This window comes from Zophobas morio, unplaced genomic scaffold (genome assembly GCF_036711695.1).
Source record: "Zophobas morio isolate AGI-343-1 ecotype UQ-CSIRO unplaced genomic scaffold, CSIRO_AGI_Zmor_V1 ptg000058l, whole genome shotgun sequence".
NCBI lineage: Eukaryota > Metazoa > Arthropoda > Insecta > Coleoptera > Tenebrionidae > Zophobas > Zophobas morio.
The window spans coordinates 2,530,551-2,602,639 of record NW_026972163.1 but is presented as its reverse complement, the minus strand read 5'-3'; positions in this window follow the sequence as shown (position 1 = coordinate 2,602,639).

Below are 72,089 nucleotides of genomic sequence, written 5' to 3'. Positions count from 1 at the left end.
TTCAACATTGGATGGTGTCGATGCTGAAGTAATTGACAATTGGATTCAGTGCGATTTTCAAGAACACGGGACTGAAACTTTTACTGAAGAAGAAATAATTGCACAATCTGAAAAAAACAAAGAAGAGTCAGGTGAAGATCACGAAAAAAACAAAGAAGAGTCAGATGAAAAAGATGATATCTTTGAAGAACACACTTCCAATAAGATTACAAATCGACAAGCACTGGAAGCTTGTAATACTTTGATTATTTTGAAAAGCAATATATTGATGACTTTACCATTTTAAACTTACAAAAAATAAGTCGTTCATTAGACAGAAACAATTAAAAACTAAAAAACAAACCAAATTGACAGCTTTTTTTGTAAAACATGTTTAATTTAACCGTACATATGTATTTCCCTAAATAAATAAATAATTTTGATTAACCGTTCGTTTCAATTATCCGGCAAACATCTGGTCCCGGTCGGCCCGGATAATCGAGGTTGTACTGTAATATTTTGTACATGTTGCCTTTTTTTATTGTTTTTAATAGAAATATAACGCAGTCATACCCCCCTTCTCAATACATCGATGTTACGCCACTGCTGGTCCGACTACAAGTCGCGCAACTTAAGCCCCGCCCCTGTCACCTTTCGCTCTGACGCCGGCTCTAATAAGTGTTTTGTGTCTGTTACTGCCCATTCACAATGGACATAAGGCATAACAAGTACATAAAGCTTACATAAATACATAAAGTTGAAACGATGGAAAACGTGTACCCCTGTTCACAGTGGACGAACGTAATTCTTATGCTTATGAACGTTTTATGTAATCCTTGTGTGCGTACACAAAGTTGAAATAAATTCAACTTTGTGCACGAATTATGTCAAAATTATGTTAAAATCTAGGGACTTTTGAATGCTGCTATTGAATTCCCTTTGACAGTTGGCACTTGGCACTTCACACCTTTGATTATATTATATATATTATAATGAAAGCTTCACACTGCGAGTCTGTTCTGTACTGCAAGTTCTCAAGTTCGAATATCGTATGAAATTGTAGGTTAGATATTTTGATTGACTCAGTTTGAGGTTAGCCGTTTCTATGTTTAGCCGGGAGTTATTCGGTTCTGCGTTTGCGCAGTTTAACAATTCTTACAGAGTTCACTCTGTCCACTGTGAACGTAGATAAGCATAAGCCTGACACAAACCAAAAACGTAAATTATGTTATGCGCTTGTTCTTATGTCTTATGTCCATTGTGAATGGGCAGTTACTGTCATCAAACTTCTTTTTTCTCATCCCTGATTAAAATGAGCATGACTTGTCGATTAAACTAAACAGGCGATTCGATTAGTCGTCAATTAAACATTTAAAAAAGTAAAAAGTGTGTTTTTAAAAATTGGAGACTTTATTAGAAACTAATTTAATATCCACTTTTCTAGTGTCGTCAAAGTATATTCAACATTTCAGACTGGACTGGCTAAAACATCCAGCATTAAAGAGATGGGTGCAACCTATTGCCAACAATCCAAATAAGGCATATTGTAAATTTTGTAAGTGTGCTTTAAGTGCAAAATACTCAGATTTGATCAAACATCAATCAACAAAGAAACATCAAGCTTCTGAAACACCATTTTCATGTCAGCGCCAGAAAAAAATTGAGTTCCCTACAAGGGAAGCAATTACCCAAAAACAAAGAAAAGAGGGTGAACTATGTTTGTATGTGGCAGTGCATGCTTCAATTGCAGCTGTTGATCATCTTAGTGATTTGCACAAATGTAAGGAATATACCACAGCACTTCACAGAACAAAATGTACAGAGATAATAAAAAATGTGATTGGGCCCCATTTTAGAAACAAACTATTAGAAGATATTGGGGAAAATTGTTACAGTATACTCATCGATGAATCTACTGATATCTCGGTACATAAAATGTTGGGTGTTGTTATACGATTTTTTAGCGTTTCTCAAAAAAGAATTTTGAGTACTTTTCTAGATTTACTCCATGTTGAGAATGGAACTTCAGAGTGTATTGCAAATGCAATAAAGAAGTTGTTAAATGATTGCAACCTGGAAATGAATCGTTTACAAGGTATTGGAACAGACAATGCTGCAAGCATGATAGGGGTGAACAGTGGCGTCTACATGAGATTAAAAGAAGATAATCCTAACCTTATTCTAGTCAAATGCGTATGTCACTCGTTACAGTTAGCTCTATCCAAGTCTACAGAAAATACTCTTCCACGTAACATTGAATTTATTATTAGAGATGTCAGATGGCATATCATCAGATATACAGTTTATTAAATGAGGGAGAAGTGCCTTTAAAAGTGTTAAATAAATGTGATACTAGGTGGATTTCAATAGAACCTGCAGTTAGACGAATTGTACGTCAGTGGGAATCTTTAAAATTACATTTTGAAATATCAAGAACCAGAGATAATTGTTATACAGCAGAATTACTCTATTCAATGTTTAACGATGCAAGAAATAGAGTTTACATAATTTTTTTAAACTGTATTTTAAACGAAGTACAGAAAACTAATAAAATATTTGAGTCAACAACTGCAGACCCTACAAGATTACTAACTGATTTAAAGAAACTGGATGAGTTTGTTGTTTCAAAAATTGTTCTTCCAACTGCTCGCATAGATATTTTTGAGGGCAATATTGAAAATTATTTGGATCCTAATCCATATTTAGGGTATGCATTTCAAAATGCATGTACTGTTCATAAAATAGATGCTAATGAAAAATCAATCTTAAAAAAACGATGTATCTCATTTTTACTACAACTGGCTTTGGAATTAAAACATATGTTACCTGAAAACATAAAAATTCTGGAACAAATGAATCGTTTAGCTGTTACAGAGTGTCTTAAACCCAATAAACTACCGATTACAGAATTAGCAACTCAATTTATCAACGATTCATTCATCATCACCAAAATTGAAAATCAATGGCTAAATCTTCATCTGACGATGTGGAGCGAAACGAAGTGTACAGAAGCCTTTTGGACAGAAGTATATAACTACCGAGATGCTAGTAATGAAAATCCATTTGAAGATTTAGTCAGTTTTGCTTTCAGAATGCTGTGTTTACCTCATTCGAATGGTGATGTTTGAAAGAGTATTTAGTGCTATGAATTTAATAAAAAATAAAATTAGAAATCGCATGAAGTTACCTCTTTTGCATAATTTATTACATATTCGTTTTGCGTTACGAATCAAGAAAATGTGTTGTAATAACTACGTTTTACCAGATGCAATACTTCAACAAATTGGAACCAAAGAATCCTATTTGAGAATATACGATGAAGTTGATGGTGCTGAAGAAGATGACATATTATTAATGACAATATAGGTGATGATAATATAAGTATTAAGTTTTTATATTTTTGCCATGTCATGAATATTTTTTGTTTAAAAACATGAAGTTTTTATTATTTTATCATTAACACTTTCGCTGCTGAAAGCGCACATGTGCGTCCTGATGCTCCTTAAGCCGTGTGCTGAGGCCGCACATGTGCGCTTCGCTACAATAGAATTTCTAAAGGGCGCCAATCGGTCAGCAAACGCGCTAAACGTTTGAAACTTTGCCAGCACCTAGAAAAAGGTTTAAAAAATTTGAGGTTATGATGGTTCGCCGAAATTTTTATTTCGTGTCATGGACAGAGGCCGCGATGGACGATCAACAAGCAGGACCTTCTGGGATAAATTTGAGGCCAAAAAGGGCTGGAATAGAAGTTCTTGATCCTAATAGGCTAACATATAATGAAATGGAACAAATATTATACAATTCTGATTCGGAAATTAGTGATTTGGATTCGGATTTTGAGGTTATAAGTGCAATAATAGAAAATCTTTTACCTGAAGGTGAGGACGAACCACCTCAGCCTCGTAAAACAATGGAACACATGCCAAAGAAAATTCAAGCTACAAATCCAAAGGGAAAAACACTTCGAAAGAAATGTCGAATTTGTTCTCAAAAGAAAATCAGAAAAGACACAGTTTATTATTGCAGCGACTGCCCTGAGCAGCCAGGATTATGTTTAGAAAGATGTTTTAAAATTTACCATTCCAAAAAGGATTGATTTTGTTTTGTTTTGCTTTTTTTGTGGTTCAAGAAAATAGTTTTTTTTTTTTTTAATTTTGTTCCAATAATTAAAACGAAAACGTTTATTTTTTATAAGAAACTTTGTTTTATGTGATAAATACAATATATAATTTTGTTAAATATTTTTTTGTTTCATTTCTGTCTTCAATAAGTAAATAAAAAATAAAAAATTAACGATTTTTACTTGTCTTTGTTCAATTATAGCGAGATTTTCACTAGACGCACAAGTGCGTCTTGCCGCACATAGGATGGAAAACTTCACTCATGTGCGGCGGACGCACATGTGCGTTTTTGCGTCACAAACAGTCAAAAAAAGAAAAAATGAACAAAATAGACAAAAAAGAACTTTAAACAAGGCAAAGAAGTGCCTAATTTGCTAAAAACTACAACCGCACACAGGTAAACCTATGCCACTTCGGGTCAGCAGCGAAAGTGTTAATGTAATTTTTTGTGATTATTTTTTTGTTTTAAAACATTTTTTATAACTAGTTTTATGTGTATGAACTAAATAAATAAATTTATTTTTGTAGTTTTCAGAATTGATATAGTGTATAATCCTAAACGATATTTCATTTTCAAAAAAAAAAAACTGTTATTGCCCATAACACTTGAAAGAAACTACAAAGTTTTGTTTGACCTGAAAATTTATTAACTGTTATCAATTTTATCACAATCCTAAGTACCGTTAGTTTAAAAAAAACGTTTAGTAAGAATTTCAAATTTACGAATTTGTATTTGGGGCCATTTAGCGACTTTTTAGTGATTTTACGTCTCTTCCATTGAGACAACTAATTTGTAGCTATTGGCAACCCTGATCGAGCTAAATCAAATCATTTAACACAAAAAAATTGGCCTAAGAGAGATAGTCTTGTTGGTGAAAGGAATATGATTAAGGAGCCTTTGGTTTCCCGAGAAAAAAATATACTTCCGCCCCTGCACATAAAGTTACAGCTAATGAAGCAATTTGTTAAAGCTCTGGAAAAAAATAGTCAATGTTTCCAGTTTATTTCTCAGAAATTTACTGGATTAAGTACTGAGAAATTAAAGGCAGACATTTTTGTTGGACCTCAAAAACGTCAATTAATTAAAGACTCCACTAATTTTGAGGCTTCTATGACGACATTAGAACGTCTTGCGTGGAAATCATTACAGATGGTATACAAATTCCTCGGAAATTAAAAGGCTGACAACTATATAGAATTGACAGAGGAAATGCTGCTTAACTTCAAAAACTTAAGCTGTAATATGATTATAAAAGTGCACTCCATAGCCACATAGATCAGATTCAACATAACTTAGGAGATCTTAGCGAAGAAGGAGAGCGTTTTCACCAAGATATAAAACTATGAAAAATAGGTACCAAAGCAGATGGGGCGTTCACATAACGGTCGATTATTGCTGGGGAATTATGCGCGATTGCCCAAGACAATTTCACTCGAGAAAATCACTTAAATAACAATCTTTTGATGTATAAAGTGAAAATAAACCAGCAATGGCGCAAGCCTTGGTTGTACAACTCTGGAAATGAATATAGGATTTTTGTATTTGGGGATGTACCTCATCTCCTTATTGATAAGGCCTTATTTTCTAGATCACGGATTTATGTTTGGAGAAAATAATGAGATAAATAAGGACCTGATTGTCAAACTTCCGAGTTTGACTTCTAAATCAGACCTTTATATGGTCAATTTAACAGTGAAAGGTCCCCAACGGCAGAAAGTCAAACTTGCTGCAAAACTTTTTTCCCAAACTGTTTCGGCAGCAATTTAGCGATGTGGCATCATGGAACATTTTAATGATAGTAAAAACTGGATAGAGTGTGCTACCTTTTTCAAGCTGGTAATAATAATTTGATGGTAACTTTTTGCAGCTAAAAGGCTGGTTAGACAAGATCCACTTGGACCGACCAGCTCTCTGAAGGAGGTCTTATAAAACCTTCTCCAGAATTGGTACCAAAGATGGTGAAACTGGAAGAAATTTTAAATAGTGCAAACGGCAATAATATCAAAATAATCAAAAAATATTTAAAACACTTGTTAAAGCGTGCTTGTGATAATATTAAATTATTATTTTTTAGGTCGAGAATGTATTTTCGGATAAAAAAAACTAAACGCTTCATTGAAAGGTAAGAATAAAATTAAAGGAAAAAAAAATAATAATTTTAAATTATTAAAAATATAGTTGAGCAGACCAATTTTTATTCCACTCAAAAAAATTGTGTTTGCGTGAATACTTCACATGAAGAAATTTGTAATTACATAAGAATGCCAAGCTATATGATGTATTGGGCCCAAGAAACTTTTCTGTTACGACAATTTGGAAAAATCGCGAAAAAATTAAAGCTGCTTTAAACTCTAATTTGTTGAAGACCAAAAAATTGCGTCAGTTTATGCATTAAGACGTTGAAGTGGCACTACTCCAATGGTTTAAAGACAAAAGAAGTAGCGGAATACCAATGAACGGACCAATCTTGCAGCAAAATTACAATCGAAAACTTGGATTAAAAGATTTCGAGTTCGACATAATATTGTGTCCGGCAGAATTTCGGGCGAATGTGCTAGTGTAGACAAACATGGTAAATAATAATTGGCTACAAGTTGTCTGGCCAAACGTAAGAAAAAAACTATCTAGACGAACATATTTTTAATACGAATGAGACAGGCCGATCCATAAAGTAACTCCTCAGACAACACTAAACTTTAAAGGTGAGAGATGTTCTGGTGGCAAAATGTCAAAAGAAAGGGTTACTGTACTATTGACAGCAAACGTGACTGGTTCTATCAAGAGGAAATTGCTTGTAATAGGGAAATCAAAACAACCTCGTTGTTTAAAACTTGTTAAGCGTCTCCCCGTTACTTATACTTCAAATAAAAAAGCATGGATGATACCAGAGATTTTCGCAAATTATTATCTTTCAGACTAGGATAAAGAATTGAGAAAATCGAAGACAAAAATTCTCCTACTCGACAATTGAGGAGCACATCCACATGTCCAGAACTTCTATAGAATTATGTTTTTTACCTCCCAACACCACATCTAGGCTTCAGCCACTAGATCAGGAAATCATCAAGTCATGAAAATGCTGGAAAATGACAACAACTTAAAAATGAACATTCATCTTTTAGAAGCACAAACTATGTTGTCAAGAGCATGGGATAGTTACTATTGGTACAATTCGAAATTGTTTTATACATGCTGGAATAATATCTTAAAATCTGGTACAAGCCCTAGAAACTGAAGAATTTGGTGATGAAGATTACTTGCCTGTATCACAGTGGATTGCTCATGCGAAGTTTAAGGAATTCGTTGATGTTGAGGCAAATTTGGAAACTAGGGGGCGGTTAACAGATAGTGACATACTAGATAATGTGCAAAAAATTTCGGAAGAAGAACTTCAAGATAACGATGTTGGCGACACTAACGTGGAATTTCCTTCGCCTAATATTTTACAAGTAATGCAAGCGTTACAATTCGTAAGAAACTACATCTCTTTCAATAATGCCACAAATGAGGGCGCATACCGTACTGTGGTTCAACTTCAGAAATTATTTGAAAAACAACTATCCCAGGAAAAACACCAAATCAAAATAACTGTTTTTTTTTTTTTTTCTATTACACAAATATGTATCTTACGCAAAATTATTACTACATATTATGAAATGTATTCTATGTAGAATTTTGCTTTAAATAAGTTTTGATAATTTTTGATGTAGCACCTGCATATAACATCCGACCGGTTATAACACTCAATTTTCAAGTGCCCTCCCAGGGATGCTATAATAAGCGACTTTTACTGTAATCAAATATAAATTCCTTCCTAGTTTTTGAAAACCTGAAAATAAGATTTTTTATCAATATACAGTGCAACGTCTGTAACCCGAACACACTTTAAACCGAACTTCCAATAATCCGAACAACGAAAAATGGCAATTTCAGCCTCCTTTAATCCGAACAAATTTCAATAATCCGTACATGTTTCTGGATACGATTTCTTGGAACTATAAAAAAGTGTCTACACATAATATTGTAGCTGAACGTTTAGATTTCAGAAAAGAGCACCACGTAGTTCAGTTCAAAATGTCGAAGTGCAAGCATGTTAATGAAGACAGAATAGATGACACAGGTGAGAGTGATGATGGTAATGAACAGGAACCAGTGAATGAAAATGCCTCTCATACAGAAACAAACAAAAGCTTTAACGTATGTTTAAATTGGTGTATCAAAAACAATATTCTAGAGCACAAATATCTGATGTTGAAAGATTTACAAGATCAAGCAATTCGTCTTAACTTTGGAGCTGTCAAGCAGAAAAAAATTGAAGATTATTTCAAAATTTAATTTGTTTTGATGTTACATACTTTTTTTAATTAAATTTGGTAATACACATATGTATGCAGTGATTTACGTAGAAAAATAAAAATTATACATAGAAATGGATCATTCCTTTCATTTTAAAATTAATTTCAATAATCCGAACAAACCATAATTCGAACACGTTCTGGTCCCTATTAGTTCGGACTATCGAGGCTGTTCTGTATCTGTTTTTGCATAATAATTGACAATCTCATAGAAAATGAAGAAAATTTATCAATTGCACAAAAGGCGGTTTCAAATACTTCGCGTAAGTAACGCAAACTTTTAATTAAGTTTCCACTAAATTAAATAAAACTTTAGTATTATCAAATTATTTAAAAAAAAGAGATAAAGCAAATCTCTACGATTAGGTTAAAAAATAGAAGTGTAAAAGCGTTGCAGATTTCCTTACGATTTTAGCCTTAGTAACGGTGGAATTGCCCATATATTAAATTATAGGCAACCAATAAACAACGTCTCATTGTTACCCACATTCCTCTACATTTTTCCTTGCAGTTTTGAATTAAACAACGGAATCGTGTCAAACGTCCTTTGGGTAAGTTTTATAAATTTATGTTGAAGCTTTTTGTATGAAATCTTCTGTTATCGAATAGAAGCGAAAATAACTAAACAACTCTCATTGGCGAAAAATGCTGCAACACTGAAAATACGTTTTAACTTTCGAAAACATTATCGATGATTTTCAAGTCATTACTATTAAATATCAAGCCGCAATTTTGATGACTCAAGTTATAATATAATGTAACTAGCTGACCCCGTGAACTTCGTTTCACCTACAATTTAATTTTGAATCTGCAAAATCGAATGCTTTGAAATCTTGCAGATGTTTAAAACATTAGATAAGCATAATAAATTTTTATTCAAAATATATTTACTTATCCCCTCCAAAATAGGATGAGATTATACTTGTGATTTATCATTCCATTCATATTTTTTAGTTTTGCTTATAGGGGGTGTCTCAAAAAAATTAATCACTGAGTCAATTTATTTTATTGATTGAATCAAGAATTGCAAAACTGAATTTTGAAATATTGCAGACGTTTTGAAGTTACTGTTTGACATGGTAGGTTTTCAATCAAAATATATCTGTTTATCAAGCCCAAACACTTGATGAAGACGTCATCTCAAGATTTTGCCGCATAAATCCTATCTAAAATGTGGAAAATACCATCAGTATATTTTCGTTATTTAACATTGCATTCATATTTTTTAGATTTGCTTTTACAGTGACTCAAAAAAATATATGGATCAGTCAATTTATTTTAGTGAATAACTCAAGAGTTGCAAAAATTAATACTTTGAGATCTTGCAGACGTTTTAAAGTTATTGTAAGCATGGTAAATCGTTAAGAATATTTATTTATTCCCCCCAAAAAATTGATGGAACGGCCCACTCGATTTTCGCAGATAATTTTGGGAATACAATACAGTTATTTTTAGTATTACACTGCATCAATCCAAGGTGGTATACGTGTTGATCGTAAATGTTGATTAGGTCATCACAAAATTGTGTGAAGAAAAGACTCAACTCGAAAATGCTGAATATGTTTCATTATACTTTTGGTGCGAAGGAAGTTCTGTCAAAACAACGTTCGATCAAATTTTTGACAATGGTTGATATAAATAAAACTCAGTAGATGCTCATACTCGAAATACGAAGTATCTACTCGAATATCAAAGCAAAATATTTCTAGTTTTTCTAGATGATGCTAATACTTCAGTAGGTAACAGTTGATGCTCAAGTAGTATCTCGATACAACAAAAACGGAAAACAGTGACAGTGTTCAACCATCAAGGCAAAAATCGAGTTACCAAAATATCAGTTAGTATGGGGTAGACACCTTGAGTTGGGAATCTCTATGGTCAGTGTTAGAGAAAGAACGCACTGCACAATTTATGCATAAATAAAAGCTAATTATGTTACGACTTCAGTTTTAATTTATCGGATTCCGTGATTCCTTCACTCGACAATGTTCAAATTTTGGGAAAATTTTCGAAACGATTAAAGTCGGTTGATCAAAGCTATACATTTGCATAATATAAATTAATAAATTTTAAACATAATTAAAATCATTTATAATGTTTAAATATGATGAGCATCAATATACGATAATTAAGCCGAAGCTCGTTGTCCTACAAGCCCGAAATTATTAAAAACAAATCAATTTGTTTAAACATTATTAAATTATCCCCGAAAATGTGCATTTTCCCGGCCAAAATATGAAAAATAATTTTTGCAATCTCATCGTGACGTACGATAACGTCACTGTCACCTGAGCTACCTGTCCGAAGGTCACGTTTCGCGGTCCTTTGTGTTCAGTATTAATTTCTGTTTGATGGCGGCAATATCGTCGCGTCGTTTTGGCGTAAAACTGGGGCGTTTTAGCGAATTTCTACTTTATTATTAATAAATATTGCGGAAAGTATGTTGTGTTAGTGTTGTGAACACGAACGAAAATGGATATTTTTCCGAAAAGGACCGAAAACAGGGCAAGTACGATTTCAGTTTTAATTTATTGGGTTCGGTGATTCGTTTACTCGACAATGTTTAGATTGTGGGAATATTTTCGAAACGATTGAAACTGGTTGATCAAAGCCATACATTTTCGCGATATAAATAAATAAATTTTAAACATAATTAAAATCATTTATAATGTTTAAATATGATGAGCATCAATATACGATAATTAAACCGAAACTCGTTTTCCTACAAACCCGAATTTATTAAAAACAAATCAATTTGTTTAAACAGTGTTAAATTATCCCCGAAAATGTGCATTTTCTCGGCCAAAATATGAAAAATAAATTTTGCAGTGTCATGGTGACGTACGATGACGTCAATGTCACGTGAGCTACCTGTATAAACGTCACGTTTTGCGGTCCTTTGTGTTCAGTATTAATTTATGTTTGATGGTGGCAAGATCGTCGCTTCATTTTGGCGTAAAAGTGGAGCGTTTTAGCGAATTTCTGCTTTATTATTAATAAATATTACGGAAAATATGTTGTGTTAGTGCTGTGAACACGAACGAAAATGGATATTTTTCCGAAAAGGACCGAAAACGAGGTAAGTACGACTTCAGTTTTAATTTATCGGATTCCGTGATTCGTTTATTCGACAATGTTTAAATTTTGGAAAAATTTTCGAAACGATTGAAGTTGGTGGGTCAAAGCTATACATTTTCGCGATATAATTAAATAAAATTTAAACATAATTAATAGAATTCATAATGTTCAAATATGATAACTATCAATATATGATAATTAAACCAAAATCCATCTTCCTAAGAACACGAGGCTAGCAAAAACAAATAAGTTTGTTTAAACATTGTTAAATTAGCCCCGAAAATCTACCATTTTTGATCTAAAATATGAGAAATAATTTTTGCAATCTCATCGTGACGTACGATGACGTCACTGTCACGTGAGATACCTGATAAAAGGTCACATTTTTCGGTCCTCTGCGTTTACTTTTGATTTTGGTTTGGTGGTAGCAACATCAGAGTCCGTTTTGGCTTAAAAGTAGGGCTCTTTTCACGTATTTCTAATTTATTATTAACAAATAATAGTGAAAATGTGTTGTATTAGCACTGTGAACACGAACAAAAATGGATATTTTTCTGAAAAGGACCGAAAACAGGGTAAGTTCGAGTTCAGTTTTAATTTATCGGATTCCGTGATTCGTTCGGTCGACTATGTTTAAATTTTGGGAAAATTTTCTAAACGATTGAAATCGGTTGATCAAAGCTATACATTTTCACGATTTAAATAAATAAATTTTAAACATAATTAATATCATTTAAAATGTTTAAATATGATAAGCATCAATATACGATAATTAAGCCGAAGCTCGTTGTCCTACAAGCCCGAAGTTTTTAAAAACAAATCAATTTGTTTAAACAATGTTAAATTATCCCCGAAAATGTGCATTTTCCCGGCCAAAATATGAAAAATAATTTTTGCAATCTCATCGTGACGTACGATGACGTCACTGTCACCTGAGCTACCTGTATAATCGTCACGTTTTTCTGTCCTTTGTGTTCAGTATCAATTTCTATTTGATGGCGGCAAGATCGTCGCTTCATTGTGGCGTAAAAGTGGAACGTTTTAGTGAATTTCTAGTTTATTATTAATACATATTACGGAAAATATCTTGTGTTAGTGCTGTGAACACGAACGAAAATGGATATTTTTCCGAAAAAGACGGAAAACAGGGTAAGTACGACTTCAGTTTTAATTTATCGGATGCCGTGATTCGTTCACTCGACTTTGTTTAAATTTTGGGGACATTTTCGAAACGATTGAAATCGGTTGATCAAAGCTATACATTTTCACGATATAAATAAATAAATTTTAAACATAATTAATATCATTTATACTGTTTAAATCTGATAAGCATCAATATATGATAATTAAACCGAAATCCATCTTCCTAAGAACACGAGGTTAGCAAAAACAAATTAGTTTGTTTAAACATTGTTAAATTAACCCCGAAAATGTACAATTTCTGATCTAAAATATGAAAAATAATTTTTGCAATCTCATCGTGACGAACGATGACGTCACTGTCACGTGAGCTACCTGATAAAAGGTCAATTTTTCCATCCTCTGTGTTTAGTTTTGATTCCGGTCCGGTAGCAGCAACACTGGAGCTCCGTTTTGGCTTAAAATTAGCACGTATTCGCGAATTTCTAATTTATTGTTAATAAATATTAGCGAAAATGTTTTGTGTTACGTGCTGTGAACACGAAGGAAAATGGATATTTTTCCAAAAATGCCCGATTTTTTTTGAAATATGTTGTTAATAACATGCATTCAGGACTAATAAAGTACGGCTTTGGAATATACAAAGTGCAACGTTCATAATTCACAAAATACCGTATGCATCATTTTTAAACCACGGCGTCCAAATTTACAAAATACGGTGTCCTTCACCCATGCTATCAAACCCTAGTCCTCTCTTTTAATGGCAAGACGCACTCCAGACCTCCTCGTATTGTTTGGTTCTTGCTGGGCAACAGCAACGAGCGAGCACAGTCATCGCTCTTTGGCGGCAAACGTGGAGAAATTTGTATATTGTAATTTTTGTAATTGAAGCATTTTCTACTGTAAATTGTATGTGTTACTAACTTAACTTGGGTCTTGCTAATTAAGCTCCAGTGGTGCAAATGCTTTGTTTTCACGGTGCATTTGCTTGGGTTTTAATTTTGCAACAGTGCATTCTTTGGTTCCGGGTTTGAATTCTCCATGTCGTCAGACGCTTTGGCCTGGGGGGGTTCTTTTGGCCCTTAGACGCTGGGTTGCATCGTTCTTTGCGAATGAGGTAAGACGACCTTGGATTTATGCGGCTGCGTTCTCCCTTGGGCGTGTGAGTGCTGCGACCAATAGATTTCGTCCCGAGTTCCATCGGTGTGCTTGCTTGGGTTTTCATTTTGCAACATTCTCAATTTTTCATGCAATTTCTTCCGGTGGTGTATTGGGTACTAACTTTGCATTTGTATTGTATCTGAATTGTATCTGTATCTGTAGTGTATTCTGCATTGTATCTGTATCTGTAGTGTATTCTGTATTGTAGCTAGATTGTAGGTACCTGTATTGTATTTCCGTTGTATTGTACTGTATAACGTTCTATCCCTCATTAACAATTCCTAGCCCTCTCCTTTCCTAGCGAGATTTGCTCCAGACCTTCCCGTGGTTCTTGCTGAGCATCAACTATCGAGGACAGAAAATTCAAATTCAAAACCAGCAAAGTTTCACAAAAATCATGAAAATCGCTCGTTGGTGGCCAACGTGGAGCAAAAGAGCAAAAGAGACTTTTGTAACTCAACTAACTTTGTTAACTCTATATTCTCAAGGAAAAAAAAAATATTACATTTAATTTATTATTTATAAGGACAAATAGTCATTTGCCACGCCGATGCTCATTTTTAGATTAAATGCTCACAAAACGCGTAAATGTTCAATTTGTGTCCGGGGAGATACAATGTTTGCAAGTAGATACACAGTACATCGGGTAGATGCTCAGGTATATAAGATTATTACTCTTTCTAGGTACTTCGTACTTCGAATATGAGTATCCACTCACTTTTATTCATACCACCCAATGTCTCGCTTCAATGTTTGATGATGTTGATTATGAGCACAACGCTGATCAACTTCCGTATCCGAATTACCCATGAAATAAATCATTGCGATTTGCACCTGAGGTAGTTCGTCGCGCATTTGATTGACTTCGTGGACCAATGTCAACTTGTCGTCTTCTCGGCATTGTAATGAACTTCATAAAACGACACAGAATTATTTTCACAGTCAATCAAATCTGTAAATTTTGTCTTGAGAATTTTAAAATACTGAAAACTTCGAATTAAATCTTCGAATAACGGCAAAGTTTGAGGTTTTGTCCAAACCAACAAAGTGAATATAGGTAAATAGAATGGCAGATCAAAATTAATAAGAAACTTTCGCAATGCGTAACTAAATTCACTTTAACGAACACTTTTCTTAAAATAAACGACGTTTTTTGTTTCGAAAAAACAAACAACGACTTGAAATGCAATAATGCTTTTCACTATCGCACGGAAGAAATAGTTTTGTACGACACGTCAGTTAGGCGACAGGTCCGTCAGGAACGCCAACTATTCAAATTCATTCGAAGTGGCGGTTCCCATGCAAAATTTTAAATTTTTTTTTATCTTTTAGCCGTCTTATTTTTTATAAATTTTCTTACATATAAACCTTGTCCTGACAATGAGGAACACGTAAAAAAAAGAATCGCCCAATTCGGTGCGGTCGTTCTGAAGTTATGGGCGTACATACATTTCGGCAATTCATTTTTATTAATATAGATGCATTATTATTTTAGAACAAATTTCATTACCATAAAAAAGGTTATACTGACTCGACCTTAAAAGATAGACATATGCTGTCGTGGACTTTTCTTTAGAACTTTTAGAGGGGAACAATTTCGTCATACATGATTTTTACGTAACTTTAACCGTTTAAGCAGCGTAAGCAACGGAAGCTGTCAAAGGAGGAATAATTTTCCCGTTTTTCCGAATTTTTCATTGCTACTTCGCTCCTAATGATCGTAGCGTGATGTTATATTGCCTATATGTAGATATGATACATGTAGGTACTGTCCAACACAAAAAGATTTTTTGAATTTGAACCAGTAGTTTCTGAGATTAGCGTGTTCAAATAAACAAAAGCTTCAGCTTTGTAATATAAGTATACAAGTCTAAGTATATAAGTATAGATTAATATTTTTAGCCATGTCCCTAACAAGATACTAGTCTACCATTCTGCCAAATTTTACTTGAAAATCCCTGCTCGAAAGCTCATAAACACCACCGAAAGTTTGAGTATGTAAATCCCTATGGCCAACGTTAAACAAAACACTGAACACACTTTGTTAAAACCATGATATATCTAAATACAGTGGTGTCGCGATAATCCGAATCAACGTTAATCCGAATGTTCCCATAATCCGGATCAAATTATTTTCTCACAGTGTATTTTATAATTCGGATTTATTTGAATTTAGTAATCCGAATTCATAGAATTACATATAAGTGGCTCCAGGCAAAACAATTTTTTTGCTGTGTACGCATTTAATAACGTCCGAGGTGCAGTCGTTCCGTCTTTTAGCATTAAAAATGGCACCTCGGAAACGAAACCACAAGAAAGACTTGGCACTAAAGTATGGTGTGGGAATTTCCACGATACGTGACATCAAAAAAAGGATAAAATTAACAAGTAAGTAATATTGGAAATCGCGAAGTAAATGTCAGCGAAGTTATTGACTGGCTCGACGGCGACAAAATCGGTAAAAATTAAAAACGAAAATGCCATTAAAGCTCTTAATCTGGGCAACAATGGGCAGCAGAAAATAATGTACCGTTGGAAGATAAAATGACTCTTCAAAATTTAAAAGAAGAGGTTTATATAAACCAGCGACATGCTGTTCACCAAACAAAAATGAGATTTTTTTTTAAATCTAATGCTACATACATAATAATTTACTACGTACACTGTAATCAATAAATCTTTTTTTTTTCACATCATTACCGTGTTTTTTTATACTTGGTAATTCGGATTATTTAATAATTCGGATCGGGTCGGTTTTAATTGATCCGAATTATCGCGACACCACTGTAGTAAAACTAAAAACTAGGTATACTCATTAAATGATTAATACTTTCTAACCTAAACATTTTACAACTTTTCGTTTCGGTGAATTAATTTCTTAAACTATGTTAAACACCTGTCACCTAGCTGGAGCCAGTTGTAGATAAAAATGACATGATTTAAATTTTGTGCATAAAATAGTGAAACAGATAATTAGTTATTGATTGCACACACACGTAGAAAGGCTTGCAACATCGAGTTTGCATGCATCAATGTGATTCCCTTATTTGATAATTTGCATTTAATTAAGAAGAAAGGTTATATGAGAGTTTACCTTATTCCATCTGGACCCACGTATTGAAATTCTTCAAATAACAGAATAGCAGAACAAATTATGACACATTTACACACCGACACGAGCCCGACACCAACATGTGCGATATTTACGCAACAAATGGTAATATAACCACAGAATGGTAAACGCGAACGCGAAATGCGATGAAACCACAGCACGAAACTACAAGAACGAAAGGGAACCTCGTGGCCGCGTGCATTTTAGCGGAATTAATCCCGTCTTCTGGGCTAGAGATGGCGAGAATCGATTCAATTTTCACGTAGTCGATTATATGGTTTACAAATAAATCGATTATTCCGGTCGTCGATTAATTTTTCGTCGATTTTTTTTGCAATCAAGAACTCAAGAGCCGATTCTGCTCTTTGCTGTTCGTTGTCACTAAAACTAACGTCGCTAATACCGAACTTGAACGAAGGATCAATTCAACATTGCGACGAAATACGTTCTTTACATGCTAGTAGCGCGCAGGTGATGCGTACTTGGGTTCAGCGCACGTCAAACCACGTGCAGTAGAAAACTTACAGTGGAGTGAATTAGAATCCCAAATGGATTTGCGATCAGTAAATGATTGAAGTGCTTATAAAGTGCGTTTTTTAATTAAAGGTCCACCACTTGTTGATTTAAGTTATATGAAATAGAATTTCCTAACGACAAAAACTTTCGTATACTACAAGTGCAGGGCTCAACGCGGGTTTCTTTTTCAAGTAAAAGTTACTTTTTTGAATGCTGTTTTTTTTTTGGTTACTTTTTCTTAAAGATATTTTAATTTCTATAGACGTATTCTTAATAATTATCACAGTAGAACAGTGTTTTTGTTACATATATTTTCTAAACATGGTCGGAAAAGTAATTTTGTGCTGAACAACAACTCTTATAAAGAGGTAATATACCCATGTGGTCAGAAAAAAATATATTCAAATTTTTATTGTCTTCCGGTGAACAATTGGAAAAAATGAACTGAATTCTAATTTTACATAGAAAAATGCACAAGAAGCACTAAAAAAATGTTCCACAGATTTCTGTCGACAGATATTTAATTACGTCTACCAATATTTAACCTGCCTAGCATATGTAGAAGGATCTAACTCTTTATAAAAGCCTCATGTATTCGGAAAGAATGGATATTTGGGTCTTTCTCTTAAATCTTTCTTCGACTTTCTTGAGTTCTCGATGAAAAGATTATCAGCAAATAAATTTAAATGAGACATAATTTGTGAAACGTTTGTTTCCTAAAAATTCACTGATCACTAAGCTAATTGATTCCCAAGTAAATTTTTCCGTATCATTCAAATAGGCGTAGAACATTTGATCCTAAATTCGAATTTCAGGCCCAATGAAAATTCCTAAATATAGAAAACGTACATAATATGAAAACTGAAATTCACTGCAATATTTTAGTTTTTATCTTAGTTTATGTTAGCAGCAGAAAGCTTAGGAAATATTGTTTTCAGATGTTGAAATGCTTTCTCTCTTGTATTTCACTTGCATAAGAAGCACATATGCTTGGTATATCCAGATTGGAAGCCAGTTACTAAAGCTACAATTTTTAAATCGCCTATCAAATTCCACTCAAATTTTTTGTCGTTAATACAGTTTAACAAGTGTTGAATATTCTCATATGTTTCTGCAGTTTGTATGGAGTATGCAGTCGGCAGTACTAGATCTTTATTCCCATTATGCAATAGTACACCTTTAACTGGAACTATCTATGAACAGTCTCCAAAAAAAAATTTTTTGACGACGCAGGTATAATGTCTTATTAGATAGTTATTCAGCACAAAATAACCTTTCAGAATGCTTGTAACAAGAAAATTTTCTGAAACTGTTCCACTGTGTTATTATACGATTCATTGTATTGTTAAATTTTAAAATCTAGCCACATACATACTTTTTTCTTGAGACATGCAAATGATTAAACTCTAAATAAATATTTGATTAAAGTATTGGATTTTGGAGGATTATAGTTAGGAAAAATGATTATGCTGTCCGGCGACGGTCCAAACTCAACAAGAAAGTAATACAAATGTTATTGCGTTGGTTATTACAAATGTCTCCTACGGTTAAAGTAGAATTAATTTTGATTAAATATTTAACAAAATTGTTCACAAAGATAACAGAATATTTTCAGAGAAGTGACCCCTTAATTCAAATAATGTGTCTTGGATTGAAAAACATGCTAACAACAATGCTACTATACTACACATCTCTAAGAAAGAAACCGCTGTAAACTTTTCTAAAATTGATTTTAATGTTTCATTTGCAGAAAAAAATTTAATACAGTTAAAAATATTAATTGTGGGACAGCAATTAATTTTAAACTATCAAAGTTATCTGATTCACATGAATTAAAATTCCCAAACAACGTTCGAATTTTTTTTACAATATCAATCAAACATCTGTATAATAAAACACCAATGGGTAACATAATCGTCAAATCTTTAAGATATCTTCTTCAACGAATGAGAAAGACTTTACTTATTGAATAAGTAAATTGAATGATTTTGGTACTGATAAAGACTGAAGACGAAACAATTAACAATATTAAAAAACATTCACTAGTTGACATGTGACTGTTTAGTGTATTTGCATAATTGGAAGGCCATGAACACCGAAGAACTGATCAACAGTATAAAATACTGCATCAAAAAAATTGATGTTGCCTCTGTAGAGGAGCTAATAGCTACAAGAAAGTCAAAAATTCAATAACTCCTTTCGACGACATGGAGTTATTGAATGTTGAAAATTATACATTATACATGTTTATTTTGATAAAAGCGGTCACTGTGACCTTTTGGTGGAGTCATGTTTCTACAAACTATGTCAAATGATTTCTGAATTTGGATAATTTTTAAGGAAATCGTCGTCCTGCTGATCGATTTTTTTTTTATTTTTTGGCGATTTTGACCAAAATTTTCATGAGAAAATATGATATTGTAATAAAAATGGAAAACAATCAATTTTTTGTTTAATGTCTTTCTCTTAATGGACACAATTAATAGAGTAATAGTACACGGAAAATATATGTGTTATTAGACAATTAGCGAAACCACATTCCGTAGAACGTACAGTACGCAAAACGTAGAAAAACTGTTATATGTATGGAAACACAGAAAATGCAGTGTACGTTAACGTAAAATACGTTATACGGAACGTAATTTCGCAAATTGTCTATTATTGCTGTATTTTAGTATGTATCCGAACGTGTAGCAGCAAAAAATTATGGAACAAAATCACACTATTCGTGCAAGCAGCATTTTTGAATTTTTTGCAAAACTCTCAAAACTAATTTAGCACGTCATTTTGAAATTTGTCACTCAGAGGAGGCGGAAGTAAGAAAATTCTTAAGTTTCAAAAAAGGTTAGTTATTAAGTTAGTTGGAATGTGTAATTAAGTAAATTAAATTGCAGGTAGTCCTGAACGTTGCGAAATTATAGCAAATCTACGAAAAAGTGGCAATTATAATTATAACAAGAGTAATAAGGAGCATCCCATTCGTATCAGACGAGTGCAAAACGGTTCACGAGGCTCTTTACCAACCTCTAATTGCCTAGGATTTTAGTCACAGATAAAAATATCCCGTCATTATGCCTACTGCTGTAAAAATCTAAAAGATAAAAATGCTAGTAGATCTGTTTTAAGGGCTGCTCGTGCCATGGTTAGTAAAATTCATCCGGCGGCATGTTTGCAACTAAAAAATAAAATTTTGCCGCCAATGAAACAATATAATATTGGATACTGTCAAACAAGATATGCTGTTAATTTTGATTGGTCTCTATATTAGTTCCTAAATATAGAGAATACCAGGAGTATGTGATACGGAACAGATTTTATAGCGATATATTTTTTTAAATGTGAAAAAAATTGATAATAGCATTGACAAATTTCATAAGTTGTTCTGCCTTCATTATTTTGATTTGGTACTTGAAGCGGTAAAATAAATTGGTAAAAATTGATAATAATTCAACAGTGTACAGTAAACAAACATCCGCATTGACCATAACACATTGTCTAAAAATTTGTTCTAATATATTGCAAAGTTATTACATTCGAGAAGGAGACGATGGAATCGAACAAGCTGTTAAAAGGTTTTTTAAACTTCTGAAAACAGAAGTCCCTGGTAAAATAAATAAAACCAGCCCATATAGACAAAATTGAGATTGGTTTTGCGACAAAAAGGTGTCTGAAAGCAGTGAAGATTAGTGAAAAAGAAAGACTTTGTTCAGAACATTTCATTCTTAAACCCCAAACAAATACAGTAAAACCCCTCTTATCCGTGTCTCAGTTACCCGGTGCCTCAGTTACCCGTGCTGTTTGGACGATTTCACAAATCCGTGCGATAGCTCGATTTTTCCAAGAATCAGATTCAGTTATTCGGGCGGATGTTGTGTTAAGGAATTATTTTTAAGAATTCAGTCGTTTTGAAGACAGATCGAACCATGTCCGGTGTACGGAAAAAAATTGTTTTGACTTTAGAGAAAAAAGCAGAAATAATTCAAAAATCTGGACAAGGAATTCCGGTACACCAAGTGGCTGCTGACTTGATGAGTGTTCGCAATTTACAAAGAAAAATAAGAAATCAAATGATAAAGAAACAGGCATTAATAACTGACTATTTTAAATAAAAGTTAATGTTTATTTGTATTTTCTTGAATAGATACGTTAAATTTATCATTTTCTAATTCAATCCTATTATCCGTGTTTTTCTCTTATCCGGCGGGGGGTCGAGCAGCCATTAGCACGGATAAGAGGGGTTCTACTGTACTGCTAAAAAGCAGTTTCAACATAAAGCACCATGATCGCATATTTGCATGAGAAATATTTAATTACATCTAGAATCGCTGAGCACGCCAAAGATGAATATATTACCATTTTTGAAAACCAAAAGTTTCTGGAGTCCTGTTCGGCTTTTTCTACCACTGACGACGAACAAGATTTCGAATATGCTTCATCAATTACAAACTGTGAAATATCACAGTTAAAACTAAAAATTTAAATCCATCCAGTTGGTGTGATTACTAACTACAGAGATAAAGAAAATACAATTATTTGTTTATGTTACTCTTCTTATTGTATGAGATTAAATTTTATTTTGTGAATAAATAATTCACTGTATTATGTACAAAATTGTTTTTTATTCTTTTCAAATGTGTAGTTCTGGAAAAACGGCTTTAATAGTCTGGTAAACCTGGAAAATTCAACGAATTTCACTTCGTGAAATCGCTAAGAATCCTGATATATGGCATCTCTGGTGTGGTAAAGGATTCATTACCGCTTACTTTAAACTCTGCATACATTATAAGTGGGTATAAAGCATCCGGCATATGGCCTTTTAATGCCGACATCTTTCAAGACAGTGACTTTGCACCATCTGATGTCACTGATCGTCCAAATCTTATTGAAGAGTCAGGAAAGGACACAGAAAATTTAACATTGGACTTTGAAAATCTAGAACCATTGAAATTTGCCCCTAAACTTAATATTAGCACTTATAAAATTATATGTGCAACACTGGTCACCTTCGAAGGTTAGACTTCTTCCAAAAGCTCTACCCGGAAACAAACTACGCATAGTAGGCGCGAAAGAAAATCCACTGTTTTAACTAAGACGCCTGAAAAAGAAGCTTTAACAAAAGAATATGAAGAAAAAATAAAAAAGAAACAAAAAGAAGATTGTAAAGATAGATCAAAAGGAAAGAAAATGGGAAAAGAAAAAGGCAAGGGCAAATCAACAAAAAAGAAAGATGAAAAAGAAAAAGTTAAAAAAAGAATTTTGAGCTCTGATTCAGAATCTGAAACTGAGATGTGGTATTGTCTAGTTTGCAGTGAAGCTTATAACAATTCTGATAAAGAAAAATGGGTAGAATCTAAATTGTAGGCACACTTGAAATGTGTGATAGGAGATACTATCTCGTTCATTTGTATCAATTATTGTATTTTAATAAATACGTGGCAAGAAAAAATAGCAAAAATTGGAGACGTTGCAGAAATGTGGTTAAATTTGAAGTTACCTGACGATTACGTTGTAGGATCATTTAAATTCGTCAAAACAGAAATACATCCATTATATTCTCTAAATAAATATGCATTGTGCGCAAATTACTTGCACCACAAGCGCGGGGGCAGAAAATTATCAGGTAATCAGTTTGAAGATGTTAAATTGTTTCTGTTAGCAAAGGTAGAGAAAGAACGTCTAGAAGATCTTATTTTATTCAAGAATGGTTCCGGTATTTTTAATATCGTTGACAAAAATCAAATTGATTCTCAACAAGTATTTTGGGAATTCGCGCATAGAAAGCATAAGAATTTTGCAAGTTTGGCCTAAAACTTACTGAAAATACCTGCTTCTTCCGTTCAATTGCAGCGCTTGTTTTCGAACTTGTTCTTTGTGCATTCAAATTTAAGAAACAAATTGACAATGGATCGATCAAAGAAATTGTTATACATCTATTATTCTTTGAAACTAAAAGACTCCCAACAAATCAGACTATTAGTTTATATCATGACTAGCTGACCCCGTCAACTTCGTTTCACCTACAATTTATATTGAATCTGCAAAATCGAATGCTTTGAAATCTTGCAGATGTTTTAAACATATGATAAGCATTATAAATTTTTATTCAAAATATATTTACTTATCCCCTCCAAAAAATTGATGACGTCAGCCCAAAATTTTGCCAAATGAATCCTATCTAAAATGTCCAAAATAGGATGAGACTACACTTGTGATTTTCTTAGACAAGTTTTTGTACTTAATTTAACATCAGAAGTGGGATACAAGAACTTATTGCGCACGACTGGCCGTTGCAAACAAAACAAAAGTGTACAAAATGCCGAGTGCTAACGAAGGTGCAGCAAAAGAATGCCGAAAAAGGGAGAGCGACACCGGCGGCAGCGGGAGAAATCCAGTTCTCCTGGTGGAAAACCGGCAGGGCATCACCGATCAAACTCTCGAGCGGCCTGCAGGTGGTCGCGGTTGGAGCCGTCGTCAGAGTCGCCGTGAGGGACGATCTCCATTTCGACAAGAAAGGGGAAGCGAAGCATCCATAGTTTTGCAGCTTAGTGAGGCGATTCTGAAGGGCTGGAATACAACTGCGAGTAACGTAGGGGTAAGCGATGCTAGGCAGACGGTAAGTGTCGCTCCTATTACGTCTAACATAACTGCGAAATTCGACCCCACAAGCCAAAATGTTGACGACTGGTTGGAATCGGTAAATGAGTATGCCCAGATTTACGGCTGGAATGATGGAACCATTTGTCATTTTGCTATAAATAACTTGGGAGGGTCTGCGGAAATTTGGTATCGCTGCCTTCCCTCAAGAATGTTTGCATGGTCCGAATGGAAGATAATGCTCACGCGGAATTTTCTTCTGAAACGCAATTTGCATCAATTGTTGCACAGGGTGATGAAATGCGTACCCAAAGCAACGCAATCGCTTTACGATTATACCTTCCAGACATTAGCGTTAATAAATCGGTTGAAACTTAATATTACGCCCGAAGAGCGAAGACCAAGTAATTTAATACTGGGGGGAATTAAAAATGAACAAATCTGTTTCTCCGTCGAAACAGCGGCGATAAAAGACCCACACGTGTTAGCGAGTCATTTAAAAACACTTGACGGAAAACAAATAAACCCAAATACCGTCGCGCAATCAAGCGCAGCCCATAAAAATGAAGGTTGACTTGTCCGGGGCGTCACAGGTTTTAATAGTCGGAGAAGAGGTCATGTCATGTACGCAAAGATTTTACCCAACAGGGTTCTCCAGCGGCAATAGAATATAACGTCAATTTTTTAGGTGAAAATGCGAATGCAAAATTCTTTAAACCAATTATTGTCGATGGCGTCAAATTAACGTGCTTTGCAGAGATTGCCAGCGAGTGTTCGTTCGTTCATTACCCAAAAAGCAGTTTCTAAATATAGTCTGAAACAGCACCCATTCGAAAAGTCGGAAATTCGTTCACTTTCACAGAAAGGCAAGAACTCTCAATATCAACCAGTGTTGCCAATGTTAGCTATTTATGGCTAAGTCTAGCATTCAGTGACGGCTCGTCAGGGACGGCAGGGTCGGCCAGGCCGTACCAAATAATTCGAGAAATAAGAAAACAATTTTTTTTTGAAAATCCAAATTTTTTATTAGCATTTTTCAAAAACTGATATGGTAAAATGTACAATAATTTATAAAAATTAAAAAATTAATAAACACAAATAAATAAAATTAATTACTATTAATTTTCAACAATGAAGACACAGTTTAATCTTTTAAATTCATCCCGTAAAGAAATTATTTTACTGTCACCGGCCGGCCGATGCGTTGAAAATTTACCAACAGTAATCTACGAGCTACGGCTTTCGCTTTCCGATCGGTATAGGGCTGCGTTAAGTTACAATTCTGGCGTAGATTGAAACACACAACATCGGCCGATAGCGCTCTGGCCGATTTTGCCGCAGACGCAGACGACACCATGGATGTGGCGCGCTCGTGTCTATCGCTGTTTTATTTTATTCATTTCCATATTTACAGTTTTTCATTATCCTTAATACCTTAATGTAAATACAGGATTGTGAATTATAAATTATTAAAAACTCATTGAAGAATTATGTATGTCAAGCATAGTTTCAAAATTTAAGAAAGTCGTTAATAGTGTAATTTAGTTGGGTAAAATTGGATGATTCAAACAATACTGCAATGTTTTTATCAATCAGTTGATCACATATATCTTAAAACGGTACATTCCTAACTGTAGAGTGTTGAAATTATATTGGTCTCCTGTAATAAAAAATATTTTACATAAAATATCCCGTCAATTCCCATGTAGTTTCCGCCCGCTGTCGATGTCGGCCGGCCGCGGCCGGCTCGGTTGTAGCTATCCAACGTACTTGGACGATTAGTAAACCGAAGATGAACGAACGATGAATATTTTTGAGCAGTGGTTGGTTGCACGTTGCACGAAATGGGCCTGATTAAATTGGTAAATAATTAATTATATAGTAATTTGTATAAAATCCCACGATGGACACGTTCGCAATATAGTTGACACGAATGGCGACTTGGTTAATTACTTATTAATACATAAATTTAAAGAGTTAACTTATGACTAGAGCTGTGCCGTTGAAATTTAAACGCTGCGAATTGACCCCCACTCCGGCAGGCCATAGGCTTGCAACCGACGTTATGTATCGCGAAGAAAATTACGCGAAAAATAATGTTAACGGCATGTCAGTTGATGATTTTAAAATCCATATTGACGAAATAAGAGTAATCATAATTTTAATAATGTTCAGGTGTCCGTCTCGCTGACAATAAAACTATTTGTGTGAATTATCAAAAATAATCCACAACTGAAAAGCGAGAAGCGAGCAAGGCGATCGGCACTGTGGGCCGATAGTGGGGGTAAATAAATTTCAACCGCACAGCTCTACTTATGACGATAAAGTTTTTGTGAAGCAACTGACTGTTCCTCGACCGTTAATGAGCAATTTGATTCAAACAAAGCCTGGTCATAATCGTGCATTTTCTAAAACACTTTATGCTAAATATCCTTGGTTAACTGGCAGCGAAACACGTAACAAATTATTTTGCTGGTATTGTTTATTATTTTCGGAATCCAAGAACCCTTATAATTCTAGTGGTTATGATAATTTAAAAGAAGTTCATCGTGCACTGGCCAAACATGAAATTTCTAAGGAGCATATTCATTCGACTCTAAAATTTAAATTGTTCGGAAAACACAATATCGCAAATTCGTTGGATAGTGCCAGACGCGAATATATAAATAAATACAATGAAACTGTTCGAGAAAATAGAATTATGGTGAAACATTTAATAAATATGATTATCTTTTTATCAACACAAGAAATGGCATTTAGAGGTAATGACGAAACAAGTAGTTCGGATAATCAAGGTAACTTTAAGGAGTTAGCAAAATTTGCTGCAACATTAGATGAAAATTTCAACAAATTCATTGATTCTTCTTCTGTTTTCACCGGGTTATCGAAAACAATTCAAAACGATCTAATTGATTCAATATCCAAAATTGTAACCCAAGTAATTCATAAAGAAATTAATGATGCTACGTGTTTTTCGTGGGAAATAGATGAGACTACAGATATCAGTTGTTTTTCACAAATGTCTGTCATTTTTCGATTTGTTCGCAATGGTAAATTATTAGAACGATTTCTCGGTTTTTTTAATGTTAGTGAAGGACGAACTGCACACGATATTTTCAGTGTGTTAATAAATAATTTTTCTCATTTTAATATTGAGAAAAAATTAATTGGCCAAACATATGACGGGGCTGCGGTGATGGCGGGAGAGTTGAATGGATTACAAAGTAAAGTTAAATCAATTGCAGCCCAAGCACTTTTTACGCACTGTTATGCACACAAAATTAATTTAGTGCTACAAAATTCTTGTAAAAATATTAAAGAATGTCGAATTTTTTTCTCAAACGTATCAGGATTTACAGCTTTTTTTACAAAGTCAACCAAACGCACTAATCTCCTAGACAAAATTTGCAAAAAGAGGTTACCTGCTAACTCAGAAACTCGTTGGAACTTTAAATCTCGCGCTGTAAAAACTTTATTCGATAACCGAACCACTTTGATGAATGTTTTTGATTTTATAATTGAGAATGTAGACGACTGGGATGATATTTCGATCAGGGAGTCTAATGGTTTAAAAAAAATATTAACTGACTTTGAATTTGTGTTTTTGCTTCATACTTTCAATTTAATTTTTTCTTATACCGATACAGTTTTTTCTATAGTTCAAAATAAATTATCCGACATAACTTACTGTAACGAAAGAATTCTTTCACTTCTATCCACTTTAAAAAGAATTCGAAATGAAGATCATTATTTTTCAAAGATATATTCTGATGTTGAAAAGATTGCTGATATAGCTCCTCCATCTGCGAAACGGCATAAAACTGATTTAACGAATGACAATAACATTTCATTAACTAAAAAACGTCTCTTTTTTGAAATTTTGGATTTACTTATCAATCAAATAGAAATTCGATTTAGAGATATGTCATCGCTTGCTTTTTTAGAATTAATTAACCACACCAAATTTACTGAATATAATACTAAATTTCCTGAACAGCAATTTAATTCTTTAATTAATAATTACAAAGAAATTTTCAACAACGACAAATTAAAAAGAGAACTGCAAATTTTATACTCCGATAAATCAATTTTTGGAAATTCGTTAACAGTAAAAGACATGACAGAATTTATTTTTAAAAATGATATTATTAATGATGTTTCAGAATTATATAAACTTTTTTGTTTAATTTTGTCTCTCCCACCAACATCGACATCGGTAGAGAGAAGTTTTTCGGCATTAAAACGAATTAAGTCATATACTAGAAATACCATGTCGCAACCGCGTTTAAACAATTTATCGATTTTGGCAATTGAGCGAAGCTTAGTAAAAGAATTAATGAAAAACGAAACTTTTTATAATGAAATTATAGATGACTTTGCTGCAACAAAAGTGCGTAGAATCGATTTAATTTATAAAAATGAATAATTTTAAATGTGTCCCCACATCAGGTACCACAATTATTTACTCACGTGTAATTGTTTTGTTGTTGAAAACTTTATGAGTTTTTATTTAATTTTTTATTAATTTTAGTTATTTTAGATCATAGGTTGTTATTCACAGAAAATATGTTATGTTTAATTATGTTGAATTAATTTTTATTTTGAGTTTTGTTTTTACTTTTGAGAATTTATATTAGTTTTGCTTCTATTCTCCTTTTATTTTTTAGAAAAATTTTTTTTTTTTGTCCTTTCTACAAAATGTTTTTTGCAGAAACCTATTTCTTTTTTTATACATTTATCTTTCTTTATTATTTTACCATTTCCTTTTGTTTTCTTAATCCTCGTGTCACCCCATATCCTATATCCTTTCCGTTCCTTTCCCGGCAAGAAAGCTCTAAACCTTCTCGTGGTTCTTGCTGAACGATTTCATTTTTTGTTTTTTTTTTATTGCTTGGACATATTTTCCTCTATTTGTTATCTAAAAGTGAATATTTGTAATTGATAACATTGTGTTCTATTGGGATAGAAACAAAAAATAAATCGACTAATTAGAGTTATCCTCATGTTTGGCCGACCCACGTTTTTTTGGCACGAGCCGTCACTGCTAGCATTATTAAGCGAAGAGACAGCCATTATTTGCAAAAAAAAACCGGGAAGCCGGAATCCTAACCATTTTTGATTAATTTTCCCTAGAAATCTAGCTTTTTCTATGTACAATTATTAGTTCTTGAAATTTGTTTTCAAGGTTTTGGTATGGGTTGCAATTTCTCCCAGAGGACATTCGCCCGTGTATATTTGCCCCTCTGGCAATTCCGTGAATGGTCAAATTTACGAAAAATATTGCACGATTTATTAGTGATAAGCATGCAACGTTATTCAGGCTTATAATGAGCTACAAATTAAAAACATTGACAAATTACGAAATGTCCCAAATGTACTACAACTTTGCTCCTGTAGCTAGAATGAGCTCTATACGTCTGCTCGTATCCTTAGCAGCAATTCACGACATGAAGATTGAACAGCTCGACGTAGCGAATGCTTACCTGAATGGTACCCTCGAACAGAAGGTCATGAGACCTCCAACCAATCTAGCTAATATTCTTGAGTCTCTGCCTCGGGTCGAGGGGAAGTGTTAGATATTAGAAAAGGGCGACCGTGAAGGGTTGGCCATGACAACAAAATAACAAGACATATGAATGAATTGTAAAAACTAATTAGCTGTCGTTTGTATTCTGTATTTGCCTTGTTTTTCCTTAAGTTTATTAAAGCTTCTACGAGCACGCACCTCTTTATTCGTAATACAAGGAAAGTCACGCTATCAAAGATATTTTGTCGTTAGGTGATCGGGAGGGAAATCCCCAAATTTTTGCTAGCAACGACCTTCCGAGAGGTAAAATATACAGACGAACAGAAAAAGGGAATAGGGGAGTCTCCCCGAAAACCTGTCGACGGCACTTACTGCGATTAAATCATGATGATGTGGGTCAATTTGCACGAGATAAAACGTTTGAGTTGATCGTGTGCAGATAATGGTTCTCTGGGTTACGCTTAGATCATATAATAAATAAATACCAATACTCAAACTGAAAGCTGTGGCTAGACATGAAGCTATCTGTTGTCGTTTTCTACGTCAAGGGGAGTAGTATAATGCTATCCTTGTGTGATCACCACATCTTCATCTTTGTTATATGCATTTCATCTGTATATGTCTATTTCACTTCCATCCTTGTACCGCACCAGCGCAACAAATCGCTTTTGACAGATGTTTCTTCTAACCTCTCTTCCGTGTTCTTGTACGAAAAACATTTTTAGAATTTCTGTGAATTATTTATAAAATCAAGCTGTCAACATCTTTCGTACGAAGTTAGTTCAGACATACTTCCTAAAATTTAGGCGCGCCAAATTCAAATAGTGATCAGGCAAGGATAGCTTCATTGTAATCCCCCCATGCACAAGAGAGATATGTGACAGGAGGATGTCGTCACAGGCTCTCTTAGGGAAAGAACGCGGCGTGGTGGTATCTATTTATTATATGATCTAAGGGGTTACGTCGATTTGTAAAAACATACGTAAAAGCTTGTCTTATGTGTCTGTACCATAAAGAACAAGGTATTCAAATCCAATAGAAAAAGTGTCTGTGTGTCTGAGTCTGACATTCGCAAATGGTTTAGAGAAGTAGGAGTATATGGCTGAAATAAAATTTAAAAATGTAATAAAAGATCCACATAGAGTCTTTAATGGTGACGAAACTGGATTTCAAATTTGTCCCCATTGTTAAGTTAGTCGGCTTAGCGTGATGCCGGGGATTCCAGGTAAGGGCGGTTTCCTTGACATTGAACGGGGACTTTCAAATAAAATAAAAAAAACAGATAAGTCAAGAGTACGACTGAATTGGGTCCTTTGGTACGCGAAAATCCTCGGAAGCAGGTATGAAGCTCAATATCTCCTTCTGGGGTGTTGACCATTTTCGTCACACAGGGTTTTTTTTGGTACCGTCGTCTTTCTTTGGCCGAACCAGGTTTACGCTTCCGGAGTGCGTTAGAACCGGCGATACCCCTATCTTCGCCCGAGCCAAGACTCCGTCTCCGAGTGCGATAGCCTGCCGATACCTATCTTCTGGCTTGACGGAAGACCTCCTGTCGACAACCACCTTCGTCAGATAAGCCTTAAGACTTCCCCTTTTGCCTCTTCTTCAAGAGATATTAGTTTTTTTTTCCCTGAAGTGTAGTTAGTAGTTATTGAGTAATTGAAGTTGAGTTGTAAAAATTGTAAAGGTTAAAGCTTTAACTGCGTGGGTTCCCTTAAAGGGTACTGTGACCGTGATTCTTAATTGTTAACTCGTTTTAATTATTTGTTCCTTGCCATTTTGATTGTAAACTAGTAACTGATTAAATTATGAATTGGGTCGGGAACATTTTCCAGTAGTTGTTAGACCTGGCCCTGAATCTCATTAAACAATACTGGTGGCGCCCATAATATTGACAACAAAGAGCCCTCCCTCCTCTCTGGGTAAGTCGGCAAAAGTGTCTGTTAAAACGACAGAAAACAGGGTCGTAACAAATTTTTGGCGCCCAACGCGGGGCCCATAATTTCGTTGTCCTTTAAAAAGAAAAAAATATATAATTTATATAAAATATTAAAAAAAAATACCAGGAAACATTTTTTTATTTGTGGGAAAGATGGAAGTCAATACACTATCTGCCGACGAATTGGCCTATGAACTTCGGGTACGCGGAATCACAGTCGTAGGTACGACCGTGGAAACGAAACGAGTCGCGTTGATAGAGCTCTTGCGGAAAGAGCGGCAGGGTGTGGTGGTTCCCGAATTTACGCAAGCCTCTGATCCCGCGACCGAGTTGGTAATCTGCGCCTCGAAATTGGAGACAACCTCTGGAGATCTGGAGAGTTTTGATTCGGCGAATCGGGAGAATCTTTTTCGGAGGTTGGGTACGAAATTAACGCACCTCCACCGACACTTACTCCGGATTCAACCTGTAAACCAGGAACAGCAGAACGAAAAAGATCGGCTGTTGCGTCTCCTGGATGACGCGAATGGCCTTCTGCAAGACCTGAACATAGTGATGCCTCCACAGGGTTCCTTGCTCGACCTGGATTCCCCAGATCCGTTGGAATTACCCCAGGGTCACCGAAGTTCATCTCCTGCCGAGGAGGTGGACTCTGACTGGCGACAGGGTGTTGCGGAACGCCTCGCAGAATTGTCTTCGCGGTGTGGGGTCGCCTGTGGTGTATCTCCAAGGATACCTACTTCGTACGCAGTAGAAACAAACACGAACCCACCTCGAAACTCTTGCGGGGAACATTGTATCCCCTTGCATAAATGGGGGGTTAGTTTTGACGGTCAGTCGGCAGGTGTATTGAGTTTCTTGGAGAGAGTGGAGGAATTACATGTTTCACGGGACGTCTCCAAAGAAATAATGTTTCGTTCTACCGTTGAATTGTTCACAGGAGAAGCATTACTGTGGTTTCGGTCAGTCAGAACGCAATTTGACAATTGGGATGACGTGGCGTCGGGTTTACGTAGGAACTTTCTGCCATATATAATAGTCTGTGGGAGGAAATACGCCGTAGGTCGCAAGGCGCCGGGGGAAAACTCGTACTCTACGTAGCCGCGATGGAAAATTTATTCCATCGTTTAGCCGAGGTTCCAACCGAACCCATCCGAGTCAGCCTAATTCGTCGGAATCTGTTGCCATATCTGCAAACGGCGTCCACTCATTAGGGGTGTGCAGTGTTGCCATTTTTACTTTTATAAAATTACGTCTTTTTTAGCAATGTAGATCATAAAGAATTTTTTATTTTTTTTTGGACTCCCGAAATCCCCGTGTATAACGTACTGAAGAGTTAATCCGCCATTTTCCAGACAGGCGGTATATATATATATATATATATATGTTCATAAAGTGGGCTTTTCCGCACATTTTTCGAGTAAATTTCAGTCAGTTTGGCATATTTTGTGCACTTTCGCACTGGTGCCAAACTACCACCGCACCCGGTAGGCAGTTCGGCACGAGATTTGGCAACATGGTAAAGGATCGACAAACATGCAACAGAAAATCATTAATTGAAAGCAGAATTTCTTCTTTCCACTGGTAGATGGCAGTATGAGAATATTTATCATAAGCAAAATCGGAAAATAGTGAATAATGCCAAAGTTCGGCGTGCGTAAGTGTTTGACTTCCACCACTAGTCCTCAGTCCAGGTACAATTTATATTGCAGAAATACTTTGTTTTGAGAAATGTGAAAATTTGAACCAAATACTGCGCAGTACTACGTGTAGAATGCTCAAAATTTTCTTACGTATAACGCAAGGCCTTTTGTTGTAGAAAACCAGTTCTTTTTTGAATCTATAATTTTTTGGAAAAAAAATGCGAAACTGCCTGTTGAATTCGTGTTAGCGTACGAACATTCTGAGCATGTTACACTTAGTATTTGTATTAGGTATTTGCTTCATTTTATCAACAACATGGAATGTCTGCAGTATAGATTGCATCTGGGCAAGATAAGTGGTTTTTAATATTTCAACAGACCAATTCAAGCAGTAATTCAAATTTTTAACAAACAATTCTAGTACTGGGAACCAAAGGCATTATTAACTGTTTAAATTTTCGTATTTTGGTGACTGACAGCTATTTTCTTGTGTGCCAAACTGCCTGGTGCATGTGTACGGTACGCAATTAACAGGCAGTTTCGCATGATTTTTATTTTTTCCTAAAATATTTAATCATTAAAAAAATATTTTTAACAACAAAAGACTTTATATTACACGTAAGAATATTCGGAGCAAGGTAAGTGTAAGTATTATACGTACAGTATACATATTTTTTTTATTAAAAAAAAAAACATCACATTATAAATTGTGTTTGGACATTTTAAGTGGTTGCTGATGTTCCAACAGACCAACTCAGTCGGAAATTGACATCTAGAGATTTTTTATGGTGTAATGGTCCAATTCAAGCGAAAATTTAAAATTTCACCAAAAATGATATACTTAGAAATTAAAAACGTCATTAATTGTCATAATTTTCTCATTTCGCTGACTGTGACATTTTGATAAATTTTAACGTGTGTGTCAAACTGTTGCTGCTTGCGTACAGTACGCATTATGCAGTACTTACTTAATTTTTTCGAAAACAAGCAAGTTCTGCAGTAAATAATGTATCTGAACGTAAAAATCGGTTTATTAATGTTTCAATAGCCTAATACAAACTGCAATTTACATCTTAAACGAACAGGAGATACTAGGGAAGTAAGGGTGTAATTATATAATTGTAATAATTTTCGTATTTTGATGACCTTGACAGGTATCTTTGGTGCCAAACTGCCTGTTGCATGCATACGGTACGCATTTAACAGGCAGTTTCGCATGATTTTTATTTTTTCCAAAAATATTTCATCTCTAAAAAAAGGGATTTTTAACAACAAAAGACTTTATATTACGCGTAAGAATATTCTGAGCAAGCTAAGTGTAAGTATTATGCAGTATATGTTTTGTTATTTAAGAAAAAGTATATTTCTACATTATGAATTGTGTCTGGACATGTTAAGTGGGTGCTGATGTCCTAACAGACCTACTCAGTCGGAAATTCACATCATCAGCAAACAGAAGTGGTTAAGGAAGTAAAAACAAAATTAAGTTTCACTACTTTCGCATTTAGCTTAAGTTGCCATGGATTTACGTATTTATTGGACAAACTAATTAGAGGTTTTTAATGGTGTAATGGTCCAATTCAAGCGAAAACTTAAAATTTCAGCAAAAGTGATATACTTAGAAATTAAAAACGTCATTAATTGTCAAAATTTTCTCATTTTGCTGACTATGACATTTGATAAATTTTAGCGTGTGTGTCAAACTGTTGCTGCTTGCGTACAGTACGCATAATGCAGTACTTACTTAATTTTTTCGAAAACAAGCAACTTCTGCAGTAAATAATGTATCTGAACGTAATAATCGGTTTATTAATGTTTCAAAAGCCTAATACAAACTGCAACTTACATCTTAAACAAACAGGAGATACTAGGGAAGTAAGGGTGTAATTAATTGTAATAATTTTCGTATTTTGATGACCTTGACAGGTATCTTTGGTGCCAAACTGCCTGTTGCATGCATACGGTACGCATTTAACAGGCAGTTTCGCATGATTTTTATTTTTTCCAAAAATATTTCATCTCTAAAAAAAGGGATTTTTAACAACAAAAGACTTTATATTACGCGTAAGAATATTCTGAGCAAGCTAAGTGTAAGTATTATGCAGTATATGTTTTGTTATTTAAGAAAAAGTATATTTCTACATTATGAATTGTGTCTGGACATGTTAAGTGGGTGCTGATGTCCTAACAGACCTACTCAGTCGGAAATTCACATCATTAGCAAACAGAAGTGGTTAAGGAAGTAAAAACAAAATTAAGTTTCACTACTTTCGCATTTAGCTTAAGTTGCCATGGATTTACGTATTTATTGGACAAACTAATTAGAGGTTTTTAATGGTGTTATGGTCCAATTCAAGCGAAAACTTAAAATTTCAGCAAAAGTGATATACTTAGAAATCAAAAACGTCATTAATTGTCATAATTTTCTCATTTTGCTGACTATGACATTTTATAAATTTTAGCGTGTGTGTCAAACTGTTGCTGCTTGCGTACAGTACGCATAATGCAGTACTTACTTAATTTTTTCGGAAACAAGCAACTTCTGCAGTAAATAATGTATCTGAACGTAATAATCGGTTTATTAATGTTTCAGAAGCCTAATACAAACTGCAATTTACATCTTAAACAAACAGGAGATACTAGGGAACTAAGGGTGTAATTAATTGTAATAATTTTCGTATTTTGATGACCTTGACAGGTATCTTTGGTGCCAAACTGCCTGTTGCATGCATACGGTACGCATTTAACAGGCAGTTTCGCATGATTTTTATTTTTTCCAAAAATATTTCATCTCTAAAAAAAGGGATTTTTAACAACAAAAGACTTTATATTACGCGTAAGAATATTCTGAGCAAGCTAAGTGTAAGTATTATGCAGTATATGTTTTGTTATTTAAGAAAAAGTATATTTCTACATTATGAATTGTGTCTGGACATGTTAAGTGGGTGCTGATGTCCTAACAGACCTACTCAGTCGGAAATTCACATCATCAGCAAACAGAAGTGGTTAAGGAAGTAAAAACAAAATTAAGTTTCACTACTTTCGCATTTAGCTTAAGTTGCCATGGATTTACGTATTTATTGGACAAACTAATTAGAGGTTTTTAATGGTGTAATGGTCCAATTCAAGCGAAAACTTAAAATTTCAGCAAAAGTGATATACTTAGAAATTAAAAACGTCATTAATTGTCAAAATTTTCTCATTTTGCTGACTATGACATTTTATAAATTTTAGCGTGTGTGTCAAACTGTTGCTGCTTGCGTACAGTACGCATAATGCAGTACTTACTTAATTTTCTCGAAAACAAGCAACTTCTGCAGTAAATAATGTATCTGAACGTAATAATCGGTTTATTAATGTTTCAAAAGCCTAATACAAACTGCAATTTACATCTTAAACAAACAGGAGATACTAGGGAAGTAAGGGTGTAATTAATTGTAATAATTTTCGTATTTTGATGACCTTGACAGGTATCTTTGGTGCCAAACTGCCTGTTGCATGCATACGGTACGCATTTAACAGGCAGTTTCGCATGATTTTTATTTTTTCCAAAAATATTTCATCTCTAAAAAAAGGGATTTTTAACAACAAAAGACTTTATATTACGCGTAAGAATATTCTGAGCAAGCTAAGTGTAAGTATTATGCAGTAAATGTTTTGTTATTTAAGAAAAAGTATATTTCTACATTATGAATTGTGTCTGGACATGTTAAGTGGGTGCTGATGTCCTAACAGACCTACTCAGTCGGAAATTCACATCATTAGCAAACAGAAGTGGTTAAGGAAGTAAAAACAAAATTAAGTTTCACTACTTTCGCATTTAGCTTAAGTTGCCATGGATTTACGTATTTATTGGACAAACTAATTAGAGGTTTTTAATGGTGTTATGGTCCAATTCAAGCGAAAACTTAAAATTTCAGCAAAAGTGATATACTTAGAAATCAAAAACGTCATTAATTGTCATAATTTTCTCATTTTGCTGACTATGACATTTTATAAATTTTAGCGTGTGTGTCAAACTGTTGCTGCTTGCGTACAGTACGCATAATGCAGTACTTACTTAATTTTTTCGGAAACAAGCAACTTCTGCAGTAAATAATGTATCTGAACGTAATAATCGGTTTATTAATGTTTCAGAAGCCTAATACAAACTGCAATTTACATCTTAAACAAACAGGAGATACAAGGGAAGTAAAGGTGTAATTAATTGTAATAACTTTCGTATTTTGATGACGTTGACAGGTATCTTTGGTGCCAAACTGCCTGTTGCATGCATACGGTACGCATTTAACAGGCAGTTTCGCATGATTTTTATTTTTTCCTAAAATATTTCATCATTAAAAAAAGGGATTTTTAACAACAAAAGACTTTATATTACGCGTAAGAATATTCTGAGCAAGCTAAGTGTAAGTATTATGCAGTATATGTTTTGTTATTTAAAAAAAAGTATATTTCTACATTATGAATTGTGTCTGGACATGTTAAGTGGGTGCTGATGTCCTAACAGACCTACTCAGTCGGAAATTCACATCATTAGCAAACAGAAGTGGTTAAGGAAGTAAAAACAAAATTAAGTTTCACTACTTTCGCATTTAGCTTAAGTTGCCATGGATTTACGTTTTTATTGGACAAACTAATTAGAGGTTTTTAATGGTGTAATGGTCCAATTCAAGCGAAAACTTAAAATTTCAGCAAAAGTGATATACTTAGAAATTAAAAACGTCATTAATTGTCAAAATTTTCTCATTTTGCTGACTATGACATTTTATAAATTTTAGCGTGTGTGTCAAACTGTTGCTGCTTGCGTACAGTACGCATAATGCAGTACTTACTTAATTTTCTCGAAAACAAGCAACTTCTGCAGTAAATAATGTATCTGAACGTAATAATCGGTTTATTAATGTTTCAAAAGCCTAATACAAACTGCAATTTCCATCTTAAACAAACAGGAGATACTAGGGAAGTAAGGGTGTAATTAATTGTAATAATTTTCGTATTTTGATGACCTTGACAGGTATCTTTGGTGCCAAACTGCCTGTTGCATGCATACGGTACGCATTTAACAGGCAGTTTCGCATGATTTTTATTTTTTCCTAAAATATTTCATCTCTAAAAAAAGGGATTTTTAACAACAAAAGACTTTATATTACGCGTAAGAATATTCTGAGCAAGCTAAGTGTAAGTATTATGTAGTATATGTTTTGTTATTTAAAAAAAAGTATATTTCTACATTATGAATTCTGTCTGGACATGTTAAGTGGGTGCTGATGTCCTAACAGACCTACTCAGTCGGAAATTCGCATCATTAGCAAAGAGAAGTGGTTAAGGAAGTAAAAACAAAATTAAGTTTCACTACTTTCGCATTTAGCTTAAGTTGCCATGGATTTACGTTTTTATTGGACAAACTAATTAGAGGTTTTTAATGGTGTAATGGTCCAATTCAAGCGAAAACTTAAAATTTCAGCAAAAGTGATATACTTAGAAATTAAAAACGTCATTAATTGTCAAAATTTTCTCATTTTGCTGACTATGACATTTTATAAATTTTAGCGTGTGTGTCAAACTGTTGCTGCTTGCGTACAGTACGCATAATGCAGTACTTACTTAATTTTCTCGAAAACAAGCAACTTCTGCAGTAAATAATGTATCTGAACGTAATAATCGGTTTATTAATGTTTCAAAAGCCTAATACAAACTGCAATTTACATCTTAAACAAACAGGAGATACTAGGGAAGTAAGGGTGTAATTAATTGTAATAATTTTCGTATTTTGATGACCTTGACAGGTATCTTTGGTGCCAAACTGCCTGTTGCATGCATACGGTACGCATTTAACAGGCAGTTTCGCATGATTTTTATTTTTTCCAAAAATATTTCATCTCTAAAAAAAGGGATTTTTAACAACAAAAGACTTTATATTACGCGTAAGAATATTCTGAGCAAGCTAAGTGTAAGTATTATGCAGTAAATGTTTTGTTATTTAAGAAAAAGTATATTTCTACATTATGAATTGTGTCTGGACATGTTAAGTGGGTGCTGATGTCCTAACAGACCTACTCAGTCGGAAATTCACATCATTAGCAAACAGAAGTGGTTAAGGAAGTAAAAACAAAATTAAGTTTCACTACTTTCGCATTTAGCTTAAGTTGCCATGGATTTACGTATTTATTGGACAAACTAATTAGAGGTTTTTAATGGTGTTATGGTCCAATTCAAGCGAAAACTTAAAATTTCAGCAAAAGTGATATACTTAGAAATCAAAAACGTCATTAATTGTCATAATTTTCTCATTTTGCTGACTATGACATTTTATAAATTTTAGCGTGTGTGTCAAACTGTTGCTGCTTGCGTACAGTACGCATAATGCAGTACTTACTTAATTTTTTCGGAAACAAGCAACTTCTGCAGTAAATAATGTATCTGAACGTAATAATCGGTTTATTAATGTTTCAGAAGCCTAATACAAACTGCAATTTACATCTTAAACAAACAGGAGATACAAGGGAAGTAAAGGTGTAATTAATTGTAATAACTTTCGTATTTTGATGACGTTGACAGGTATCTTTGGTGCCAAACTGCCTGTTGCATGCATACGGTACGCATTTAACAGGCAGTTTCGCATGATTTTTATTTTTTCCTAAAATATTTCATCATTAAAAAAAGGGATTTTTAACAACAAAAGACTTTATATTACGCGTAAGAATATTCTGAGCAAGCTAAGTGTAAGTATTATGCAGTATATGTTTTGTTATTTAAAAAAAAGTATATTTCTACATTATGAATTGTGTCTGGACATGTTAAGTGGGTGCTGATGTCCTAACAGACCTACTCAGTCGGAAATTCACATCATTAGCAAACAGAAGTGGTTAAGGAAGTAAAAACAAAATTAAGTTTCACTACTTTCGCATTTAGCTTAAGTTGCCATGGATTTACGTTTTTATTGGACAAACTAATTAGAGGTTTTTAATGGTGTAATGGTCCAATTCAAGCGAAAACTTAAAATTTCAGCAAAAGTGATATACTTAGAAATTAAAAACGTCATTAATTGTCAAAATTTTCTCATTTTGCTGACTATGACATTTTATAAATTTTAGCGTGTGTGTCAAACTGTTGCTGCTTGCGTACAGTACGCATAATGCAGTACTTACTTAATTTTCTCGAAAACAAGCAACTTCTGCAGTAAATAATGTATCTGAACGTAATAATCGGTTTATTAATGTTTCAAAAGCCTAATACAAACTGCAATTTCCATCTTAAACAAACAGGAGATACTAGGGAAGTAAGGGTGTAATTAATTGTAATAATTTTCGTATTTTGATGACCTTGACAGGTATCTTTGGTGCCAAACTGCCTGTTGCATGCATACGGTACGCATTTAACAGGCAGTTTCGCATGATTTTTATTTTTTCCTAAAATATTTCATCTCTAAAAAAAGGGATTTTTAACAACAAAAGACTTTATATTACGCGTAAGAATATTCTGAGCAAGCTAAGTGTAAGTATTATGTAGTATATGTTTTGTTATTTAAAAAAAAGTATATTTCTACATTATGAATTGTGTCTGGACATGTTAAGTGGGTGCTGATGTCCTAACAGACCTACTCAGTCGGAAATTCACATCATTAGCAAAGAGAAGTGGTTAAGGAAGTAAAAACAAAATTAAGTTTCACGACTTTCGCATTTAGCTTAAGTTGCCATGGATTTACGTTTTTATTGGACAAACTAATTAGAGGTTTTTAATGGTGTAATGGTCCAATTCAAGCGAAAACTTAAAATTTCAGCAAAAGTGATATACTTAGAAATTAAAAACGTCATTAATTGTCAAAATTTTCTCATTTTGCTGACTATGACATTTTATAAATTTTAGCGTGTGTGTCAAACTGTTGCTGCTTGCGTACAGTACGCATAATGCAGTACTTACTTAATTTTCTCGAAAACAAGCAACTTCTGCAGTAAATAATGTATCTGAACGTAGTAATCGGTTTATTAATGTTTCAAAAGCCTAATACAAACTGCAATTTACATCTTAAACAAACAGGAGATACTAGGGAAGTAAGGGTGTAATTAATTGTAATAATTTTCGTATTTTGATGACCTTGACAGGTATCTTTGGTGCCAAACTGCCTGTTGCATGCATACGGTACGCATTTAACAGGCAGTTTCGCATGATTTTTATTTTTTCCAAAAATATTTCATCTCTAAAAAAAGGGATTTTTAACAACAAAAGACTTTATATTACGCGTAAGAATATTCTGAGCAAGCTAAGTGTAAGTATTATGCAGTAAATGTTTTGTTATTTAAGAAAAAGTATATTTCTACATTATGAATTGTGTCTGGACATGTTAAGTGGGTGCTGATGTCCTAACAGACCTACTCAGTCGGAAATTCACATCATTAGCAAACAGAAGTAAAAACAAAATTAAGTTTCACTACTTTCGCATTTAGCTTAAGTTGCCATGGATTTACGTATTTATTGGACAAACTAATTAGAGGTTTTTAATGGTGTTATGGTCCAATTCAAGCGAAAACTTAAAATTTCAGCAAAAGTGATATACTTAGAAATCAAAAACGTCATTAATTGTCATAATTTTCTCATTTTGCTGACTATGACATTTTATAAATTTTAGCGTGTGTGTCAAACTGTTGCTGCTTGCGTACAGTACGCATAATGCAGTACTTACTTAATTTTTTCGGAAACAAGCAACTTCTGCAGTAAATAATGTATCTGAACGTAATAATCGGTTTATTAATGTTTCAGAAGCCTAATACAAACTGCAATTTACATCTTAAACAAACAGGAGATACAAGGGAAGTAAAGGTGTAATTAATTGTAATAACTTTCGTATTTTGATGACGTTGACAGGTATCTTTGGTGCCAAACTGCCTGTTGCATGCATACGGTACGCATTTAACAGGCAGTTTCGCATGATTTTTATTTTTTCCTAAAATATTTCATCATTAAAAAAAGGGATTTTTAACAACAAAAGACTTTATATTACGCGTAAGAATATTCTGAGCAAGCTAAGTCTAAGTATTATGCAGTATATGTTTTGTTATTTAAGAAAAAGTATATTTCTACATTATGAATTGTGTCTGGACATGTTAAGTGGGTGCTGATGTCCTAACAGACCTACTCAGTCGGAAATTCACATCATTAGCAAAGAGAAGTGGTTAAGGAAGTAAAAACAAAATTAAGTTTCACTACTTTCGCATTTAGCTTAAGTTGCCATGGATTTACGTTTTTATTGGACAAACTAATTAGAGGTTTTTAATGGTGTAATGGTCCAATTCAAGCGAAAACTTAAAATTTCAGCAAAAGTGATATACTTAGAAATTAAAAACGTCATTAATTGTCAAAATTTTCTCATTTTGCTGACTATGACATTTTATAAATTTTAGCGTGTGTGTCAAACTGTTGCTGCTTGCGTACAGTACGCATAATGCAGTACTTACTTAATTTTTTCGAAAACAAGCAACTTCTGCAGTAAATAATGTATCTGAACGTAATAATCGGTTTATTAATGTTTCAAAAGCCTAATACAAACTGCAATTTACATCTTAAACAAACAGGAGAGACTAGGGAAGTAAGGGTGTAGTTGATTGTAATAATTTTCGTATTTTGATGACCGACCTTGACAGGTATTTTTGGTGCCAAACTGCCTGTTGCATGCATACGGTACGCATTTAACAGGCAGTTTCGCATGATTTGTATTTTTCCACAAAACTTTAAATCTAAAAAAAGCCGTTTTCTCTATTTTTACGGTTTCTCCGCCTTTAGTGATACCTAGAGTTCGAAGGTGTCCTGTTTCCGTGTGTCTGTCCATCTGTCCGTCTGTTCGTCTGTCCGTCTGTCCGTTTGTCCGTTTGTCTGCCGTCCCGGATTTTTATGATTCAGATAATCTACGAGCCACCGATTGTTGCCAAATTTTGTATTTATGTATATTAGGAATATCTTGTAGGTATATCGTAAAACGCTAACCAAAATTTGTCTAATCATCCCCACCAATAATTTGATGACGTCACTTCAAAATTATTCATAATAAATGAGTTTTAAATTGTATAAAATGACATAGTCCTACACATATAGGTGATAACGCCGTGTTGAATTTTTAACCGAAACGTCCAGATTTTTGGATTAATTCATAAAACAACATTTTGCAATTTAATTTTGAATTTACAAAACCGAATGCTTTGAAATTTTGGAGTATGACACAGTTTAATAAAAATATTTTTTTTATTTTTTTTTTGACCAATTTTCATCTACACAATTTTATTAGGTTTTTTGCTCTTTAAAAATAAAATCGCCGCCCCCGGGTGGGCTCGAACCACCAACCTTTCGTTTGTTGGTTATCCCTCGAAAGAACTGATGACATCATTTCAAAATTTTGCCGAATAAATTGTACCCAAAATGTGCAAAATATGATGAGTTTTTACTTGTGATTTATCATTGCAATCATATTTTTTAGATTTGTTTAAGTAGGTGACTCAAAAAATTAATTAACGTGTCAATTTATTTTCTTGATTAAATCAGGAACGGCTCACTAGATTTTCCCATAAAATTTTGGGAATGTAATATTGTTATTTTTAGTATTACACTTCACCAATCCAAGTTCATATACGTGTCCTTGGAAACATGTTGCAGACGTCATCACAAAATTGTGTAAAGTAAAAACTCAAAAAGGGGCATGACTCGTTCTTGATTTGACCAATAAAATAGATAAATAGTAAAACAAATATCATGCGAACTACCTGTTAAATGTGTACACAACACATGCAACAGGCTGTTTAGCACATAGGTAAATACTCAACAAAGTCAGTAAAATACTAAAACAATATCAATTAATTGTGGTTTCATTGCCCTCGTATGCCCTACTTGTCAAAGCATACTGCAGACATACTTTATTTTTGAAAAAAATGAACCAAATACTACATTATACTAACTGTAACACGCTCAAATGTTCTTACTCGTAACTCACGACTTTTTGATTTTGAAAACCTTTTTTTTGCTTTACAATTTTGTGTTAAATATAAAATTTCTGTCAAACTGCCTGTTATACAGCGTGTTATTGAAAGCTACGTACAAAATAAAATCGGCAATTGGTCTCGAAGTAAGTGTGCTAAAAGTAAAAAAGTTCAGGTAAAAGTGTTCTCCTTTTAGAGATAAAAACTAATAAAATTTATGTCCAAATTCGTTGTACGCCTCTGATAAAAAGATCATCTTTCCTTTCTATAGCAACATTTAACAAAACTTGACAAAATTTTATTGTTACAGTTGTTAGGAATAAATTAATTTTACCTATTCATGCTTCAGCAGCGCCTAAAAAGGTTGGATAAGCGTTAAATTTCCCCTTATAATTTTGATAACACAAAATACTTTTTTCAGACTTCTTAGACTTCGCGAATAACTGTCAATTTTGTTGTACGTAGCTTTCAATAACACCCAGTATGCGTACCGTACGCATGTAACAGGCAGTTTCGCACACACATGTTGACAAAAATATTTGTCAACGTAGCAAAATACGAAAACTAGTGGCATTTATCGATGGTTTTATATTGTACTGCGTTTCTACTTGTCCAGTGTCAGAAGTACAAAAAACATAAAAGGCTATTCTTTTAAATAAACTGAGAAACGATTATATTTGATTTCAGGAAAAAAAAAGACTTTTTAATGTTGCCAGAGTTAGTTGTTAAAAAACTACAGAGCTGGTGGTTTAAAAATAATAAATAATTACTGCTTAGGTACATTACCACGATTGAATTATTAAAATCATTTCGGAAAATTAATTTGTACGTCAATAACTGAATTTTGAAAATGCCGGTTTAATGAGATTTTGCAGTAAAAAATATTGTGAACTGCAAATTTTCGGTTGGATACGTTAGCAGTTTGTGTTGATAAATTGGTATGTCTGATCTCCATTTTCAGTTGGTTGTCACGTCAGGTCAGGTTAGGTCGACGCGCCCGTCGCGGGTTCTAATATGCGCTAGAATTGCTTTCACAAACGTGGTTAAAACACAATTTTTTTGACTAGTAGAAACCGTAAGATAACAAATTGAAAAAATGAACCTTGAATTTTTTGACCCAAAATGATTTTGTTTTGATTTTTAATCAGGCAAACCTAAATTTTCAAAACAAAGCAAAGCATCTACACTTGTCGCTGAATTAATTTTACCTTTCACCCTCTACTAACTACCATGCGAATATTCAAGTAATGTTAGTTGCATACATTTATTTATTTTAACAAATAATTACATCAAGTATTTCTTGCATAACCTATATCTTCTTTTTCAACCTTGGTAGTAAAGTTGAACTTCACTACCTCGAAACAAGATATTATTTAATGTAACTATTACCAAAGTTAAAACTCTACCATTTTTTATTTATTTTAGTTTATAGTAATAACCAAAATTTAAAGCCTTTATGATGAAAAAAAAAAAACAGAAATATTTCTAAAATAAAAATGAAGTCTTCACATTCGCCTTTACATCGAAGCTGGAATATCGATATGGACAGTGTAATATTTAAATCGATGTAATATGGGTATTCAATATCGCTAAGCGCATCTCTAGTCACAATGTCATTGGTGGTTTGTCTGGTCACTACCGTTTCGTTTCTTTCGTACCGCGCTTACCGCGTACTCAGCCATAGAAAAGCATACAAGTTGGGGATTCTATGTGCGAAGTGCATATAATTACTTAAAAAGTTGGTGCAATTAAGTGGTAACAAATAACTAATGTTTTGTCGTTATTTGTATTTGCGTTTGGTCAGTTACATGTGTACGTTGTTTTATTTTTCTGTTGTGGTCAACGGGTATCCGTTGTTTGAATGTAATGTGACCCAATTTCCGGTAACCGCCAGGACAACAAAAGAGTAACTTCTAAGTATGCAAAAATACTTGGTAGGTATTTTAATTATCATGTATTTTTAGTGTGAAAGACGTGAGCTTTATAGGTACTTTAAAAGCGCCAAAATTTTGATCCAAATGACGTAGAAGTTGCAAATTATCTTCAGAAAGAAAATTCCGTATTAGTGGTAAATTTAAGAAAAAAGATAATGCAGAATTCAACTAGTCCTGCTGGGTATGCATTATCTTCAGACCCAGAGAGTTCCCGATCAACTGAATATCTGTTACCGGAATTAACGGAAAACACACATCAGTGTTTAACCAGCACTTCAGAAGATCAAGGTAACTTTTTCAATTATATTCAACTAGCTTTTCGCCCGTGGCTTCGCTCGCGTAGACGATTCGTTGTGTTGAAGAGCATTATTATCAACCTTCAAGTAAAAAAATTGTTGAAGGACATTAATACAATTTCCAATAAAAATCGACATAAAAAATGTTTGCTTATAAAAACTTTGTCACCCCCTTTCATCTTCTTAGAGGTGAAATCTCGAAACAATCTGAAATACGTGTTTCATTATTTGTGTTGAAGAGTATTAATACCAAGTTCCCCGTTAAAATTTTAATTTACAGTAGAAATATTTTTCCCATACAAACTTTGCCACCACTTTTCACCCCCTTCGAGGTTGAATCTCGGAAAATAATTAAATACGTGCTTCATTATTTGTATTGAAGAGCATTAATACCAAGTTTCACGTAGAAATTTAAATTTCCAAATATTTTTCCCATACAATCTAGCCACCACTTTTCACCCCCTTTGGGGTTGAATTTCGGAAAATGCTTAAATACATATTTCATTATTTGTGTTGGAGACAATTAATGCAAAGTTTCACGTAAAAATTTAAATTTACAATAGAAATATTCCCACACAAATCAAGCCACCATATTTCACCCCTTAGGGGTTGAATCTGAAAAAATGCTTAAATACGTGTTTTGTTATTTGTGCTGAAGAGCATTGATACCACGTTTTAAGTAAATATTACCATAAAAATATTTTTCTCATACAAATTTAGCCAGACCCTTTTTACCCCCTTAGAGGTTGAATCTCAGAAAGTGTTTAAATACGTGTTTCATTATTTGTGTTGAAGAGCATTAATTTTATATCAAGTTTACACGCAAAAATTTAAATTTACAATAGAAATACTTTTTCTATACAAACTTAACCAGTACTTTTCACCCCCTTAGGAGTTGAATCTCGGAAAATGCTTAATTACGTGTTCCACTATGCATTAATACTAAATTCCATGTCAAAAATTTACAATAGAAATATTTTTCGCATACAAAATTAGCCACCACTTTTCACCCCCTTAGGGGCTGAGTCTCGGAAAATGCTTAAATGGTATTTCATTATTCGTGTTTAAAAGCACTAATACCAACTTTCACGTGAAAATATTTAATTTTAAAATGGAAATATTTTTCCCGCACAAAGTTAATCAGTACTTTTCACCCCCTTAGGGGTTGAATCTCGGAAAATGCTTAAATACGTGTTTCATTATTTGTGTTGGAGACAATTAGTTGCCAAGTTTCACGTAAAAATTTAAATTTACAATAGAAATATTCCCACACAAGTTTAGCCACCATATTTCACCCCCTTAGTGGTTGAATTTTAGAAAATGCTTAAAGACGGGTTTCATTATTTGTATTGAAGAACATTAATACCAAGTTTCAAGTAAAAATTTCAATTTATAGTAGAAATATTGTTCCTATACAAACTTATCCGCCCAAACTTAGACAACACTTTTGACCCCCTTAGGGGTCGAATCTCCGAAAATGCTTAAGTACGTATTTTTTTATTTGTATTGAAGAGAATTAAAATGTAGCAGGTTTCACATAACGATCTAAATTTACAGTAGATATATCGGTCCTATACAAATTTTATCACCCCTTTTTAAACCCCTTAGGGGATGAATTTCGAGAAATCCTTTCTTAAACGATGCCTCCAGTATAAAATGAACATTCTCTCCAAATTTCAACTTTCTATCATTAGCGGTTTGGGCTGGGCGTTGATATGTCAGTCGGGACATTGCCTTTTATATACAAAGATAATAAAAAATATTACACTTTTCTGTCAAGTGATAAAAATAAATTAATTGAAAATAGTATATTATTATACTAGTTTAATAAGACGTCTTATTGTGGCACGCATGGGTTTGGGGCACGACGAGCGCAGCGAGGAGTGCTCCAAAGGAATAAGTGCCACAACACGTCTTATTAAACGAGTATAATATACTATTTTTTCTACTTTGCATCTGATCGGAAACAAAAAATTAATAAAAATTCAAGGTTATAATTTAGGGCCTTTTAATTCGAAAGGTTAGTTGTAGCGTTGTGGCTAACTTCACAATGTCAAAGTTTGACATCTAACCACCGAACACTAACTGCCCATTCACAATGGACATAAGGCATAACAAGTACATAAAGCTTACATAAATACATAAAGTTGAAACGATGGAAAACGTGTACCCCTGTTCACAGTGGACGAACGTAATTCTTATGCTTATGAACGTTTTATGTAATCCTTGTCTGCGTACACAAAGTTGAAATAAGTTCAACTTTGTGCACGAATTATGTCAAAATTATGTTAAAATCTAAGGACTTTTGAATGCTGCTATTGAATTCCCTTTGACAGTTGGCACTTGGCACTTCACACCTTTGATTATATTATATATATTATAATCAAAGTTTCACACTGCGAGTCTGTTCTGTACTGCGAGTTGTCAAGTTCGAATATCGTACGAAATTGTAGGTTAGATATTTTGATTGACTCAGTTTGAGGTTAGCCGTTTCTCTGTTTAGCCGGGAGTTATTCCGTTCTGCGTTTGCGCAGTTTAACAACTCTTACAGAGTTCACTCAACACCCTCTAAACAGAAGGCCAACCAACTATGCGTTTGACAGCTGCTGACGTCATCACAAGAAGACCGGCATTTTGAACTTCCATTAATTAACCTGCAAGTTTGTTTGTTTTTTGGTAGAGGTTTAAAAACTTGTTTTGTGTATAATGCCTTCACACTGTTGTGTCCCAAATTGTCGGGCTAATTATCCAAATGGTCCCAAAGTTGCGGTCTTTTCATTTCCTCAAGATGAAGACATGAAAAGGAAATGGTTAAGGGCCATACCGCGACAAGATTTTGTAGCAACAAAAGCTTCCAAGGTGAATAATGCACGTATAATTAGATTTTTGTGAATGTAGTTTATGTTAGGTATGTGAGCTGCACTTTAGATCAGGTGATGTGTTAAGGACAACGAGCTTCTTTGATGAAAAAACAGGAAGGCTACTTACCGCACCCATTAAACATCCTCGATTACAAAAGGGTAAGTAAAGTGGATTGTGTAAGTATCCCTTATTTGGTAGTTATTTAGTTGATATCTTATGGTTCTTAACATTACTGTCTGGACAAGTTCCGTAGTTCCTTGTCGTCTAATATCATCAATTCAGGTGTGACCGTAGAGGCGCTACATACCGGGGGATCTGGCTTGCTGTGATCTAGCTAGAGACGACACGGTTCATTCATATTTTAATGTTTATTAATTATCGAGAACTGTCATGTGTCAATCCAATTATGTTAAGAAATACAAACAATTTACTATTATTTCAGAACTTGCATGTGTGCCTTTATCAACATTTGTGTTCAATTCTTAGAAACTTGGAAAACTAATTTTTTATCCTGCGACCAGTCGGGCAGTCGGCTTGTGAGCCCTTCATTTTCATCATCCAAGGGAAAAGGAAGGGCGTTGCATGTTGCGATTAAGTTGTTAAAAATGTTGTTTATTGTCGTACGAATTTAACTGTAATGTTATTTGAAAGCATTATTATTGATTTATTGGAAGTCTTCCCAAAATTGCCAGCGTGTAATCAGATCAACAAACGCAACACAAGGGCTGCAGCAGTGATTTAAGTTTATTCAAGATCAAGAGGTGTCGGATATGATAGAAATGAAAGCAATACTTATTTTATTTTTGGTTATTGTCCATTTGATGTTCTGATAATTCATATAAGACTAATAAATTGATAAAAATCTAATTTGTGAAAAATTATGCGTCAGGTACAACAAATGTCAGCGTGATAGTTTTCCTCGGTAGCTAGCGGTCTCTACTACAAGATTTCTTTGTTGAATCGACCTTATTAGACGGCGAGTAAATAAGAGCCGGTGATGCTTATTAATTACGTCCACTGAAAGGGTGTCTGGGAAGTTTTTTAAATGTACTTTTGTGTTTTTTTTTTGCATAGGAATAAAACGAGCAGTATGGACAAACTTTTTCAACAAAAATAATGCACATAATTATTGTCTTACAAATAATATTTAGATTTAGTATTACATAGGATATTACATTACATTTGATAAAGATTTAAAAAATAAATAAATAAAATAAAGTGTTTAACTATAATTTGTTCAATACCTTATACCTTCACTAAAATCATTGGTCCTTGTATACTAGAATACCATAAACACTTGTAAGAAATTCCTATTTAACATACTAACACAAACATCACCTACCTATTTATAATTTTGTAATCTGTCCGTATTAACAAATTCATTATGTACTTTCCAGATGTTATCCCCAGCAAGTTTCCTGAATGTCCTCAGTACCTTTCAAAACCTAGTACCTCCTCTAGAGAAGGTCCTGAACAGAAAAAAAAGAAATTAGAATCTCAGATGATTACAGAAGCGATAGCCGCTAGTTTTGAATCGCAAAAAGTGTACCATGAACTGAAAACCTTTTTTGACCTAGATTCTTTGCATTCAAAATTAAAAAATATCGAACTGGGAAATTGGGAAGTAATCAAAAGAGACAATTATCTATACTTGATGTACTTTGAAGAAAATCCAATCCCTACTATCACATCCTTTCTCCAATTTGATACAAACCTTTCTGTAAGATTTTTCTATAGAGATACAGAAATTTCTTCACTACCAGGTACAAAAATTGAGTTTCCCCAAATTGTGAATAACATCAATGATGTACAGGATTATTTAAAACATATTGAGTGCTACATCAACGATAAAAATGAGGACAACATCGTTAAAAGAAAACTGAAGCTTATCAGTTGTTATTTGGAAGAAATCATGAAAATTTTAGATGGTCAAGTAACACTAATCAAGTTTTTGTTACAACAAATTAAATTATTAGAAGTGTCAAGTAAGAACGCTTTTCGGTACTCTTGGGAAATTACTTTGTTTTGTGGTTTGCTGTATTCAATTTCTCCTCACGCTTATCGCTTTTTAAGAAATTCTGGTCATCTTATTCTACCATCATCAGGTACATTACAACGAGTATGTGGGAAATATTCTGTTAGCCCCCACCTAGAACAAAATGATACGGGATTTTTGAAGTATATTGCTTCTAAATATAAATATTTAGAATCAAATGATAAGCTTATCATCCTAATGATTGATGAGGTACATTTAAAACCTTACATTGACTACAAAGGAGGTAACATTGTAGGAAATGCCTATGATAGCACTGAAAATGCGAGCAGTGCCTATGTGTTTATGATAAACAGTTTACTTTCTAATTATAAGGATGTTGCTCATATTTTGCCTGTAAAGACTATCAAAGCCTCCAATCTTCATGGTTATATACGAAAAATTGTTATTCAATTGGACAAAATAGGTTTTCAAGTAATAGGAGTAGTTTCTGATAATCATAGTATCAATAAGAAAGCAATGAGTTATTTTTGTGACCCACCAGACTTAAAAAATGTCTATGAGCATCCAAACGACAACTCCAAACCTCTGTTTTTTATTATTGACTCAGTACATTTATTGAAAAATATTCGGAACAACTGGATAAATCAAAAGCCACAAAATTTCAATTATCCTGATTTTAAAGAGGATTTACCTCGAACAGCTTCCTTTGAATGTTTAAAACAAATGCATGCAGTAGAAGCTCAAGAACTGCTAAAATATGGTCACACTTTAACTTTAAAAGCATTGTACCCGTCATCACTGGAAAGGCAAAATGTTAAATTAGCCTTGCAGGTAATAATACATTTTCTTGTGTAGTATCAATATTACATATTATAATTTCATAGGTATTTAATCAAAATACTGTTACTGCATTAAAAGAATTAGGACCTAAGAAACATTTTGAAAATTATGAAGACACGGCTGAATTTATTAATATTATATGTAAGTGGTGGAGTGTTGTAAATGTCAAAACCCAATGGAAAGGAAAGAGACTACGAAACGAATTTGCTGAACCAATTCGTACAGATTCCCCATGGATTTTACAATTTTTAGAAGAATTCAGCAAATGGTTAAAAAGGTGGAACACTTTTCAACAAGGTAAACTAACTAAAGAAACTCACTGGGCCCTCTGTCAAACCACAGATGGTCTCATCAAAATGGCAAACTACTGCCTAAACACCAAAAATTTTTCGTTCTTTCTTTGTGGTAAAATTCAAACTGATAAACTAGAAGAACGATTTGGGAAATATCGCCAGCTTGCCGGATCCCAATACCACATTTCTATTAGACAGGTTTTCGAATCTGAAAACAAATTGAGACTACAAAGCATGGTACCGCTTGTTTTAAAATCACATACTTATGGAGATTTTTCCATTACTCCAGAAGAAATGTCTTCTAAATCCACAGAATGTGACGTGGAAGATTTTCGCCATTACGAAGTTTCACCTATTTTAAAGGAACACTGTGCATGCATTGAAGAAGACTTGGATGATATAGAGCATAATATTTGGCCTATACTGACCTACATTGCTGGCTATGCTGCTTATGCTACCAACAAACGCATAAAATGTAATTACTGCCGTGTTTTTTTGACTGAAGAAGATGTCCATACTTTTGCCAACGTAATAGCTGCGAACGACAGGGGAGGCCTATGTTATCCAAGTCAAGACCTGGTCCAAATCAGTGCTTGTGTTTACACAATAGTTACCAAGTGTTTGGAGAACGAACAAACATTTCTTTCCCAACCAAACCAGAAGCACGCTGTGATGATGCTAAGTGCTTCATCTTTAGAACATTTCAGTGTGTTTTCTGGACTTTCGTGTGAAGTGCATGGGAAGGATTTGCTAGTGAAAAGTGTTGTTTCATGCCTTTCAAACATACTGTTAAAAAACTACGCAAAACGTCAAAACGACAACACACCAAAAAAAACAGTAACAGAATGTAAGAGACAGAAGTTTTAGGTTAAGTTCGGTTAGTTCAATAAAATATATACTTACTTGTTATAATTCATGTTAGAAACTCAGTAACCAATTTTAGTTAGTGTTAATATGATTTAAAATTTCAATTTCTACGATACATTTCAATTTCAATTAAAAAATCTTGCCAATGTCATTCATGTCATCGGTCCACTACCGGTGACGTCACAAATGTAGTTGACTGGCTTTCTGTTTAGAGGGTGTTGGTTCACTATGTCCACTGTGAACGTAGATAAGCATAAGCCAGACACAAACCAAAAACGTAAATTAGGTTATGCGCTCGTTCTTATGTCTTATGTCCATTGTGAATGGGCAGTAACAATCTAACCTAAGTTTGCCTCAAAAAATGGAAGAAGGGGGCCCCACTTCTTGCACGCCACCTGAAATACAGTTTAACAATTGATCCCATTATTAAACTGGTTTCGGTTTAATAATGAGGCCATTGTTAACGCAAAGTAGAAAAACTTTATTATTGCATCTAATTCTTTTTTCATTTTTGCTGTTTTGTCAACATGTGTCCATTGCACCGTAAATGATGTCCATAGAAATAATAGCCAGTCCAACAACAAATGGGTAAGTTTTACATTAATTTTCTTCTCTCTCTCTCTCTCTCTTTTCTCTCTCCCTCCCTCTCTCTCTTTTCTCTCTCCCTCCCTCTCTCTCTTCCCCCCCCCTCTCTCTCTTCGGCCATTGTTTGATCATTTTGTCATTTTTCAAATTTCCTGTGTGTGTATAGTAAAAGTGACTTCAAGTCTATTTTCGTGTAAACCGGCCGTTTTGGAAATTATGTCCAATTTTGGAATATTTCTTTCATCTTCAATAAGTTTGACAAAATACATCAATTTTTGTGATTTTTACTTCCCGAGCGTAAGCAAAGGAAGTGTTGTAATCGAGTCCGTTGGCCGACTCTCTACTTTTACATTTTCTCGAACTTTCATGACCCCTAGATGACGAAGAAATAAGTCTCCCGTTTCCGTCTGTCTGTCTGTCCGTCTGTCTGCCGTCCCGAATTTTTATTAGACAGATAATCTCCGAAAGTACTGGATCGATTGTTGCGAAATTTTGTATTTATATTAAGAATATCATGTAGACGGTAAAACGCTAACCAAAATTTGCCTAATCATCCCCACCAATAATGTGATGACGTCACCTCAAAATTTGTACATAGTAAATGGGTCTTAAATTGTTTAAAATAACATAATCCTACATATGTAGTTTATGACTCTGAATTGAGTTTTTACCCGAAACGTCCAGATTTTTTGAAAAAAAATCAAAATTAGGAAACAACATTTTGCAATTTAATTTGGAATCTGCAAAACCGAATGCTTTGAAATATTTCTCTTAAATCTTTCTTCGACTTTCTTGATTTCTCGATGAAAAGATTGTCAGCAAAGAAATTTAAATGAGGCATAATTTGTGGAAAGTTTGTTTCCTAAAAATTCACTGATCACTAAGTTAATTGATTCCCAACTAAATTTTTCCGTATAATTCAAATAGGCGTAGAACATTTGATCCTTCATTCGAATTTCAGGCCCAATGAAAATTCCTAAATATAGAAAACGTACATAATATGAAAACTGAAATTCACTGTAATATTTTAGTTTTTACCTTGGTTTATGTTAGCCGCAGAAAGCTTAGGAAATATTGTTTTCAGATGTTGAAATGCTTTCTCTCTTGTACTTCACTTGTATAAGAAGCTCATATGCTTGGTATATCCAAATTGGAAGCCAGTTACCAAAGCTAAAATTTTTAAATCGCCTATCAAATTGCACTCAAACTTTTTGTCGTTAATACAGTTTAACAAGTGTTGAATATTCTCATATGTTTCTGCAGTTTGTATGCAGTATGTAGTCGGCAGTACTAGATATTTATTCCCATTATGCAATAGTTCACTTTTAACTGGAATTATCTATGAACAATCTCCAAAAAAAAATGTTTTTTGACGACGTAGGCATAATGTCTTATTAGATAGTTATTTAGCACAAAATATCTTTTCAGAATACATTTTCAAAATGCTTGTAACAAGAAAATTTTCTAAAATTGTTCAACTGTGTAATTTGTCAATAATTACACAGATACAAATAACTGTCAGTAGAAAAAAAGATGTATTATTCTAGTGTTTCGAAGTTAGCAAAAACATTTTTTTTTACAGCAAACCCAAACGTAAAAAGAACTGTTGCGTCTATTGCTTTCATCTGTTTAGCAATATAGCAAATCATTTGGAGACAACACATCCAAATGAACCGGAAGTTAAGAATTTTATCGCTTTTCCAAAAGGTATGTGTACATTAATAATTGTTTTTTTTTTAATTTGTATGTCACAAGAGTCCCCACTATATAAAATTTTTATGTTGAAATTGTTGTTTGTTAAAAAAAAAAGGTTTGTAACGCGAAGAAAATTATTAGTTTGGACAAAAATTTGAAGTCAATATTTTTCAACTTCTGGACATTTTATTTGAAGTAAATAATGAAAGAAAATTGTATTTGAAAATATTTGGAATCAATAAAAATACTGGCTGAACACTATTTTTAATTTTTTATAAAAGAAAAAAAAATGGTTTTAGGATGCAGTGATAGGAAGAAGATTATTGAAGTCTTAAGAAAAAAAGGCAATTTTGCACTACAAAAACAAGAAAACACATTAATTCCAGTTCGAAAAACTAAGGGTGAAACTACACAATATGTAGTTTGTCCTAACTGTGAAGGTTATTATTCAAAATTATCTTTACGAAAACACTACCAAAAATGCCAAAAATCGGTTCCAAGAGGTCAAAGAAGTTTAATGATTTTAAGCAGACAAATTTCGTTGAATATTCATGAAAGTGCATCAAAGACTTTAAAAGAAATAATGGCTCACTTAAGAAACGATGATATTTTCAAGACTATTTGTCATGATAGGTTAATTATTTCGTATGGAAACAAAATCGTTAAAAAGCTTAGTGATCCTCATCACGCAAAAGAAATACGAGCAAAACTAAGACATTTAGGCCGATTTCTAGAACACATTAGGACACTGGAACCGGAAATTACAGATTTATGCTCTGCTTTTCATCCAAAGCATTATATGTCTTGCATTAAGACTGCACAGTTCCTTGCTGGGATGAACAATGGAAAATTTAAAAGTCCGGCTGTGGCATTATCAACTGGTATTATTTTGAAAAAAGTTGCTAAACATATGAAGACATTTTTAATTCAAAACGAACTAGTGGACCAAATAACCACACTGAAACAATTTTCTCACCTATTAACTGAAGATTACGGAACATCTGTAAATAAAACAGCGATTGAAAATATGACTCAAGATAGAAGAAATAAAACAGTAACTCTTCCAGTAATGACTGATTTAGAAAAATTCTACAAATACGTTTGTGAACAACGTATAAAAAGTCTTGGTTCATGTACAGAAAACTTTTCGTATAAAGCTTGGAAAGATTTAGCCTCTTATACGCTTGTTTCAGTGCTTGTTTTTAATCGAAGACGGCCAGGAGAAACAGAGAGAATGTTAATATCGGATTTTGTTAATGCTAAAACTGTTAATTTTAAGGAGGACGTAGAGCTGTTCAATTATTTAGATGTTACCGAAAAAGAGGCAGCAAACGAATATTTGCTAGTTCCTTTAAGAGGTAAATTAAATAGATCCGTTAGTGCTGTTGTGGATAGAAACACATACAAATGCTTGAAAACAGTGATTTTGCATCGCAATAAAATAGGCGTGAAAGACAAAAATCCCTATGTTTTTGGATTACCAGGAGGCGATGGGAGGGAATGTAGACATTTAGAGGGATGTGCATTGTTGCGACATTTTGCAGGCCAATGCCAGGATTTGGAAAATCCAAGTAGTTTGAGGGCGACACTTTTAAGGAAACATCTTGCCACTCAATGTTCAGTGATAGGAATGGAACAGAATGAAATAGCTGATGTTGCCAATCATTTAGGGCACGCAGAACAAATTCATCAAGAAATATATAGGTAGGCTCTCACTGATTCGCTTTGGTAATATGTTAATTTTTATTACACGCAGACAGTCCATAAACACTAGAGAAATAACGAAGATGTCTAGGCTACTTAAAAAAACGTTGTATAGACCGTCAACTGTAGTTTCCTCCGAAACAGAGAAGACACAGCCTGTATGGAGTGGAAAGGAAACGGTACTTTCCAACGGAGAAAATTTTATATCAACTGAACACACAGACAGTACATCGGAATATAAAGGTAACTTGAAACTTAATACAAACATAGTGAATATTTTAAATGAAATAGTGTAAAATACGAGTAACATTGTTTTTGCTATTTAAATTTTTTATTAGATTTGCCTTCAACAAGCAATGCTTCGACCCTTTCCAGCAACGCCATATATCCAAAACTAAACATGAAATGTGTAGTTGTACTTTCAAGACTAGGTAAGAAAATACTGAAAAACTAAAATGTATTTTTAAGGTTTCTTTTAATTACAGATACATACAAAAAAGGTAACCATCTCAGTCAGGCTTCGACAGATGATACTTCTGAACAAATTTTCCATTTGCTTAAAAAGAAACGTACATATTTGAGATTATTTGTAACATTTGAAGTTTAATGCTTTTTTTTCATGTAGAAAATATAGACGATAAAATTATAGGAGAAGAAACTTCCGCTGACGAGACTAGTTTATTAGAAAAGAGTATGCCCTCTACAGAAACTACAAACTATTCCTTTAATAGTGATGATAGTGTCAAAGATCCAAATTATGAAGTAACCGATGACGAAGAAGAGAGTTTTGAAACAAACTATAACAGTAAAAAATCGAAAAGTAATGTTACACTTTTGGCAATGTTTATTTTTCTAGGTTACAAATCAAAAACGGCAAACGTTCGGAGCATTGTTAAAAAAAAAAATTATTGTGCTAGAAACAACACAAAAAGGACATGGTCTACTCCTGAAAAAAAAGATGCTAGAGAGCTTTTTAAAAAATTTGAACCTAAAGGAAATTTACCATCCTTACAGATGTGTAAAAATTATATTACTGAACATCCTTCATTAACTGGAAGAACCCCTGCTCAGTTAAAGGCATGGCTGAATAACGAGTTCTTAAAACTTAAGCGTCAACAAATCAACACAACACCAACTAAAAATAGAACAGGTACTAGCGGAACAGTAGTGTAACAGTAAATTATTAAATAGTGAAAAAATGAACACTTTGCTCTCGTATTGCATTTATTTTTTTTTAATGATGACCTAATAATTACGTATTCTGAGAAGGCTGATTCATGAAAAAAGGGATTGGATTTTTTAATAGGGTCAGAAAAAAAATAGTTTATATTGATTTTTTTACTAGTTTGCGTAACAGTGGCTGCGCCTAGTGATATCTTTCAAATTCACATTCTGCATAATATTAGGTGTTAATAACTTAATTACTTAATTTAAAAAAAAATGGCATTTAAATAAAAATTACTAACTTTCGTGTGATTGTCTATACGTAAATCTTTACTCCAAACTAGTTTCGAAATCGTCTATAAACTTCTAATACGCTTTTTTTTTTCTGTAGGGAAAATTGCCTGGGTTACGCCTGAGAGACATGCATTAAGAGAGCCATTTAAGCAGCACATAAATAATCAAACGTTACCATCCTTAGAAGAATGTGCAAAAGTGAAATTGCTATATCCTACTTTGGGGAGAAGAGCAGATCAAGTAATCAAAGCTCAAGTAAACAACGAAATTAAAAGAAGGAGACTGAGGCTTTAGGATATTTCTTATATCTAATAAATATATATATAGTGAGAAGAGTAATCAATGTATTCCCTTATTCTTTAATATAAAAAGTACTTTCTTTTTACTTCCCGAGCGTAAGCAAAGGAAGTATTGTAATCGAGTCCGTCCGCCGACTCTCTACTTTTACGTTTTCTCGATCTTTCATGACCCCTAGAAGACGAAGAAATAGGTCCCCATTTCCGTCTGTCTGTCCGTCCGTCTGTCCGTCTGCCGTCCCGGATTTTTATTAGACAGATAATCTCCGAACGTACTCGACCGATTGTTGTGAAATTTTGTACTTATATTAAGAATATCATGTAGATGGTGAAACGCTAACCAAAATTTGTCTAATCATCCCCACCACTAATGCGATGACGTCACTTCAAAATTGTACATAGTAAATGGGTTTTCAATTGTATAAAATAACATAGTCCTACACATGTAGTTTACAACTCTGAATCGACTTTTCACCCGAAACGTCCAGATTTTTGGAAAAAAAATCAAAATTATAAAACAACATTTTGAAATTTAATTTTTAATCTGCTAACCAGAATGCTTTGAAATGTTGCAGATGTTTTGAGGCTATAAAGAGCATCATAAATCTTTAGTCAAAAAATATTTGCTTATCCCCTCCAAAAACTTGATGACGTCAGCTCAAAAGTTTGTGGAATAAATCATATCTAAAATGTACAAAATATGATGAGTCTGTACTTGTGATCTATCACTCCATTCATATTTTTTGGATTTGCATATACAGGGTGACTCAAAAAAATTAATGAATGCGTAAATTTATTTTACTGATTTACTCAGAAACTACAAAACCGAATGCTTTGAAATCTTGCAGATGTTTTAAGGTTATAAAGAGCATAATAAATGTTTAGTCAAAATATATTTTCTTATCCCCTCCAAAAAATTGATGACGTCAGCTCGAAAGTTTGCCGAATAAATCCTATCTAAACTGTAAAAATATGATGAGTCTGTACTTGTAATGTATCACTCCATTCATATTTTTTGGATTTCGATATACAGGGTGGCTCAAAAAATATAATGAATGCGCAAATTTATTTTATTGATTTAATCAAGAACTACAAAATCGAATGCGTTGAAATCTAATGCAAAAAAAAACATAATACGCATGCAGTTGTCACAGCGAAGGAAGTACTGTCTAAACTCTTTAGACCAATTTTTTTGATTTATAATTTTGCCGAAAAACTATCCAAGTCAACAGAATATTAAAATCCTGACACTTAATGATGCTCTCCCTTCCTAAAAATATCAATTCTCACTTGAACTGGGCTGTTGAAATATTAAAAAACACTTTGCATATCCAGACAAAATCTATATCGCAGCTGTTATTGAAAAAAGGTGAAGTAAATGCTGCATGATACTAAAGGTAACATGCTCAAATATTCCTAAGCATAATACAAAGCCTTTTGTTGTTGAAAAGCATTTTAATAGACTAATAGTTTGGGAAAAAAACATGTCAAAATGCTTGTTAAGTGCGTACCGTACGCATGCAACAGGCAGTTTGGCACACAGATAAATAATCGCCAGAGTCAGCAAAATACGAAAGTTATCACAATTAATTATTATGCCTTTACTTCCCTAGTAAATTTTATTTGTTAAAGATGTGAATTCCCGCTTAAATTGGCCTATTGGAACATTAAAAATTACGCTGTCCAGATAAAATCAATACTGCAGAATTTTGTTGTTGTTTAAAAAAATGAAGCAAATATTGCATAATATTAGGTGTAACGTCTTTAAAATTTTCCTACGCGTAACAGAAGACCTTTATTCATTTTGTGGAAAATAAAAGTCATGCTAAACTGCCGATTAAACGTAACATACCTACGCATGCAACAGGCAGTCTGGCATACAGGTAAATAACTGTCAAAGTCACCAAAATAGGAAAATTGTTAGATTTAATGATGCCTTTATCCCTAATCACTTCAAATTGATAAAGATATTAAATTCTGACTGAATTGGGCTATTGTAAGTTTGAAAACCATTTTTTTAGATGCAATCTACTCCGCAGAAATTCTTTATTTTCTAAAAAAAGTATAGCAAATGGTGTATGATACTAAGTGTAGCGTGCACAAAATGTTCATTCTTCCCGTTACATAAGGTCGTTCGTTGCTGAAAACCACTTCTTTTTTGGATTTTACAGTTTTGTGGAAAAATAACTCATGCGAATCTGTTTGTAAAATGCGTACCGTACACAAGCAAAATGCAGCTTGGCATACACGTAAATATACTCCCCACAAAAATTATTGCATCCCCTTCAAAATTTTGTATTGGTCAAAATTACATTAAATATTGTCATTATTTGGCATTGCCTTGCATACATTTATCGCTAATATGTACACGTATATGGGAGCTGCATGTAGCTGAAAAGTAATGACCATTAATGATGATTTTACTTCCCTAGTACACTCCTTTTGCTGAAGTTTCCAAATTTTGCATGAATTTAGCTATTGGACCATTAAAAACCATTCAGTCTGTCCAATAAGTAGGTACGAAAATCTCTGTCAACTTAAGCCAAATCCGAAAGTAATCACATTTAACGCTGCCTTTACTTTCCTAGTGTCCCCTGTTCGTTAAAGATGTCAATTTCCGCTTAAATTGGGATATTGGAACATTAAAAACCAGTCAGCGTGTCCAGATATAAGCTATACTGCAGAAATTCTTAGTTTCTAGAAAAGTAAAGCATATACTGTATAATACTGGGTATAACGTACTCTGAATATTCCTGTGCGTAATGCAAAGCCTTTTGTTGTTGAAAATCACTTTTTTATTAATTAAATATTCTGGAGGAAAATAAAAATCATGCGAAATTGCCTGTTAAATGCGTACTGTACGCATGCAACAGGTAGTTCGGCACACACGTAAATTGACCCTTTTCCTGTAAGCAAAGTGAGTAGAGATTATATAAATTCCAGTGATCCAGAGTGAGACAACATCGCGCAGGCGAAGTCAGATTTTTGGAGCGCCAAGTTAAAATTAACCAATGAGCGACAGGTTACGCATGTGTTTCCGGTTGCATTCTGTCAAAGCGGTTTGTTGTCACAGGCCTTTGCTCTGCTGCCGGAGTGCCGGATACTATTTCCAACGTGGTTTTGAAGATGCGTGCGCACGGAAAGTCACTACGGAAGTTTTACGATCTTACAGGAAAAGGGTCAATTCCTGTGAAAGTCAGCAAAATCCGAAAATAATAACAATTAATAAGGCCTTTACTTTCCTAGTATTCCGTATTGCTTCAAGATACCACTCCCTGTTTGAATTTAGCTACTGGAACATTAAGAGCCACTTAGCACATCTAGGTACTTATTTGTGCAGAAACTGTTTAAAATAAAGATTAAGTAAATACTGAATAATACAAGTATATCGTGCTCAGAATGTTCTCCCGCGTAACACAAGGCGTTTTGTTGTTGAAAAAAAAAACACTATTTTGGCTTATAATTTTGTAAAAAAAAAAATAAGAATCATGCGAAAGTGTAAGTAAATCATACAGTGCACAGTACTAAGTGTAACGTGCTCAGAATGTTCTAACGCTAACACAAAGACTTTTGTTGTTAAAAGACTTCTTTTTTTAATTTAAAATTTTGTGGATAAATAAATAAATATCAAGCGAAACTGTCCGTTAAATGCGTATCGTACGCATGCAACAGATTGTTTCGTGCACATCAATACCTATCAAAGTCAGTAAAGCATTAAAATAATGACAACTAATGATGCCTTGACTTCTCTAGTATCTCCTGTTTGTTAAAAATGTCAATTCCCGCTTGAATTGGGCTATTGGAACATCAAAATCTATTAGCACATCTAGATACAATCTATCCTGTAGAAATTTCTAGTTTTTGAAGTAAATACAGATTAATCAGCGTGCTTAGAATATTCTTATGAGTAACACAGAGTGGTTTTGTTGTTAAAAACCACTTCATTTTTGATTTAAAATTTTGGGGGAAAATAAATGTCATGCGAAACTTCCTGTTAAATGCGTACCGTACGCATGCAACAGGCCGTTTGGCACACACTTTAGTCCCGGTCACTGTTAGCAAAATGCGAAAATAAAGACAACTAATAATGCCTTCACTTCCCGAGTATTTTCTATTTGTTAAAGGTTACAATTTCCGCTTGAATTGGGCTATTGGAACATCTAAAACCACTTTGAATGTCCAGATACAAACTATAGTGTCGAAATGTTTTATTTTTGAAAAAAGTGAAGCATATGCTGCTTAATTCCAAGTGTGACGTGGTTAAAATATTCTTATACGTAACACAAAACCTTTTGTTTTTTGAATTTACAATTTTGTTGAAACGTACCGCAAACTTTTTTAATTATAACATTTTAAATTTAAATGCCAAAGTTTAAGTTAAGTTTCACTACTTTCGAATTTTGCTTAAGTTGCCAGGGATTTACGTATTTATTGGACAAACTAATTAGATGTTTTTAATGGTGTAATGGTCCAATTCAAGCGAAAACTTAAAATTTCAGCAAAAGTGATATACTAAGAAAGTAAAAACGTCATTAATTGTCATAATTTTCGCATTTTGCTGACTATGACATTTTATAAATTTTAGCGTGTGTTGCTGCTTGCGTACAGTACGCATAATGCAGTACTTCAAAAGCCTAATACAAACTGCAATTTACATCTTAAACAAACAGGAGATACTAGGGAAGTAAGGGTGTAATTAATTGTAATAATTTTCGTATTTTGATGACCTTGACAGATATCTTGGGTGCCAAACTGCCTGTTGCATGCATTCGGTACTCATTTAACAGGCAGTTTCGCATGAATTTTATTTTTTCCTAAAATATTTCATCTTTAAAAAAAGGGATTTTGAACAACAAAAGACTTTATATTACGCGTAAGAATATTCTGAGCAAGCTAAGTGTAAGTATTATGCAGTATATGTTTTGTTATTTAAAAAAAACTATATTTCTACATTATGAATTGTGTCTGGACATGTTAAGTGGGTGCTGATGTCCTAACAGACCCACTCAGTCGGAAATTCACATCATTAGCAAACAGAAGTGGTTAAGGAAGTAAAAACAAAATTAAGTTTCACTACTTTCGCATTTAGCTTAAGTTGCCATGGATTTACGTATTTATTGGACAAACTAATTAGAGGTTTTTAATGGTGTAATGGTCCAATTCAAGCGAAAACTTAAAATTTCAGCAAAAGTGATATACTTAGAAATTAAAAACGTCACTAATTGTCAAAATTTTCTCATTTTGCTGACTATGACATTTTATAAATTTTAGCGTGTGTGTCAAACTGTTGCTGCTTGCGTACAGTACGCATAATGCAGTACTTACTTAATTTTTTCGAAAACAAGCAACTTCTGCAGTAAATAATGTATCTGAACGTAATAATCGGTTTATTAATGTTTCAAAAGCCTAATACAAACTGCAATTTACATCTTAAACAAACAGGAGATACTAGGGAAGTAAGGGTGTAATTAATTGTAATAATTTTCGTATTTTGATGACCTTGACAGGTATCTTTGGTGCCAAATTGCCTGTTGCATGCATACGGTACGCATTTAACAGGCAGTTTCGCATGATTTTTATTTTTTCCTAAAATATTTCATCTCTAAAAAAAGGGATTTTTAACAACAAAAGACTTTATATTACGCGTAAGAATATTCTGAGCAAGCTAAGTGTAAGTATTATGCAGTATATGTTTTGTTATTTAAAAAAAACTATATTTCTACATTATGAATTGTGTCTGGACATGTTAAGTGGGTGCTGATGTCCTAACAGACCCACTCAGTCGGAAATTCACATCATTAGCAAACAGAAGTGGTTAAGGAAGTAAAAACAAAATTAAGTTTCACTACTTTCGCATTTAGCTTAAGTTGCCATGGATTTACGTATTTATTGGACAAACTAATTAGAGGTTTTTAATGGTGTAATGGTCCAATTCAAGCGAAAACTTAAAATTTCAGCAAAAGTGATATACTTAGAAATTAAAAACGTCACTAATTGTCAAAATTTTCTCATTTTGCTGACTATGACATTTTATAAATTTTAGCGTGTGTGTCAAACTGTTGCTGCTTGCGTACAGTACGCATAATGCAGTACTTACTTAATTTTTTCGAAAACAAGCAACTTCTGCAGTAAATAATGTATCTGAACGTAATAATCGGTTTATTAATGTTTCAAAAGCCTAATACAAACTGCAATTTACATCTTAAACAAACAGGAGATACTAGGGAAGTAAGGGTGTAATTAATTGTAATAATTTTCGTATTTTGATGACCTTGACAGGTATCTTTGGTGCCAAATTGCCTGTTGCATGCATACGGTACGCATTTAACAGGCAGTTTCGCATGATTTTTATTTTTTCCTAAAATATTTCATCTCTAAAAAAAGGGATTTTTAACAACAAAAGACTTTATATTACGCGTAAGAATATTCTGAGCAAGCTAAGTGTAAGTATTATGTAGTATATGTTTTGTTATTTAAAAAAAAGTATATTTCTACATTATGAATTGTGTCTGGACATGTTAAGTGGGTGCTGATGTCCTAACAGACCTACTCAGTCGGAAATTCAAATCATTAGCAAAGAGAAGTGGTTAAGGAAGTAAAAACAAAATTAAGTTTCACTACTTTCGCATTTAGCTTAAGTTGCCATGGATTTACGTTTTTATTGGACAAACTAATTAGAGGTTTTTAATGGTGTAATGGTCCAATTCAAGCGAAAACTTAAAATTTCAGCAAAAGTGATATACTTAGAAATTAAAAACGTCATTAATTGTCAAAATTTTCTCATTTTGCTGACTATGACATTTTATAAATTTTAGCGTGTGTGTCAAACTGTTGCTGCTTGCGTACAGTACGCATAATGCAGTACTTACTTAATTTTCTCGAAAACAAGCAACTTCTGCAGTAAATAATGTATCTGAACGTAATAATCGGTTTATTAATGTTTCAAAAGCCTAATACAAACTGCAATTTACATCTTAAACAAACAGGAGATACTAGGGAAGTAAGGGTGTAATTAATTGTAATAATTTTCGTATTTTGATGACCTTGACAGGTATCTTTGGTGCCAAACTGCCTGTTGCATGCATACGGTACGCATTTAACAGGCAGTTTCGCATGATTTTTATTTTTTCCTAAAATATTTCATCTCTAAAAAAAGGGATTTTTAACAACAAAAGACTTTATATTACGCGTAAGAATATTCTGAGCAAGCTAAGTGTAAGTATTATGCAGTATATGTTTTGTTATTTAAGAAAAAGTATATTTCTACATTATGAATTGTGTCTGGACATGTTAAGTGGGTGCTGATGTCCTAACAGACCTACTCAGTCGGAAATTCACATCATTAGCAAAGAGAAGTGGTTAAGGAAGTAAAAACAAAATTAAGTTTCACTACTTTCGCATTTAGCTTAAGTTGCCATGGATTTACGTATTTATTGGACAAACTAATTAGAGGTTTTTAATGGTGTAATGGTCCAATTCAAGCGAAAACTTAAAATTTCAGCAAAAGTGATATACTTAGAAATTAAAAGCGTCATTAATTGTCAAAATTTTCTCATTTTGCTGACTATGACATTTTATAAATTTTAGCGTGTGTGTCAAACTGTTGCTGCTTGCGTACAGTACGCATAATGCAGTACTTACTTAATTTTTTCGAAAACAAGCAACTTCTGCAGTAAATAATGTATCTGAACGTAATAATCGGTTTATTAATGTTTCAAAAGCCTAATACAAACTGCAATTTACATCTTAAACAAACAGGAGATACTAGGGAAGTAAGGGTGTAATTAATTGTAATAATTTTCGTATTTTGATGACCTTGACAGGTATCTTTGGTGCCAAACTGCCTGTTGCATGCATACGGTACGCATTTAACAGGCAGTTTCGCATGATTTTTATTTTTTCCTAAAATATTTCATCTCTAAAAAAAGGGATTTTTAACAACAAAAGACTTTATATTACGCGTAAGAATATTCTGAGCAAGCTAAGTGTAAGTATTATGCAGTACATGTTTTGTTATTTAAAAAAAAGTATATTTCTACATTATGAATTGTGTCTGGACATGTTAAGTGGGTGCTGATGTCCTAACAGACCTACTCAGTCGGAAATTCACATCATTAGCAAACAGAAGTGGTTAAGGAAGTAAAAACAAAATTAAGTTTCACTACTTTCGCATTTAGCTTAAGTTGCCATGGATTTACGTATTTATTGGACAAACTAATTAGAGGTTTTTAATGGTGTAATGGTCCAATTCAAGCGAAAACTTAAAATTTCAGCAAAAGTGATATACTTAGAAATTAAAAACGTCATTAATTGTCAAAATTTTCTCATTTTGCTGACTATGACATTTTATAAATTTTAGCGTGTGTGTCAAACTGTTGCTGCTTGCGTACAGTACGCATAATGCAGTACTTACTTAATTTTTTCGAAAACAAGCAACTTCTGCAGTAAATAATGTATCTGAACGTAATAATCGGTTTATTAATGTTTCAAAAGCCTAATACAAATGCAACTTACATCTTAAACAAACAGGAGATACTATCGAAGTAAGGGTGTAATTAATTGTAATAATTTTCGTATTTTGATGACCTTGACAGGTATCTTTGGTGCCAAATTGCCTGTTGCATGCATACGGTACGCATTTAACAGGCAGTTTCGCATGATTTTTATTTTTTCCTAAAATATTTCATCTCTAAAAAAAGGGATTTTTAACAACAAAAGACTTTATATTACGCCTAAGAATATTCTGAGCAAGCTAAGTGTGAGTCTTATGCAGTATATGTTTTGTTATTTAAAAAGAAAGTATATTTCTACTTTATGAATTGTGTCTGGTCATGTTAAGTGGGTGCTGATGTCCTAACAGACCCACTCAGTCGGAAATTGACATCTTTAGCAAACAGAAGTGATTATAGGGAAGTAAAAACAAAATTAAGTTTCACTACTTTCGAATTTTGCTTAAGTTGCCAGGGATTTACGTATTTATTGGACAAACTAATTAGAGGTTTTTAATGGTGCAATGGTCCAATTCAAGCGAAAATTTAAAATTTCAGCAAGAATGATATACTTGGAAACTAAAAACGTCATTAATTGTCATAATTTTCGTATTTTGCTGACACTGTCAGGCAAATAAGTTTGTGCCAAAATGCCTGTTGCATGCATACGGTACGTATTTAACAGGCAGTTTCGCATGATTTGTATTTTTCCACAAAACTGTAAATCTAAAAAAAGGCGGTTTTCTCTACTTTTACGTTTTCTCTACCTTCCGTGACACCTACAGTACGAAGGTGTCCCGTTTCTGTCTGTCTGGCCGTCTGTCTGTACGACTGTCTGCGGTCCCGGATTTTTATGAATTATGATACAGATAATCTACGAGCCACCGATTGTTGTCAAATTTTGTATTTATATTAGGAATATCTTGTAATATCAATTCCCGCTTTAATTGGGCTATTGGAACATCGAAAACCATTAGCACACCCAGATACAATCTATCCCATAGAAATTCCTAGTTTTTTAAGCAAAAATAGTATAATCAGCGTGCTTAGAATATTCTTATGAGTAACACAGAGTGTTTTGTTCTTAAAAATCACTTCCTTTTTCATTTAAAATTTTGGGGGAAAATAAATGTCATGCGAAACTCCCTGTTAAATGCGTACCGAACGCATACAACAGGTAGTTTGGCACACACTTTAGTCCCTCCCGGTCACTGTTAGCAAAATGCGAAATAAAGACAACTAATAATGCCTTTACTTCCCTAGTATTTTCTATTTGTTAAAGGTTTCAATTTCCGCTTGACTTGGGCTATTGGAACATCTAAAACCACTTTGAATTTCCAGATACAAACAATTGTGTCGAAATGTTTTAATTTTTAAAAAAGTAATTCTAAGGGTGACGTACTTAGAATATTCTTATACGTAACACAAATCCTTTTGTTTTTTGTATTTACAATTTTGTTGAAACTTACCGCAAACTTTATTAATTATAACATTTTAAATATAAATGCCAAAGTGCCTTTTAAATATAATTAAATTTTGTTTGGCCATCTATCGTCGAAGGGCTGAACTATGCCGTATTTTCCTTATGTGCGAAACTGACCAATTTATGAGTTTGATCTACTACAGTGTTGCCATAGTGTGCCGACCGTGCCAAAGTTCCGGGATTACATACATATATATTTACAATTTTTGGACTGCATTTTCAAAAATGAAATTAATGCAAATTTCGACCCTTTTCGAAATTTAAGTAAATGCATTCATAAGATGTTGCGTCATTTTTGCATGTCGGTGCATGTTTGCAAGTTCAGTTCGGATTGCAGAGTTTTTGTTCGGATTAAAGAGACTTCAACTTCAACTAGCCTCTGTTCGGAGTACAGGATGTTCGGATAATCGTAGGTTCGGATCATGGAAGTTATACTGTACTTTACACTACTTTGTACCACTGCAATTAGGAGACACATGAAATTTTTCCATTCATCTCTTGTCTTGCATTTCATTTGTTTGTTATTTGCGGAAGAATTTAATTTTCACTTTGTTGCCATTTGTTTCCACTTGCAAATGAGTTTCGAACTCATTATAAAACTCACACATTACCGCTGATCCAATATGAGTTTGAATAACTTCTTTTGAATTACTAAATTTTAACTTCGGTTAATTATTTTCATTCCATTTTAAGGTGCTGAAAAACCTGCAGGAGGATTTTTGGTGTTGCCTACTTCTTATAAGCGGTAGGTGGGAGAGTGTTTTTTCTTTTTACTTCCCGAGCGTAAGCAAAGGAAGTATTGTAATCGAGTCCGTCGGCCGACTCTCTACTTTTACGTTTTCTCGATCTTTCATGACCCCTAGAAGACGAAGAAATAGGTCTCCCATTTCCGTCTGTCTGTCCGTCTGTCCGTCCGTCTGTCCGTCCGTCTGTCCGTCTGTCCGTCTGTTGTCCCGGATTTTTATTAGACAGATAATCTCCGAAAGTACTCGACCGATTGTTGTGAAATTTTGTACTTATATTAAGAATATCATGTAGATGGTAAAACACTAACCAAAATTTGTCTAATCATCCCCACCACTAATGCGATGACGTCACTTCAAAATTGTACATAGTAAATGGGTTTTCAATTGTATAAAATAATAGTCCTACACATGTAGTTTACAACTCTGAATCGACTTTTCACCCGAAACGTCCAGATTTTTGGAAAAAAAATCAAAATTATAAAACAACATTTTGAAATTTAATTTTTAATCTGCTAACCAGAATGCTTTGAAATGTTGCAGATGTTTTAAGGCTATAAAGAGCATCATAAATCTTTAGTCAAAAAATATTTGCTTATCCCCTCCAAAAACTTGATGACGTCAGCTCAAAAGTTTGTGGAATAAATCATATCTAAAATGTACAAAATATGATGAGTCTGTACTTGTGATCTATCACTCCATTCATATTTTTTGGATTTGCATATACAGGGTGACTCAAAAAAATTAATGAATGCGTAAATATATTTTATTGATTTAATCAGGAACTACAAAACCGAATGCTCTGAAATCTTGCAGATGTTTTAAGGTCATAAAGAGCATAATAAATGTTTAGTCAAAATATATTTGCTTATCCCCTCCAAAAACTTGATGACGTCAGCTCAAAAGTTTGTGGAATAAATCATATCTAAAATGTACAAAATATGGTGAGTCTCTTCTTGTGATTTATCATTCCATTAAAATTTTTTCGATTTGCATATACAGGGTGACTCAAAAAAATTAATGAATGCGTAAATTTATTTTATTGATTTAATCAGGAACTACAAAACCGAATGCTTTGAAATCTTGCAGATGTTTTAAGGTTATAAAGAGCATAATAAATTTTTAGTCAAAATATATTTGGTTATCTTCTACAAAAAACTGATGACGTCAGCTCAAAAGTTTGCCGAATAAATCGTATCTAAAATGTACAAAATATGATGAGTGTACTTGTGATTTATCATTCCAATCATATTTTTGGATTTGCATATGCAGGGTGACTCAAAAAAATTAATGAAGGCGTGAATTTATTTTATCGATTTAATCAGGAATTAGAAAACCGAATGCTTTGAAATCTTGGGAATATTTTAAAGTTATTATAAGCATGGTAAACTTTTGTTCAAAATGTATTTGTTCATCCCTCCTAAAAAAATTGATGACGTCACCCTTAAATTTTGCTGAATAAATCCTATCTAAAATGCAAAAAATATGATGAGTTTGTACTTGTGATTTATCATTCCATTCATATTTTTTAGATTTTCTTAAGAGGTGGTTCAAAAAAATTAATGAAGTCAATTTATTTTATTGATTAAATTAAAGGCAACACTTATTATTAGTATTACACCCCAACCAACCCAATTTGGTAGACACAAAATTTGTTAAAGGAAAAACTCGGTTGAAACATAAGGGTAGCACGCTTATTTACATCGACTTTAACATTACAGACCTGCATTTGTTTTATGCGCTCACTTGGTTCCGCGAATGTGAAATAGACATGTTTATAATCAACCAATTGTGAATTTCACCGTCAAGAATTAAAATAAAACCCAATGTTTTATATAATAAGCGGAAGTCGAAGCAATAAAACCGATGGTCGTTTTGTTTACAGTTTCTCTGTTTGACTCTCACGTATGGTGTTACGCCTGTCATCTTAAATTAACAATGTTTATACATACACGATTTTCAGTTGCCTCTGATACGTATACGTGAGTAAATTGTTTCGTTATTTTATTGATTATTACAAATCAATATTCAAAACGACCCAATTCATTTTCCCGAAAATTTGAGAATATAATAATTTTATTCTTAGTATTACACTACATCTATCCCAACTGATATACGTGTCCTTGCAAAAATGTTGATGACGTCATCGCAATTTTTTTTTAAATTCCCACTACAAAAATGTAATGAGAAAAAAAACACAATAGGCATGCAGTCGTCAAGTTTCCGACAGCGAGGGAAGTACTGTCTAAACTCTTTAGATCAATTTTTTTTTCTCTATTCTCAATTCTAATTTACAATGATTGTGAAGCAACAGGAATTTAATTTTCACTTTGTTGCCATTTGTTTCCACTTGCAAATGAGTTTCGAACTCATTATAAAACTCACACATCACGGCTGATCCAATATGAGTTTGAATAATTT